Source organism: Taudactylus pleione, unplaced genomic scaffold, assembly GCF_031769625.1.
Source record: "Taudactylus pleione unplaced genomic scaffold, aTauple2 ptg000467l, whole genome shotgun sequence".
NCBI classification, from domain to species: domain Eukaryota; kingdom Metazoa; phylum Chordata; class Amphibia; order Anura; family Myobatrachidae; genus Taudactylus; species Taudactylus pleione.
Window position 1 is genome coordinate 1,798,495 of NW_028284869.1, and position 72,089 is coordinate 1,870,583.

The 72,089-nt window shown below is 48.3% G+C and overlaps 1 protein-coding gene across 1 annotated transcript; it reads right to left on the minus strand.

Moving 5' to 3' along the window:
* Nucleotides 1–28,399: 28,399 nt before the first annotated feature.
* Nucleotides 28,400–57,110, minus strand: LOC148504578 (DNA (cytosine-5)-methyltransferase 3A). The gene is made up of 9 exons (XM_088448836.1): nucleotides 56,930–57,110; nucleotides 56,726–56,810; nucleotides 56,338–56,483; nucleotides 54,964–55,054; nucleotides 53,963–54,111; nucleotides 52,912–52,997; nucleotides 39,052–39,121; nucleotides 31,996–32,114; nucleotides 28,400–29,841 (listed from the first exon to the last, which is right to left on the minus strand). Exons 1-9 carry the CDS (start codon nucleotides 57,026–57,028, stop codon nucleotides 29,700–29,702), a joined length of 987 nt encoding a protein of 328 aa, XP_088304962.1. The 5' UTR covers nucleotides 57,029–57,110; the 3' UTR covers nucleotides 28,400–29,699.
* Nucleotides 57,111–72,089: the final 14,979 nt, after the last annotated feature.

Consider the following 72,089-nt stretch of genomic DNA (forward strand, 5'->3'; position numbering starts at 1 on the left):
GGGCAGACATAACTTCACATTGAAAGAAAAACATACAAAAAAGTCCTAATATACCTATACTCTCTACAGTTAGCAACAGAGCAGTGTGAGGCTGAGAAGTAACATAGTAGTAACAATCCCGATCCCTTGTATGGGTGAAAAATTTAGACCATAATTCATCCTATGCTTAACGTAGGATCCGGATAAGACAGGGGATGTAGTTCTGAGACCGGCAGCCTCATGGCCGCTGGCTCAATCCCGACAAAGAAATCCCAGCAAGGGATTAAACATAGGCATTGAAATACCAACGCCTATGTTAATCCTGATGTCGGAACCCCGAGAGGGTGCCGGACCGATCATCCTCAGCCGGGGTAAATATACACTTAGCCGGGGATGGGGGGTTAGGTTAAGGGACCCCCCATGGGTCTTATGGTTAAGCATCAGGGAAGGTTAGGGTTAGGCTAGGGGAAGGGGGGTTAGGTTTAGGCTCTAAGGGGGAGGTTAGGGTTAGGCACCCCCCGGGAGAGTTAGGTTTAAGGTGCGGGGAGGGGGAGTTAGGTTTAGGCACTAATGAAGGGAGGTTAGGGTTAGGCACTAGGAGGGAGAGTTAGGGTTAGAGGGGTAGGGATAGTGGACTTATCTTCGCTGTCAGGATTTCAAACCATTGGGTTGTGGCAGTCGGGATTTGAACCACCAGGCTGGAGTCTGGCGGTAATTCATACTGATTCCTAAAACAGCCTAACATGACTGATAGGTGAGCCAGACAACAATAGTGGACCTCAGTGCCCATCTGACCTGTACCCATAATGCAATGGACATCCACTTATAATGGCAGCTTTTGTCAAAAGCACCCCAAGGTGTTGTCCATGTCTAATACTGCTTGCTTATAAGAGTCTGGTTGATGGTCTAAGGTCTCATAAATACATAATTATGGGCTTCACTGATCAATAGGGAAGGGGTTAGATGTATTATCTATAACAGCAAGTTTCCTTTGTGTAATAATTATTAGAGATGTGCGTGGACCTTGTTTTGGTAAAAAAAAACACAGTAAAAATCATGTAATTGGGACTGTTTTTGTTCCTACCTTATTTTTTTAACATCAATAACATTAATTTCCAGTCAGTTATGACCACCTCACAGCTCACAATATTGTTTTCACCCATATTGGCCAAAGGTTGCAGCGAGCTGGCTGGCTAAAGTAATTCAACACTGCCTGAGAAAGTAACCAGGAGCGGTGAAATGGGTTAAAAGATTGTGCGAAATTAATTTTCCTGATTTTTAACTTGTGATACTGAGATTTTAAAAATTATTTGTATTTTTAATTATTCATTTTACCATTGTTGTATAAAATAGTGAAAATTATTTTATTTTTACATTTTGTTTTATCCATGACAATAGTGAGTTGTCTTATGATGCCATTAATCTAACTAATAAACCATTTGATTATTGTTTATAAAAAATGTTGCTCCATCCCTTATTTGCCAATTGCAGCCCATATTTCATGTTTGGGTAAGAGGGTGTTTGACCACATATATCTAATGTACTGATACTACCTGTAAGAGTCCTATATTGCTCAGCTCCCATTTATGGAGAGTAAGAAACTAGTTTTACATAGCAGAAGTGTCACAATGAAGTTTTGATCTATAAAGAGCTCTTCTCAGTGCCGGAGATTCACTCCTGTTTTCAATGGCTAAAAAAAGAGTCAGAGCAGTGGCACAAGCACATGGCAGTTTAATAGAATATAGTGCATCCATGAAACATTCTGACACAGCCAGTGGCTGACAGTTTAATATAAACTATATGATGCTACAGAATTAATTCATTAATCAAAAACTGGATCAGAGGCCCAAAGCCAGCACAGGTAAATGGAGGTGACGTATTTAGTGGAAGCCAGGTAAAGCAATGATTGAGACATAGAAAACTATTAAAAACAAGCTTCTAAATCCCATGAGATTTTTAAAGTGGAAGCTGAATCCAAACAGCAAATCACAGGCCTCAGGACAATACAAGAGATTCAAGGTAGAGTAACAGCCTAGTTGAAGTCAATAGTTTTTAATTAAATAATTATGTGATTTATGATACTGTAGAGAAACTGCAGGAAACGGGGCCTATATGCCTGGATGGAAAGCTGGTGATGGATGGCATTGCAATACATCAACATACCAGTAAAGTACAGTAAAATACAGTACAGTGCCTGTGAAACATACACACAATCTTGCCAAATCCCATAATGAAAAGTGGTGCATGAAGTAATAATCCTTGGTCCTTCCCACCCATCCTCATGTTGTATATGAAAAAGGGCATGCACAGTTTAACAAACCAAGCACTTCAGCGACATGGACTACCACTTTTGTGGTTGAAGTGATTAGTTTGTTTGGCCCCCACAAAACAAGCTACTAATGGGCTTAAGGCAGTTAACAGTGTTGTTATTAATCATATCTACAGTTGTAAGATGTCATTACCATCCTCACCCTCATCAGTGTTATTATCATCATCACAAAATATTAGCTAATCCCCACTGGAATCTACGGTTACAGACATCTCTGTATTTTGCTGTAATTTGTGGCAACGATCTTTCTCATAGAATTTGTAGTTCATTTTTATGAACATATTTTTCAACATTTTTAAAAAGTAGCCTCATACACATTGCCTTTTTTTAGACCAGTATTCAAAGGGACTGTGTGACATGCAAATTTTGAACATTGTCATTAAAATAAACCTCCACCATACTACTGATGCTTATTCTATCAGATTAAGTCACAGTAAAGGTGTCAATAATTGTTGGAAATTCTTTTAAGCCTGACCAGATGTCATAATGTTTCACTCTGGTGTGCTGAGTTGACTTATCAGCATCACCAGTGGGTCTCTTGGTATATGTTTTTTTCTCTGGCAGCAGCATTTGCAGAAGAAACTGATGCAGGAGACATCGCCCTGTCATTTGGCACTTGAGCTAAGAACTTGTCAAAAAGGGGTTCTTTGCATCTATTAAGATCTGTGCAAGTTGAAAAGAAAGACATTACATACGACTTAAACATAGGATCATGCATGGTTGCCAAAATTTAGTGATCCAAATGCAATATGCTGCAAACCATTTGGTACTGATTAAGCAAATAAAAAACTTGATGTACAAGTCCAACATACTTAAAATAATTTTAATTTAAGATCCTCCTTCAGCTTCTCTAGCTGCTTCATCACGTTCAATATTATCCAGTATGTATGTAAGATATTGTTAAGGATGCATGATAACACGTATCATTAACAATGTCTTTCATCATCTGTATTTGCAGGGCAACCTTACGATATCAGGTTCTGCAAGTACAGGGAAGAGGGAGGGTGCCATCAATGAATGATGTCATTGTGTATGCTCAATGTCATTGTGAGGACATGGGGTTCTCTCAATCACCCAGACACCGAGCAGATAAAACCAAAGAGGTGGTTTATTTTTCATGGCACACAGAGATAGGTAATATGCAATGGCAAGGGGTAAATACAGCAAACAGGCAATATGCATGTAGCAGTCCAGATAGAGGCAGTCCCAGTAGAGTATAAAGTTCCAGGACAAGTCCACAAAATAGCTAACAACAGTTTCACACAGTCGAAACTACCACAGTTCACACAGCAGTGATAGCATATGTGTCCACCCAAGCATTTCCGGGATACCACACAGTCAAAACTACCACAGTTCACACTGGAGAATGAAGATCCACACACAGGCGTTTCCAAATGTACACGTTCACACACAACTGGCGATGCGTTCCAAGCACCTTGGCAGAAAGTCCCTTCTTAGGCAAGATCAATGACTAACATGAGGAGCTGCCTTCGGTGACCTCTTTTGAAACATTGCAATTTCCCATGGTCCTCGTGACCACCCAGGTGAGTTGCACCGTTTCCCGATTGGTGCGGGTTCCTTATCCTGTAACTTCCTCCTACCTCCCCCAGATATTACTTCCCTGATGAACACCTGCTGGGTTGGCTCCATGCAGTCTGCTAGACTCCAGTGAGGGACAAAAGCAGGCAAAGGGAAGGAGGAGTAAGTCCTGAGTGTCCCCTGCGGAGGTAGAAATTAACCCATGAGGTCTTTTGTTCTGTGAGGTGTTACATTGCTCTAGTGGTTATGAATAAGACAGGCATATGGACAAGGGCTAATCAAAGGCTAAAAAGTATTGAAAATTACATTTCCTCACATTATTACAGTCTATAATATACCTGCTAATGCAAATGTATAAGTCCTGTGAATGAACACACATACACTAGCAGACGGATATGGGAACAAAAGGGCTAAAAATTTAATTAATTGCTGCAGGGAATGAGATGCTGCAAATAAATTTTTAACTCACATCTCATTTCCTCACAGTCATTAATGACATTGAGCCCGGCAAGTGCAGGGGAAACACTTAATGATATTGCTCATGGAGCATATCTTTAAGTGTGTATGAGCCTTTAGCGGGGTAAGCCAAATTGCCATCAAATCCCTGAGTTTTTCCAACAGGTTGACACTCTTAGGGAAGCTGGTGATACAAAGAGTAGCTGGCCTGTGCATGAGCTGGTGTTGTGTTTTAAATATTGCTGCTACTGCTGAAGGTGTAACACCCACTCAACTATAGTTAAGTGGATGGTTGGTACAATGGCATTTTCTACACCAAGAATAGGGGGGGAGGTTGTTGGTTTTTTTTTTAACATCCTGGTACAGGCGAGGAATTGCTGTTCTGGTAAAATGGAATCAAGATGGAATTTGGTAGTGGGCACACATGACCTCAACTATTTGTCTTCCAGATGAATTCATGGTGGTTATTGGATGCAAATATATATATGGGTCATGGCTTCTGTAATCAGCTGTGTAACAGGATGGAGGCTGTCATACCTGGTTTCCTTTAAAAAATGTTGTTTCACAATCAATTGTTGTTATAAACTACTACTAGTCCTCTTGGTCTGTGATAAAGCTTCACCCCCAGCAGCATCAGCCCTAGCATGCAAGGATTCTTCTGGAGGACTACAGTACCTCTGATCATTGATGAGGAGACTGATGATGAAGGAGTTGGGTAGGTGGGGTGATTGCATGTGCTGGGATCTATCCATGCTGCTGGCAGCTGATGCCGGACTGCTTGTTATTATTTTACGGGATTTTTCAGACTTTGATAAATAATTTGTCATGTCCTGAGCCTTTCCCTGCCCCACGGGTGGTGTATGGCATGTTAGCAATTTTATATTTTCAGCAGTAAATTTTCTTTTCATAGCATACTAGCCTACTCTCCCAGAAAGTGCGGGAGACTCTTCAATTTTCGGATAGCCCCCACACTCGCAGAAGAATGGCTGGATCTCCCGCATACCATTCTCTTCTTAGTGAATAGGGTAGGATGGGCAGATAACCAGAGCACACAGTAACTGCCAGCGGGAAACACACTGAGCAAACTTTACATTCCTCTACAACACACTGGCACCAGGAACAGGACAGGTCTCCTTTGTAAGAATGGTTTTGGGGTGCAGAGGATGGGGGGACACCACCGAACACAGAACCATCATAAACGCTGTGTCGCAACACAAACAAAAAAAAAGAAACAAAAATGGAATCAGAAAAGACTGAAGGTTTCTTTATAGGCAACAGGAAAAAATATTTTTTTTTGCAATTTTTTTCATAACAGGAATAAAATGTTTTCTTGGGGTGCAGCTCGGACACAGCAGAGAATTTTTGGACAAATAATCATGAAATCAGCGCAATCTCTGCCCTCATACACAAGTGACGAGTAATATATAATATTGTATGAGGGCAGAGAGTGTTGAAAATAAAGTGCAAGTTCACTGTAACAATCCGGAGCCGATTTTATCTCCTGCAGCACCGCACACAGTGGCCGGTTTGTTTGCAGTAGTCTCCCGGAAGTTGCGGGAGGCTCCTGAGTTTTCGAGTAGCCTCCCACAACCCCAGGAGAGTAAGCAGATCTCCTGCATCCCGTCCAGCTCCTAGTGAAGGGGGCAGGATGGGGAGATTGTACGGGGAATATGTGGGTCTGTAGGGAGCGTCATTTAGTCCTGCCCCTTCCTCATGGACCTGCGAATCATGGGCTTTCCATGTAAAAGGGGCAGGGCCTAATGATTTATACAGTCTGGTTCCGCCCCCTGAAGCCGATAGCAGCATCTTCTCCCTGGGCTGCTCCCAGAGAGGATGTTTGGAAAGTCGGTAAGTATGGTGCAGTGACAATGATGCCGGCAGTCACCCATCCCACCCATTGCATCTCTCTCTGCCCCAATCCGCCATCCTGATCGCTTTCTAATGGCGTTTACATACACAGCCCAGACCCTCTCCCTCCGTTCTCCTGTGGGAAATGGCGCCTGATCACCAGGGAGGGATTCTTATATGCAACGCAAAATATGGGAGATCTGACTCTGGGAAAATGACGTTTTGCCTCGTTCTGGGATATGAGCTGGGACTCGGATACACTCTGATCCCCGCAGTTCAGGCGCGTTAGATTTTCACAAACCGCTCTTGAATAATCCTAATAATAACCTGTAAACCATACTTGCCTATCTTTGTGGTCTCTTCCCCGGGAGATGCCCGGAGAGGCAGGTGGGTTGTGATGGGGGCGGGCCTGACGGGTCTCGTCATTAAGCTCCACCCCTTCATGGTAAATTACCGTGATCAGCACTAATTTAAATAGGGGGCGTGGCTAAATGACCCAATTCAAGGAGAATTGAGTTATTAAGCCCCGCTCCCTACACTGGGACCCGCCATCGCCGCCGAAATTCTCCCCATTCTGACCACTTCACTAGGAAGTGGGCAGAATGCGGGAGAGATGCCTACCCTTCCGGGGGAGTTACCCAAAAAATCGGGAGCCTCCCACGAATTCCGGGAGGGTAGGCATGTATGCTGTAGGGTCACAACAGACGTGATAACGGACGCCTGCTCACAGGTCACTGGCTCTGGATTGACTGAGAAAAAAAAGTGCCTCTGCGCGTCACAAACGGGTATTGAATCAAAACCAGCACCAACATATTCCACACTTTACAATTAGGAACACAAAAGTGGTAGAACAGTAATAAGATGAGACAGTATTAAGGTGAGACTGGGTAATAACAGGCAGAGAAAGAGGTGAGATGTCCCTGCTCACAAGCTACAATACTTTTATGTGATTAATGTGACTGAATAAATGTTATTATTTGATTTGGTAAGAAGCCTCCCCTTGTTTCACAGCAAAAGGCAGATATTAATTATATAATTCCTGCATTTCCAGCAACAGTAATGTCCTTGAGTACAGATTGCGGTATCAGATTAAATGTATTGATTAAGGGAAAATATGTGGCACAGAGCTCAGCACCTTAAGGAGAAGCAGACAAGCATCGCCATCTAGTGGCTACACATCTGTACATCACCCTGCAGGACCAGATATTTATTGAATTTTGAAGTGGACATAAGGGGTGAACTAGATCAGCCTCTGAGAGGATCTGGGGTAATTCATCCCATGCTGAGCTGCTATGGGCAGTAGTTTTAAGTGGATCAAATCTGCTTCTATTATGACTATTATTGTACAAGGTTATTTTGCTAACTTTAAAAAGAAAAAACACACACACACTGTCTTTTATAGGATTGGACAAGCTTTAACATCCCAAGAGACAATACTGCCGGGGAGTGATGTTGCAATACCGGCCTGTCGCAGGGTAACTTACGTACATACACCTGCATGAGGTGTGGAACTGAAAGCACTGATCTGGACATTGGGGGGAAAAAAAGTAAAAATAGTATTAAAAAAAATACTTTACGCACAGAGAAAATGTTTTTTTTAAAAAAAAAAAAAGACAAAGTTAATAACGTGTTGTCATTCATTTTGCGGAGGTGCACCCAGAGATCCACTCTGTAGCGGAAGTTGCGGAGGTGTACCCAGAGATCCACTCTGTAGCGGAAGTTGCGGAGGTGCACCCAGAGATCCACTCTGTAGCGGAAGTTGCGGAGGTGCACCCAGAGATCCACTCTGTAGCGGAAGTTGCGGAGGGGCACCCAGAGATCCACTCTGTAGCGGAAGTTGCGGAGGTGCACCCAGAGATCCACTCTGTAGCGGAAGTTGCGGAGGTGCACCCAGAGATCCACTCTGTAGCGGAAGTTGCGGAGGTGCACCCAGAGATCCACTCTGTAGCGGATGTTGCGGAGGTGCACCCAGAGATCCACTCTGTAGCGGATGTTGCGGAGGTGCACCCAGAGATCCACTCTGTAGCGGAAGTTGCAGAGCATCACACACGCTGAGCTGAGGCATTGGGTGGAGTAAGAATGATCCTTGCATAGGGGCATATTCAATTACCCGCGGGACTTCCTCCGCGAGTAATTGAGGGGTGAAAGTCCCGCGGCACGGGGTTAAGCTATTCAATAGAATAGCTTTTTCCCCGTGTCAAAAAACAGGACTTCCACGCGAGAACACACTGATTCCGCGAGAACTGCGGAATCAGTGTTATTCATGCTTGCGCGAGGCCGAATAGGGCGGCCTCACGCTGATTTTACCTCGCACCTACATGAGGTGCGAGGTAAAATCAAACAGCAGGGGGACTCGCACATGGGGTCTCAGGGACACCCGCGCGTGGAATCCCCGCTAAATGAATCCCGTCCAGAGTGCCAATTAGCCGCGGGGTAAACCCTGCGGCTAATTGAATATGCCCCATAGAATGGAGTAAGTGCTGGGTTAGGTCTAGTAGGAGAAGCTTTACAGGACCTGTGATGTCACAACCACGTGACCTGCAACCAAAGGGGGAGGGGCAAGATTTAGAACGGGGGGCCAAAAGTGTCTGCTCGCCATGCTTCTGGCACGTTGACTCGCTTCGCTCGTCACAGGTTTAAATTCCCCCTCTATGCCCATGTGGATAGTAACACTGGTATCGGTCACGTGGTTGTGACATCAGAGGTCCATTCTTCAACTTGAATCTAGCAACAACCGTAAGTGCTGTGACAATCCTGCTTTCCGCCTGGGGACCACCGCGCATAGTCGCTGGGGCTATAACGAGTGTCCAGCACAAATATGCCATAATCCAGCAAATTTTGCAAACTTTGCTTCAGTTCATTAATGTTGCCCGTTGACTGGGAAACTGGTGCTACCCGTCACCCCATTTCTAGCCCCCACTGTTGGAAACAGCCAGTGGTGATGGTCTAGGACTCTTGGAATCCTACTAAGCTCCTCCTAGGCAGCGCTACTTTAAAGGCTGCCAGCAGCAATCTTCTCACCATGCAGAGTGCCCAGCAAAAGTCACATAGCCAAAGTGCACGTTCCATCAGGAGCCGCCTGTGGGCCTAGTGTACCCATGGACAGGGGCTGGCTAGTAGGCTGGACCCTACCACAAGAAGTGAGGAGTCGCTCAGCAAGAACTCTCTCACCGGTATCTTTTGCAGCGGTAACTATCCCATCGGCAACTCGCCTAGCAGGGTCTCACAGAAGTGAAGCGGTCTGGGCTCATGTTTCACAGTCACTGAGTTGATTAGAGATGAATGGTTCAGTTTTTGAGAAAACGGACAACAGCTGAACTTCTAAGGGTTCCGAGTTGAATCGAGTCCCAGTTCGGAATCACTTTGGGTTACAGAGTAGAATCGAGTCTTGACTCGGGTCTTCTCACAATTCAGAACTTGGATTTAAAAACCGGACCTTGTGTATTAAGTCTCTTCCTCATGATTTCAGGAGCTGTGAGGTGGTGAAAATTGACCTGAAATGGCTGGATGGTAATAATCCTGTAGGAACAAAAACAGGTCCAAGCTACATGAGTTTAGCTGCTTTTAGAAATTTTTAAAGAAAACCAAAACCAATCACTTGAAGGTGATTTTACCAAAATACGACGATGATTTAAACCCCAAACAAAAACACGGGGTCTGCGCACATCTCTACTGATTGACTGCCTGAAGGTGCCCCCACACTGTCAGATATTTTGTACGAGTTGCTGATTTTGACGCATCAAAACGATAAATCATGCGAATCATGAGTGTTCACTGATATCAATGCCAATGCGCGTACCCGAGGGTCGTACATCCCATATTCAGATCTTACCTACTGCAGGTAAGATCTGGCAATCTTGTTAACGATTTTGTGTTGATCGGCAGTGTTTTTGCACATGACCAATCGTCATTTGGGTGGCATTTCACCGTACACTCCCACCATCCATTTTGTGCAGCATCGTGAGGAGACCAGAGTGGCAGCACCCGCAGCAGAGTCACATTTCACCCCCGATTCTGCAGAGTTTCGGTATATGTGCCCCCAATGTGCATCCCACTGACCCCCAATGTGCATCCCACTGACCCCCAATGTATGTTTAGCATATGTAATAACGGTGCATTTTGTAAAAAAAAAATTACGCAGAGGCCTCCATGTCACAGCTATTACATGTATGTGGGATCATTTCAGAAGATACATTTGTTGGGACTTTCCTCACTTTACCTGCAGATTAATGTTTTCTTCAGCTCTCAGTCTATACTTTTAGCAGACACATTTGTGACAAGGAAGCACATTTCCAGGAACCTGGTCTCCCTTTACATGTAAGACAGACAGTCCCAGTGGCCCCTCACTCTCAGGACACATGTAATACAGACAGTCCCGGTGTCCCCTCACTCTCAGGACACATGTAATACAGACAGTCCCGGTGTCCCCTCACTTTCAGGACACATGTAATACAGACAGTCCCAGTGTCCCCTCACTCTCAGGACACATGTAATACAGACAGTCCCGGTGTCCCCTCACTCTCAGGACACATGTAATACAGACAGTCCCGGTGTCCCCTCACACTCAGGACACATGTAATACAGACAGTCCCGGTGTCGCCTCACTCTCAGAACACATGTAATACAAACAGTCCCGGTGTCCCCTCACTCTCAGGACACATGTAATACAGACAGTCCCGGTGTCCCCTCACTCTCAGGACACATGTAATACAGACAGTCCCGGTGTCCTCACACTCAGGACACATGTAATACAGACAGTCCCGGTGTCGCCTCACTCTCAGAACACATGTAATACAAACAGTCCCGGTGTCCCCTCACTCTCAGGACACATGTAATACAGACAGTCCCGGTGTCCCCTCACTGTCAGGACACATGTAATACAGACAGTCTCGGTGTCCCCTCATACTCAGAACACATGTAATACAGACTGTCCCGGTGTCCCCTCACTCTCAGGACACATGTAATACAGACAGTCTCGGTGTCCCCTCATACTCAGAACACATGTAATACAGACTGTCCCGGTGTCCCCTCACTCTCAGGACACATGTAATACAGACAGTCCCGGTGTCCCCTCACTCTCAGGACACATGTAATACAGACAGTCCCGGTGTCCCCTCATACTCAGGACACATGTAAGAAAGACAGTCCCAGTGTCCCCTCATACTCAGGACACATGTAACACAGAAAATCCCGATGTCTCCTCACACGCAGGACACATGTAACACAGACAGTCCCGATGTCCCCTCATACTCAGGACACATGTAACACAGACAGTCCCGATGTCCCCGCACACTCAGGACACATGTAACACAGACAGTCCTGATGTCCCCTCATACTCAGGACACATGTAACACAGACAGTCCCGGTGTCCCCGCACACTCAGGACACATGTAATACAGAAAATCCTGATGTCCCCTCACACTCAGGACACATGTAATACAGACAGTCCCAGTGTCCACTCACTCTCAGGACACATGTAATACAGACAGTCCCGGTGTCCCCTCACTCTCAGGATACATGTAATAGACAGTCCCGGTGTCCCCTCACTCTCAGGACATGTAATACAGACAGTCCCGGTGTCCTCTCACTCTCAGGACACATGTAATACAGACAGCCCCGGTGGCCCCTCAAACTCAGGACACATGTAATAGACAGTCCCAGTGTCCCCTCATACTCAGGACACATGTAAGAAAGACTGTCCCAGTGTCCCCTCATACTCAGGACACATGTAATACAGACAGTTCCGGTGTCCCCTCACACTCAGGACACATGTAACACAGAAAATCCCGATGTCCCCTCACACTCAGGACACATGTAACACAGACAGTCCCGATGTCCCCTCACACTCAGGACACATGTAACACAGACAGTCCCGGTGTCCCCGCACACTCAGGACATATGTAATACAAAAAATCCTGATGTCCCCTCACACTCAGGACACATGTAATACAGACAGTCCCAGTGTCCACTCACTCTCAGGACACATGTAATACAGACAGTCCCGGTGTCCCCTCACTCTCAGGACATGTAATACAGACAGTCCCGGTGTCCCCTCACTCTCTGGACACATGTAATACAGACAGTCCCGGTGTCCCCTCACTCTCAGGATACATGTAATAGACAGTCCCGGTGTCCCCTCACTCTCAGGATACATGTAATAGACAGTCCCGGTGTCCCCTCACTCTCAGGATACATGTAATAGACAGTCCCGGTGTCCCCTCACTCTCAGGACATGTAACACAGACAGTCCCGGTGTCCCCTCACTCTCAGGACACATGTAATACAAACACGTATTTGAGGTCATGGCTGCTGGAGCTCACAGTATCACCCCGGCACCAGCTTGGACAACCACAGTCACACTGACCAGGGGTCACTCACACTCAGTCACACTGACCAGGGGTCACTCACACTCAGTCACACTGACCAGGGGTCACTCACACACTCAGTCACACTGACCAGTGGCCACTGACACACTCAGTCACACTGACCAGGGGTCACTCACACTCAGTCACACTGACCAGGGGTCACTCACACTCAGTCACACTGACCAGTGGCCATTCGAATACTGTTACACTGACCGGGTCTAATCACACACCGTCTCCTACTCCAGGGGTCAATCACTGTCATACACAGACTCGGTAGAACTGCTACAAGAACCCGAGGGATATACTTTGTATCACTGTCTCCTCTCTGTATCCCTGGCCTCTCCTGACCAATCCCCATGCTCCAATATGCTCACACCTTCAGGATGCGGCAGCTTTCTCTTACATGTGGGGCCTGCTTTGTGTTGCCAAAGTGAAGAAAAGCAGCTAGAAGAGCGCAGGCAGAAGACATGGATGGTAAGTATTGCTTGCTGCTGGAGACACAGGGGAATGGGGCCGGATAGACACATATGGAGCTGGGGGAGAGGAGATGGATCTGGGACACCGGAGATGGGACCACCGAGAAGATGGTGCTTGGGTCACAGAGGAGGTGGTGCTGGGGAAAAAAGGAGATGGCACTGGAGAAACACAGTGGGATGTATTGGCGACCCAGGCAGATGGCATTGGAGATGGGGATGGTACTGGTGAGACACAGAAGTTGCCCATGGCAACCAATCAGCTTTGAGGTTTCATTTATAAAGCACATTCTACAAAATAATAGGTAGGATTCGATTGGTTGCCATGGGTAAGTTCTCCACTCTATTCACTGCTTCACACATTTACCCCTATGAGCCTTACAATTCGCTCCAGAGTGCTCGGAGTATAAAAGTAACAGCAATGCACATGCCTCCTCCAGAGTCCATCTAGTGAGTGGATTTCCATTTGCCTTTGTTACACATATTCATCCATTTTGTCGTTTGTATGAAATTCATGAAAAAGTTTATCTTTTGAAGCACAAAGTTATTAAGTCTGGATCTGTGTAGCCATAGCCCTCCAGGTGTGAGGACCAGGTGCCTCAGATACCCCTCCTTTTCCTATACACAAAGCCTCAAGTATCAAACAACTGGTGTTTTAAAGACCCCTTTAAATGTTTCTGGTTATGTGTCTGTCTCTGGTCTTTGAGTGAAGACGTTTCCATGACTGGTCCTTCATATTCCTTCCAAATGTCTGAAGAACCTCTATCTGCAGTATATGACGAGGAGTACAGAGAGAGGGGAGGGTGAGACACAGTGGGTAAAGGCTTATGGGGAGAGATAAGAGCGGTGATACTTCTGATGGGCTGCAGGTCGGCTGCTTACAGCAGGCCCAATATTGGGAAGCGGGGAAGAGGAAAGACTGCTTACATCAGACCCAGTAAAGGGAAGCGGGGAAGAGGAAAGGCTGCTTACGGCAGGCCCAGTAATGGGAAGCGGGTAAGAGGAAAGGCTGCTTATGGCAGGCCCAGTAATGGGAAGCGGGGAAGAGGAAAGGCTGCTTACAGCAGGCCCAGTAATGGGAAGCGGGTAAGAGGAAAGGCTGCTTATGGCAGGCCCAGTAATGGGAAGCGGGCAAGAGGAAAGGCTGCTTACGGCAGACCCAGTAATAGGAAGCAGGGAAGACTGCTTACGGCAGGCCCAGTAATGGGAAGGGGGGAAGAGGAAAGGCTGCTTACGGCAGGCACAGTAATGGGAAGGGGAGAAGAGAAAAGGCTGCTTACGGCAGGCCCAGTAATGGGAAGCGGAGAAGAAAGGCTGCTTACGGCAGGCCCAGTAATGGGAAGCGGGGAAGAGGAAAGGCTGCTTACGGCAGGCCCAGTAATGGGAAGCAGGGAAGAGGAAAGGCTGCTTACGGCAGGCCCAGTAATGGGAAGCGGGGAAGAGGAAAGGCTGCTTACGGCAGGCCCAGTAATGGGAAGAGGAAAGGCTGCTTACGGCAGGCCCAGTAATGGGAAGCGGGGAAGAGGAAAGGCTGCTTATGGCAGGCCCAGTAATGGGAAGCGGGGAAGAGGAAAGGCTGCTTATGGCAGGCCCAGTAATGGGAAGTGGGGAAGAGGAAAGACTGCTTACGGCAGGCCCAGTAATGGGAAGCGGGGAAGAAGAAAGGCTGCATACGGCAGGCCCAGTAATGGGAAGCGGGGAAGAGGAAAGACTGCTTACGGCAGGCCCAGTAATGGGAAGCGGGGAAGAGGAAAGACTGCTTACGGCAGGCCCAGTAATGGGAAGCGGGGAAGAGGAAAGGCTGCTTACGGCAGGCCCAGTAATGGGAAGCGGGGAAGAAAGGCTGCATACGGCAGGCCCAGTAATGGGAAGGGGGGGAAGAGGAAAGGCTGCTTACGGCAGGCCCAGTAATGGGAAGGGGGGGAAGAGGAAAGGCTGCTTACGGCAGGCCCAGTAATGGGAAGGGGGGAAGAGGAAAGGCTGCTTACATCAGGCCCAGTAATGGGAAGCGGGGAAGAGGAAAGACTGCTTACGGCAGGCCCAGTAATGGGAAGCGGGGAAGAGGAAAGGCTGCTTACGGCAGACCCAGTAATGGGAAGCGAGGAAGAGGAAAGGCTGCTTACAGCAGACCCAGTAATGGGAAGCGGGGAAGAGGAAAGGCTGCATACGGCAGGCCCAGTAATGGGAAGCGGGGAAGAGGAAAGGCTGCTTACGGCAGGCCCAGTAATGGGAAGCGGGGAAGAAAGGCTGCATACGGCAGGCCCAGTAATGGGAAGCGGGGAAGAGGAAAGGCTGCTTACGGCGGGCATAGTAATGGGAAGCGGGGAAGAGGAAAGGCTGCTTACATCAGGCCCAGTAATGGGAAGGGGGGGAGAGGAAAGGCTGCTTACGGCAGGCCCAGTAATGGGAAGCGGAGAAGAGGAAAGGCTGCTTACGGCAGGCCCAGTAATGGGAAGGGGGGAAGAGGAAAGGCTGCATACGGCAGGCCCAGTAATGGGAAGGGGGGAAGAGGAAAGGCTGCTTACATCAGGCCCAGTAATGGGAAGCGGGGAAGAGGAAAGACTGCTTACGGCAGGCCCAGTAATGGGAAGCGGGGAAGAGGAAAGGCTGCTTACGGCAGGCCTAGTAATGGGAAGCGAGGAAGAGGAAAGGCTGCTTACAGCAGACCCAGTAATGGGAAGCGGGGAAGAGGAAAGGCTGCTTACGGCAGGCCCAGTAATGGGAAGCGGGGAAGAGGAAAGGCTGCTTACGGCAGGCCCAGTAATGGGAAGCGGGGAAGAAAGGCTGCATACGGCAGGCCCAGTAATGGGAAGCGGGGAAGAGGAAAGGCTGCTTACGGCGGGCATAGTAATGGGAAGTGGGGAAGAGGAAAGGCTGCTTACATCAGGCCCAGTAATGGGAAGGGGGGTAGAGGAAAGGCTGCTTACGGCAGGCCCAGTAATGGGAAGCGGAGCAGAGGAAAGGCTGCTTACGGCAGGCCCAGTAATGGGAAGCGGGGAAGAGGAAAGGCTGCTTACGGCAGGCCCAGTAATGGGAAGCGGGGAAGAGGAAAGGCTGCTTACGGCAGGCCCAGTAATGGGAAGCGGGGAAGAGGAAAGGCTGCTTACGGCAGGCCCAGTAATGGGAAGCGGGGAAGAGGAAAGGCTGCTTACGGCAGGCCCAGTAATGGGAAGCGGGGAAGAGGAAAGGCTGCTTACGGCAGGCCCAGTAATGGGAAGCGGGGAAGAGGAAAGGCTGCTTACGGCAGGCCCAGTAATGGGAAGCGGGGAAGAGGAAAGGCTGCTTACGGCAGGCCCAGTAATGGGAAGCGGGGAAGAGGAAAGGCTGCTTACGGCAGGCCCAGTAATGGGAAGCGGGGAAGAGGAAAGGCTGCTTACGGCAGGCCCAGTAATGGGAAGCGGGGAAGAGGAAAGGCTGCTTATGGCAGGCCCAGTATTGGGAAGCGGGTAAGAAAGGCTGCATACGGCAGGCCCAGTAATGGGAAGCGGGGAAGAGGAAAGACTGCTTACGGCAGACCCAGTAATGGGAAGTGGGAAGAGGAAAGACTGCTTACGGCAGGCCCAGTAATGGGAAGCGGGGAAGAGGAAAGGCTGCTTACGGCAGGCCCAGTAATGGGAAGCGGGGAAGAAAGGCTGCATACGGCAGACCCAGTAATGGGAAGCGGAAAGACTGCTTACGGCAGGCCCAGTAATGGGAAGCGGGGAAGAGGAAAGACTGCTTACGGCAGGCCCAGTAATGGGAAGCGGGGAAGAGGAAAGGCTGCTTACGGCAGGCCCAGTAATGGGAAGCGGGGAAGAAAGGCTGCTTATGGCAGGCCCAGTAATGGGAAGCGGGTAAGAAGAAAGGCTGCATACGGCAGGCCCAGTAATGGGAAGCGGGGAAGAGGAAAGACTGCTTACGGCAGACCAAGTAATGGGAAGCGGGGAAGAGGAAAGACTGTTTACGGCAGGCCCAGTAATGGGAAGCGGGGAAGAGGAAAGGCTGCTTACGGCAGGCCCAGTAATGGGAAGCGGGGAAGAAGAAAGGCTGCATACGGCAGGCCCAGTAATGGGAAGCGGGGAAGAGGAAAGACTGCTTACGGCAGGCCCAGTAATGGGAAGCGGGGAAGAGGAAAGGCTGCTTACGGTAGGCCCAGTAATGGGAAGCGGGGAAGAAAGGCTGCATACGGCAGGCCCAGTAATGGGAAGCGGGGAAGAGGAAAGACTGCTTACGGCAGGCCCAGTAATGGGAAGCGGGGAAGAGGAAAGGCAGCTTACGGCCGGCCCAGTAATGGGAAGCGGAGAAGAGGAAAGGCTGCTTACGGCAGGCCCAGTAATGGGAAGGGGGGAAGAGGAAAGGCTGCTTACGGCAGGCCCAGTAATGGGAAGGGGGGAAGAGGAAAGGCTGCTTACATCAGGCCCAGTAATGGGAAGCGGGGAAGAGGAAAGACTGCTTACGGCAGGCCCAGTAATGGGAAGCGGGGAAGAGGAAAGGCTGCTTACGGCAGGCCTAGTAATGGGAAGCGAGGAAGAGGAAAGGCTGCTTACAGCAGACCCAGTAATGGGAAGCGGGGAAGAGAAAAGGCTGCATACGGCAGGCCCAGTAATGGGAAGCGGGGAAGAGGAAAGGCTGCTTACGGCAGGCCCAGTAATGGGAAGCGGGGAAGAAAGGCTGCATACGGCAGGCCCAGTAATGGGAAGCGGGGAAGAGGAAAGGCTGCTTACGGCGGGCATAGTAATGGGAAGCGGGTAAGAGGAAAGGCTGCTTACATCAGGCCCAGTAATGGGAAGGGGGGGAGAGGAAAGGCTGCTTACGGCAGGCCCAGTAATGGGAAGCGGAGAAGAGGAAAGGCTGCTTACGGCAGGCCCAGTAATGGGAAGCGGGGAAGAGGAAAGGCTGCTTACGGCAGACCCAGTAATGGGAAGCGGGGAAGAGGAAAGACTGCTTACAGCAGGCCCAGTAATAGGAAGCGGGGGAAAGCCTTTCTTCTCAAATGCCACTAGGGGCGACATTCAGAATATTCACATTTTTACTGCTGATTACATTATGTTGATAGGTACTGCATTTCAAGAGGGTACATGTCAACATATATCATATCAATTTGCGATATGTCAACTCTACATGCAAATTCCAAAGCCAGGCTTCCTTATAACTTCATGTGTAATGGGTGGCGGTAAGCGTTGCCTCTAAATTAACCAATGTCATAAGTTACACAGACATTACACAGATGTGTCCTTAAACAATGTGGCTACAGTTGCGCCAAACAGCCCCTCTGAGCACGCCAGGTCCTGGGCACCTTGGCCGCGCATCTTTCTCGTTCAAAATGCTCATCTTATTCACATTAATAAAACTGGAAGCGATGAAACGACTTTGCTATATTACACTGATCAATGTGACGTGCAACATTTGTACATCTGTGTGCGACTGAGTCTCAATCTAAATCAAAGTTTGTAAAAGAAAAAGACACCATATCGACGCTAGGCGTATGAGGACACATCTGTAAGAACGGATAGTCACATAGAAATAAATATTATATATATATATATATATACATATATATATATAATATTTATGACATTTTACTTTCAGATCCTCCCCAACACAAATAAAGGACGACATCAATTCAAATGTTTTGTTTCTCTTTATTTTTCTGGGCACAAAAATAATAATGGGGTGAAGTTACAGACGGGACCATCTGCTGCAGGCAGGGAGCCCTCGTAGTTCATATACAGCTATGCCACAAGCATCAATTACATAGAGATACAACAGAATGTCAACAGAAGAGATCTCGTTTCTCTAAAACATACCCCTAATAAAAACCCCAAACATCCCCCCACTAACTTCTCTCTCCACCTGCGCTTCTCCTTCCAGAAATCATTTGGTGAAATGTACATTATTACTGTCAATAAATAGCAGTTCTAGAACAAAACAAGGGCTAACACCATTCAATGACAGAGCGTCTCCTTATTAAAAGGAACATAAGCAGTTATCTGAGGGGTATGACACAGTTTCCATGCCACTGTCACTCCTATTGGGTCAATCTCTGAAGGACCCCAACCAAAGCTCCATGTGGTATGCAGCATCTGTGGTAGACTATCTGGAATAGCCAATGTGGCTTACGAGGCATGGACTGGAGCCAGGTGTGATCCATCGGCAAGTCTACCAGAGAAGGACAAATTCACGTAGAACTCAGGGCGCTTTCAAACCTTGGGAGTCTGAAATCGACAGAACCGCCAAAAGTTGGGCGCCAGCTGTGAATCTGTAGGATCTGCACATAGACATGTAGTTCGGTCATTAATAGATTGACGTCAATAAAGCCATCATTACAAAGCACCACTTCCAGAGACACATTAACCAAACTATCAGTGGACCTCCAGCTGCGTCACACCCAGGCTTACCTGGCAAATGCTTAAGCAAATGGCGCTGTAAACCAGTAGCTTTAGATTAATACTGGACCGGAGATAAGCCACTCTAAGTTCACGTGTGGAATATCCACCTGCCCAGTAACACGTGAGACCTCTTATCTCCAGCCAGACTACCACAGCTTGACTTTTTTTTTTTCTTCTTCTCTTTTTGGTGACCACTTGCCAAGTAAATGGCCGGGTAAGCGCAAAATCGCACATAGAACTCACAGTCGTAACATGAGGCAGAGAACAGGAGGTCACAGAGATGGATAGGACAACTTATGACAAAGGAAAGAAGACGTTGAGTACGCAAGCTAGCCGGGCATGGAATGTGGGGGCATAATCAACAGAAACCAACATGGGAAAAACATGATACAATTGTCATATGTAACAGTAAAAGTTATCAAATCTTCTACATAGTTTAATCTTCAATTCAGTATACATCATTGTCACAAAGAGTTAAAGCACCAACTATTCCAATGTCTAGGCTAAAACACATAAAATCTTCAGCTTGCGTTTTTTTTCTTTTTTTTCTTATGTATTTATTTCAAGTACAAAGTTAAAATGCCTTTTTAATGTTTTTTAATTTTTTTTTGTTTCCATAATAATAATATAGAAGAGTAAAATAACAGTGCTTTCTCGGAGCACTCCAAGTATCCCCCACCCCCCTCCCACCCCGTACATAGAACGAAAATAAAACCTAAAATAAGGTTCAAAAGGAAAAAAAACAAAAAACAGTCAGTCATCAACCAGATAGATTTAATTTAACAATATATATTTTTCATAAAATGTTTAGCACCTTTAACATCACCTTCCACCTTCTGCTTATTTTAAGGAATTCAGGCATTTATTTTTATAGATTTTTTTTTTCTATTTTTTTAGGCTTTCAATTTCTCTTAGGGCTGTGCCAAAAAAAAAATCAAATAAAAAAAAATATATAAGTGAAGTATGTGAAGTTCTATACAAAGAGAATTTTCCCAGCACCTTTAGAAACCACGTTTGCTGAACGTAAGCTCTTGGGTATAGAGGTCATTGGTTTTAAGGTTTGTTTTATCTTGCAGTGAATAAGGGGCAACTTTTTGGTCTGAGTTTCAATCTAGTGAAATTGGGAGCAATGATCTTATGAATCCAATCACAGCCAACCCGTCCAGACTGATCCATTCATAGCAGAAATAAAGAAATATTGCTTTATCTACATTAAAATAACTTTTTCTACTGTTTCTACAGTAGCAATAGAGGGAAATGCCGGAACCTTTAGTTGTAACTGCGTCACATTACGGGTCTGAGTCAGAGCTGGAATCTAACTCCTGGTAATGCCAAGTTGAGCGATTATTTGCTACTGGTCATGCGCAAAATATTTTGAAATCCACTAAGGCACATGCATTCCCGATTGTCCGCACAAACTCGCTGTTGCTTACGGGACCGTTGGTATCAGAACTGGCAAAGCAAAACCATGGGAGGTCTTGAGCAGTGGCCAGAAGTTAACGCAAAAAAAGACTGTCTTATGCGAGCATTCTCAAATGCAGAGCCAGACCCATAGAGGCCATGTTTCATCCTAATTCAGACAAGAGACACTACACTTGCCAAAGGATGGTGCACTTATTGATGGTGCACTAAAGGTGGATTTGTACAGAACCAGCAGCGGTGTTACATTGTGCACGGGCAGTGAAAGTGGGCGTTACAGGGCTTGCATATCCCAGTGCACACTAGTGCGCAAGGGGATGGGCGAAACTAGCATTTGCATATTATCGTCATCACCGCTCTGCAAACATGCGCAAAAGTGCTGCTACTGCGTGCACCTCTGAATCAGGCCCTATAACTGCACCAATCTTATGGACAACAAAGGCGTATTTACTAACTTTGTATTACGATAGTAAATTTTGCACTGAATCGCAACCAAATAGCTTTTCTGTCAACAAGTTGAGCTCACATGCACGATTTGCAATGGAAGAGTTAAGGTGCCTATCCAGCGTTCAGACCTTCAGGTCGCCGAGGGGTGGTGCCCGCACTGAACGTCATTCAGTGGAGCCCGACCTACTATCTCTGAACATGCCAAACCTGAAGAGCGTCGTCAGGTTGATGGGCTTGTTCAGTAGATAGTCAGTTTTGTTCGGATTGTTCACAAAGTTGGGTAATGGATAGGCGCCTTAAGCAGACATGCAGCTTGTTACAGCCAATGTTGCCAGCTCTGGCGCTGATAGAGTTGCAGGACTCCATCTTGTGGATGGATCTTGCGGTTCTTAGCGCTGTGCACATTTTGTGGCCAAGTGTGCGCAATTGAGTAACTACAGGACGGTTCAGTGTGGTACACAATTCAGTGTTACAGGGTGCCTGCACGTAGTGATCAGGGGACATATAGGTGGAACTTTGCAGAGATCGGTGATTTCAGATGGATCTTACGCCAGGTATACGGCTGGTGGAAGTTCGCACTGATAATGGATAGGGGCGATGCATCAGCAATGAATTGTATTACTTGTGTGTAACTCTTTATGTTACAAGATTGTCAGATCAAGTCTCCAAATCTTGGGAGTTACTCAAACTGCAGGCTGGCACTCACAGTGGAGCGGAGGCTTCAGGGAGCAGAGCGGGGCAGCATGGGAGGGCAGGCTGCATCGCCTCCCCCACCCCAAAAACCGCACTATGAGGTACGGCGATGGAATGTTCCTCCCCTGAAGCCCTCACCAGCTGCAATGGACCAGCACAGTGACGTATGACTCAGGTCTTGAGGTAGATGCCGCGAGGATGAGCAGGTAGTTGTACACACAGGGATAACCGAGCAGTGAGTCCGTAACGATTACTCTGCTTTGGTGCCGCATTTCTATATAGAGAATATCACAAAATGCTCTTTCGTTTGCAGCTTTGGACCAGGAAAGATTCTCCAATGTGGTAATTATAGCAATGTGGGACTGGAGCCGGAGTTTATACTTGTTTGTTCTCCCACGTCCGTAGTCTCAGTTTGTCTGTGTGTGGACAGGTCAGGGCATGCAGAAGTCATGGATACTGGAGCATTTCAGCGACCAGTAAATGCCCCCCGCCCCAGAATTCCTCTCCTTGGTCTATCGGAGCACTAGATAGCCGTGCCTGTGATAAGAATCTTAATATAACATCTCGGAGGGAGCGTGTGTACCGGCAGCCACTGACGGGTTTGGGCTCTAATGTCTGAACTCTACAGAACTTTGTTATGAAACGCCATAAATAATCTGATTTATATATATATATAGATTCCTTTCAGTTTGCAGTCTGTACTCGTCTCTACAGAGGGATGAAGAATAATCTTATAATACAGGGTTCTGCGTCATACTTGCCTACTTTTGAAAAAGCATTTCAGGGAGATTGCGATAGCAGCGCGTATGAGCGCGGCGGTAAAGCGGGCGTGTACTGCTACATCTGAGAGGTGGGTCATTTAATTGATAGTAAAAGGTGCCTACACACTAAGCGATATTTTACACGATTTGCCCGATTCCGACGCATCGTAACGACAAATCGAGTGAAATATGCCCAAATCGTGAGTATCCACTCACAATCACGATGCGCATCCCCGCCGGTCGTGCATCGCATCTTCATATCTGCCATGCTGTAGGGCAGATCTGACAATCTCAGTCACGATGCACTGGAATAGTTAGGAGGCACGATGCACTGGAATAGTTAGGAGGCACGATGCACTGGGATAGTTAGGAGGCACAATGCAGTGGAATAGTTAGGAGGCACGATGCACTGGGATAGTTAGGAGGCACGATGCACTGGGATTGTTAGGAGGCATGATGCACTGGGATAGTTAGGAGGCACAATGCAGTGGGATAGTTGGGAGGCATGATGCACTGGGATAGTTAGGAGGCAAGATGCACTGGGATTGTTAGGAGGCATGATGCACTGGGATAGTTAGGAGGCACAATGCAGTGGAATAGTTAGGAGGCATGATGCACTGGGATAGTTAGGAGGCATGATGCACTGGGATAGTTAGGAGGCACGATGCACTGGGATTGTTAGGAGGCATGATGCACTGGGATAGTTAGGAGGCACGATGCAGTGGGATAGTTGGGAGGCATGATGCACTGGAATAGTTAGGAGGCATGATGCACTGGGATAGTTAGGAGGCACGATAGATCATTTCTCACATTGGAGAGTTTTTAACACCAAATCGTGCCCAGGACTGCTGGGGAGAGTTCAAGGGGAAATAAAACACAATGTGGGATAGTGAGCACATCGCCAAGTGTGTAGGCACCTTAAGATCTATTTGTTGCTGAAAACACACTGATACTTTTCAGAAAATACATGAAGCCATAGGGATCATTGTGCCTTATACCCAATGCAGGGAAATATTAATGTTCCCACTTGAATGTATATATGTGTGTTTTATTAATAGAACAGCTACATAATGGGGGTAAGGTGCAATCAGGGAGATTATTAGACACTTCAGGGAGACGGGGAGATTGCTGCTATTTCAGGGAGTCTCCCCGACAATCAGGGAGAGTTGGGCAGTATGTTCTGTGCATGTAACAGCAGCCACAGAAATCTATTCCCTAAAGTAATGATGCATTCATTCTCCCTGCCATGGCCGTCTCTTCTACTGCAGTGACTGGAAAATAATTCAGGATACGGTCTTCAAAATCACTCGGGTGAAACCTCCAGATTGTCAGAAGATATGATAGAAATACATTTATTATACACTTCTGTTTCCCCCCCATAATTACAGATCATCTATGCGAATGGGAAGCATTAATAGAGGGTACTTGTATAGTGCAAGCAACTTATGCTTATCCAATATGGAAATACAGTTTTAATATTCTCAATTATTATTAGCATTTATTTATATGGCTCGAGCAGCGGGGAAACGCAGGCGGAACCTTGTGCTGTTATACTGCAGGCGGAACCTTGTGCTGTTATACTGCAGGCGGAACCTTGTGCTGTTATACTGCAGGCGGAACCTTGTGCTGTTATACTGCAGGTGGAACCTTGTGCTGTTATACGGTCTATAATTCAGCGACGTTACTTGGGATTTTTACTTCAATAACCTCCCCAAAAAAATGGAGTTTCACTTTGTATTAATGAAATCGGCTGGAGAGGGCTGGCTCCACAATCTCTGGTTCCACTATGAGAATATTAGACCGGTAATAGTGACGGCTGTCCAGGCCTTGGTCTTACAAGAGACACAAAGAAACGCCGTTATGTACGTCTCTCTGTATACTCCCAGTCACTTCTGCTAAACTGTGTACTCCATAATGACGTATTATGTGCAAAGCATGTAAAGAGCATTTTGCAATAAGCTCACACTGGCCTGAGCAGGTCAGACCAAGCCGAATATCTGAGATTGTATGATACAAACCAGAAGGTGGTTCCGTGGAAATTTCTAGGCGATTGGTGAAAGCTCGACCTCATTATAAGAGTCCCTAGGCAGAGCGTGGCCCATAGCTAGTCCATGCTCGGTGCAATGTAACTCCTACGCTGAATATCACCATCAGCTATGTCAGTATACAATGTCACCGACCTCATTATGTGCCGTCTCAGGACACCACAACAAGGAATGGGAGACCACAGAGGACCAGCATAAAGGTCCCTTAGTATGAGGTCATTTGTTTAACTCGAATTACCAATTTTTTTTTTGCATATGTGATTGAAGAGAGAAGATAAGGTATTGTATCACCAAGTGGTCCGGCATTCAGAAACCGTGCACCACGGACAATGAGACCTGGTCGAAAGGTGAGTTCAACGAGACCTGGCCGGACCACAATACGAGGTCCTACAAGATTTCCTCTTTGGGGCCAGTGTAAAAGGTTAAAGAATTCGATTTGAATATTTATATTCCAATTCATTGAGAACCTCACTACTTCTCTCATATACAGAATGGGACCCAACACCAGATACTGCACCTTATTCCACGCCAACTTATCTACTGAAGAGTAGAGGATTGGGGTGGCTGCATGGACGGCCATCCAATCATATACCAGCAGTGGCATCGCTCTCACTGGTATTGGCCAGTAGTTTCCTACTCACTCCCTGTTGACCAACTTAGGGATAGGTGAATCATTTCCACTTCCGGAGGTGGGTAAGTGGGCTTCTTTTTATATTTTATTTGCTATTCCAGGATGGCTCCCTAATCTTCCCCACACATCACTGACTGTCTGAGACAAAACAAAGGGTGAGATCCTTCCAAATACTCACCATTCGGATCATCCAGGGGTCCAATCTCCCGGCCACCAGTCTCGGTTACCCAACCGCCAAGCACTACAGGTGTCAACTTTGTAAAAACTGGTATTTATTTCAAGGAACAAAGGGACATTTGCGAAGGAGACTGCTTCAGTCTTTAGCTACAGATTGTAGGTCAACCTACCTGCCTATTGCTGCCCCAGCCAGGCAACGAGGAAACACCCCAGCTCCTGTACAGGACACAGTGCCCCGGCCTGCCCAAGCGGCACTGCCCGTGTGATGTATCAGGAGGGCAGACGTCTCTGCCTGGCTGAGACCGATGGGGGCAAATTCCAAAGACAGAGCCAGCCAAACCCGCCGCAGCAAGACACAAACAGGGGCATAAAGTCCTCTGCTCATGGTACAATTACCTAATCCGTTATTACAAGCTGGACATCTCCTTTAGGGAAGAAGATACCATGGAGATGGAGGAAGGCAGAAAGGAATTACTGTGATCGATGCGTCATTTTGTGGACATTTTTTTAATCAGGGACGAAAATGTAAATTTGTCAAAAGAATCAAATTTTCCCGCAGTATTAATCAAAGTAAAATCAAAATACTTTTTTTTTTTATCATGTGCATTATAATATATTCACTTTATTGGGAAAACCGTATTAGTTGCCCATTATTCAAAAGCTGCTCTGGTATAAAATGATACACCAAAATATTCTGGTATGACACCTTCGGGTCTGTGCCTGGCAATTCCGCCACAATGGTCCCGACCGGCAGAAGCGACCTGTACACTGGTCGGCCAGACTGGGCATGCTTGGGACATGATGGCAGCCAGGTGGTATACAGTATAACAACAAGGAGGATGGGCAGAGTTGTATATCGTTCGGTCTGAGTGATACAGCACAGCCCCGCCTTCATCAAGTACTTTGGACACAAAATAAAATAATAAAATGTTCACATATACAAAGGAGGAGAGAACAGAGGGGCGTCAGCCCCTGTACAACACAAAAACACTTGTGATTAATCAAGATTATTGTAAGCAAGGAGTCACAGGTTACATACTAGAAAATATCAGAGGCGGCTTTGAAGCCCCCTTATCTCTTACATGGGGGAGAGGGCAGCCAACCCCGCCTGTTCTCTAAAACTCAAGGTAACCCCAGTTGTACAGATTTCAAAACATTTGCGAAATAACAACAACAAACCCCTCTGATGTCAGGGGTGAGCGAGATCAGGTGTGTTTATAAATAGACATATAAAATGAATTTAGCATTGTTTGCTGTTGGGGATGAGTAAAAACATCGCCCTTCCTCCTACCGGAAAAGCACGAGGGGCCCGAGTTGCTCCGTTGGAAGCTCCAGTATGGTTTAGCACTCAGTGAGGCCTGTTTCCCCATTAATACAGTAATTGTAAATAGCTCTAGACAGCAAGCACCAGTGTTGGCCCTCGTGCGTGTAATCCTGGATACTGCACAGAAGAGTAGTAACGGGCCTGAGGAAGCGGCACGGCTGATGGAGAAGGAACTAACTTAGGCCCAGGTTGCACCACGGTGATATGGAACCTTTGACACAACGTCTGCTCCTATTGCATAGCTCTGTGAGACGGGGCCTGGGCTATTGGCATCGGTGTAGCCACTGCGCTGGCTTGGCAGCTGACCAGAGATGTCTGGAACCCCTTTGCTTCAGAAAGAACATTACCAGGACACTAGAGGGAGGAATGTTGGTGCCGGTTATACGTAAGCATGTTGGCAATAAGGCACCGTATAGAGAGCTGGATCACAACATGGAGCTGATCGGAGACGATGGCTATGGAGTAATTGTCACCTACACAAAGTGGAACCAATATTCAAAGCATCTCATTAGCTCACTAGGAAGCCCGAGACTGGTTCATGGCAGCCCCACTCGATGTAGGTGACTAGAATACCTTACTAGGGGATAGCACCAGTCCCTAACTAGGAGGACCTATTGAAGCCTGTTACATAGCAATGGCTGATGGAGGAGTAAAAGTTATGCACCCACCACTACCAAGAGTGGTTTCATCTGGCTGAAGTAGATGTCTAAGATAAGGCTCTCTTACGTCTCTGTCCCTCCCTGTGTCCTGTACTTACATTATATATGTTCGTCGTTGACTCTAAAGGGGAGATGGGGGTCACGAGGCCAGAAGAGAAGACATTTGCCCACACGGTGCAGTAAGGCACTCTTCAAGAGCATGGATGAGATCATGCGTCATGATGGGGGGGAAACGGTTCTCGCACTCCGCCCTGCAAATGACGGTACAACCGGTTGGTTTGGGGCAGATTTCCGTTCTGGTCTGGCACCTGGTGTTGTGACGTCCCCTCTGATATTTGTATGTTAGGCACATATCTAAGATAGAAGCACCGGACCACGTGGCGAGCACCATGATCGAACAAATGTTCAGGTAGCGCCAAATTTCACCCTTGGCTGGAGGGTGACAAGTTCCCCGCACAGCATCTCAGTAAGGCACCGTGGAAGCTGATGTTTTTAGTCATCCCCCTGCTGGAAAGCACCACGTGAGTACGTTGTACATTAGTAGTAAGTAGTACCATGAGTTGTATACATTACCTCTACAAGTGCGTGCACAGACTAAATGTCTACTTCCGAGGACACACTGAACGATGTCAGATAGTAACCGCAGATTTCCCAGTGACCCCCTGGCAAAGGGTGTGAGAAAATGGCTGAATTACAGTAATAATGGCAACGAGGTCCAATATGGACACTTAAAACTGTGCATGGACAAAACCACCATTATATAGGTGTGTGAGTGTATATATGTATGTATAAGCACATATACACAACACACACCCTCTTGTATAACACAGAGTTATTGAGCGCGGACGGCTTGCCCCCCCCACCCCTCCCCAGCTGTAATGCGGGACATTGGCTGTAGAGACGGCAGATTGAGGAAGATCACATGACCAGAAAGGATTAAGCACCATAATTAAGACCCCAAAGTCTACGCACGTCTCCAGGCAACCAGCGCCATCAGCTCGGGACAGGTGAGGACGCCATACCACGGGGGAACTGAGGCTGTGCACACACTTGTAGAGATATTACACATACAGTATATATCTGTAAACAGTGGTAGAGGTCAGAGCTGTTTGTCTGAGCTGCTATATCCCGGCCTCTTGCACGAGGCACCTGAAACACTGTAAAAAAAAAAAGAAAAACATTCATAGAAAAAGAAAATATCTAAAATTGGATGTTTTTGTTTTTCCACCTTTTTTTTTTTTCTTAACGTGTAACATTTATCCAGCTGCATGATAACACGGGAAATGCTGTTTTTCAAAGTAATTACCCATATTATATATATATTTTGTTAGTTTTGCTTGTTTTCCCCCGTCGTTGCTTCCCTTGGTGATCGAATCTGAACAAAGCAATAGAGATATGGACACCATAGAACGGTATATCCAACCGTCGTGTCTGCTAAGCAGCACTCTGGGCCAGCCACCCCTGCAGGTGTCTAACGGAATAGCACTGTTTAGCAGACATGGGCCTCGGTGTGCTATAAAAGGAGACTTACGGAACATGTGTGTAACCCACATATATCCCTCCTCCCTTGTGCTGCTACGTCCGCCTGTGGGCTTCCCGCACAGTCTCTTTGCATTACGTACACAATATTTGCTCCACCCAAAATTTAAAGCAGCTCCAAAAAGAGGAGCAGCTAAAGCACATTAAAAAAAAGACCCATAAAACTAACCAGAGACTAAACCTTCCAGCAACAGGGGAACGCCAGCTCTAAACTGGACTAAAAATTTAAAACCTGAAAGTACATCCTGAGAAGACAATTATCCGCCCCAGGATGAACCTCTTGAAAGACCCGTTGACTTATATGTTACTAAAACCCGGGCCAGGAGGGGCTAAGCGCTCCCACCTCCCTCTACAAAACATCAAGGTAAAAACTTTAAAATAATAAAATTAGACATGAAGACATATGCAAAAGAGAGAGTGTAACATGGAACAAGAATTACGTAGAAGTGTCTGCTCGGATCTCAGATGCCCCTGGCGCTCCTGGGCGCTGCTGGTTCATTTCCACCAGATTTTTTTTTTTTTTTTCCTACTGAATATTTTTCTACTTTCCTTCTTTCTGCGGTGGAACTGAGCGGTGCAGTGAGGCGCTGCAGGCTCTGGGAGCTGGAAGGTTGGGGATCGGCCTCAGGTCCCTTTTGCCTCATGAGTTAAACACAGGCAAAATATTCCTTTAGAGGGGCGAAGAGGTGACGGATGACCGGGACGCTCCAGGATCTGCCCAGAAGCCTTTGCCTGGCCAGGCGGCTCATGTTGGAGACGTCTGTATAGTGGACTGGGAACCCGAAGACCCTGTAGAGGAGACACATCCACAGCTCAGATTATACAATGCTTTACATGTGAGGGGCTCATTCTAACACTCTCTTCCTATCCCTTTAGCAGAAGGGCACCGTACATTGGGGCCTGATTCTGAGACGCGCACGGTGGGAAATCTATAGTCGCTTGCTGGTTACGTCAATGCCGCTACTATCTCCTTCCCTTGTGTACACCCATGCGGCAAGAACAGACACGCCCACTTTTAGCACCTGCCTATGTTGTAATACAGATTGGTGCGTTCTCATACGCCGCCATAGGTGGAAGCGTCAGCACTTGCATCAGCCCTACGGCAGGTGCAGTTTATCCGTCTGACCGTGGCGTTCTGTGCGTCTGGGAACGCAGCCGCTTGTATTGACACGCCCGCGACACTCCCATCACGCCCAATGAAAGGACCATTTTTGTGCGCACCACTACCCACCTCCCTGTCACCGCCCACTTATTTCCCACTACATTTCTCATCCCGTCTGGCACGAACGCAATAGCATCTTTATTCGGAGATTACGCGCCGTAGATTTCAGTATTTATTACCCATACGCTAATTACCTCCATTGTCTCGTGTCCTTCATATCTGACTGAACACATGGACATTCACTCATGTTCTAGTAGTAACATCAACTGAACCCCTCAAATACAGCGAACGTTACCCTTAATGCGCCTTCTCCGCCCCTTTATCGCACTTTAATCCTGTATCCTCTATTTGCAGATCTGTATAAACTGGTGCAATCTAATGGTGCGTACACACGTAGCGATTTAAATAAACGATTTGAAGGATATAGTTATCGTTCAAATCGCTCATTTAAATGGTCCCTACCAACTCACCATGACCAGCGATGCACGGCCACGTATGGACGATAGCGATATCGTGCATGCTGGTCAACTTGCACCATTACACCTGGTCTCCGTCCATATATATCTCAGCGTTTCCTTCACCGCTGCATCGGATCACCTGCCTTACCATCGGATCACCTGCCTTACCATCGGACAGTCGACTCAGGATGACCAGGGAATTCACGCTGCTGAAGTCAGATGAAGCTGCAGCAAGCCCAAAAAACAGGGTCGACACGGCTCCATTTTCAAGAACACTGCCCGACGCCGTACCCAAATGGCCGCAGCCTGTGAGCGATCTTGCACACCGAAATCTGCACATGCGCAGTGCGGCATCTGAGAATGCGCAGATCTCGCACCATCGGGTTTACGTAAAACTCTGAATTAGGCCCCAAGTTCAATAGTCTAACTGTATTTATTCAATTAAATGCCCTCTATTGTGAACCAAATAAAACAATGCGGTCACGCGGCCACTTTTCTGAAAGGCACCACTAAAATCAGGCGACTGTTTTAACGTTTGAGGCAAGCTAAGCTTTGTGGAGTAGCTAAACCAAATGCGTCTTTACACCAACATGTAAACCAGCTGTATCTAGACTTGCACATAACTTGGCCTGAAGAGGCAGAGCGAGGATGTACAAGCTTATGTTGGGTGCAGTTGGCACAAATGTAACACATTCTCTGGAGAAACTAGCTATTGAGACTTGGATACACTTCTTTTACGCGTTTCGGAGGCCTAGTGTAAAATGCGTGATGATAATGACAATCTCAGAATCACTGTCTGTTTTCATATTGATCCCATATATAGCACTGCAGCTATATTATGTCACATTACAGCTCTCTATTCGGGATTCTCATTCATTTGTTATCTGCATATGCGTGTTTGAATCTCATTACATTTAATAAGGGAAAGGCTACTAATATTTACTACTAACACTATTCTCTCTCGTGTACATGACACTTCATAACATTGTGTGTGTATGAACGGGGTGAGGCGGCATTTATTGCTACAACAATTAATGTGCGTCTCTACGGAATCGGTGGCGGTATAATAACACACACTTGTGAGGCGCGCATACATCTGACGTAGGAATATTGCGCTGTTCTGAATCGGATGTATATTCAGATACCTGAATCTCTAAATACACAAGGCCGCATTTTCTGCGACCGTATTATTATGCGCATAATTGTGATGTGAAATGCGTCAAACTGCAAACCTGACTAAGTATTTATCTCATGAATACAGCAGAGTACAGTCAAAGTCCTTAAATACACACAGTCCCACCTGGCCCCATGAAACGTACTCACCGTTCCATCTCCGTGCACCAGAGGATGTCCTCCTTCTCATTCATGAACACTGGGAAATGCTGGTCCTTGCCCTGTTTGATGGAGTTAGACCTAGTGGTGATGGTTCGGACTTTGCTAAACTGGAGAAGACAGTTTCATAACTGTGATGACAAATCAGGATCACAGAAGCTTCATGACAGACTGTCGCCTTGTCAGACACCACGCACATGTCCATGTCTCTAACGGATGCAATAGACCTGATAGTCCCCAATACAAGTCCCCCCTCACCAGCTGGCAGAGTGTAAGTGACAGCACAGGGCGGGTACATTCTGCCGTCCACAATGCCCGTCAGTGCCAAGGCTCCGATTTCAGGGGTGACCAGCTTTCGGCTAATGTTGGGCATATGATACGGAGGTGGTGACAGCATGTGATCAGGACAGCAGAATACCCTCGCCCCTGATGAGAGAACACATGTACTCAGGCGCTGTCAGATACACTCTGCTGAGGCTGTATCTACTCTATGAGGGAGATATCGGGATACTTTTATTTCTCTCCTTTCTTTTTCTAAGGGGATAATTACAGAGAGATCATTCATCCCAATGGAAGAAACAAAGCACCTGTGCAATGAGTGGATGTCATACCAGGGATGGGGCAGTGTGCATAGAGTCTCAGTGATCCCTATGGTGAGACGCAGCGACTGTGCAGTAACCGGAGGTCAGTGCAGGAACGGGGGAAGTGTGCACGGTCTCAGTGATCCCTATGGTGAGACGCAGCGACTGTGCAGTAACCGGAGGTCAGTGCAGGAACGGGGGAAGTGTGCACAGGCTCTCAGTGATCCCTATGGTGAGACGCAGCGACTGTGCAGTAACCGGAGGTCAGTGCAGGAACGGGGGAAGTGTGCACAGGCTCTCAGTGATCCCTATGGTGAGACGCAGCGACTGTGCAGTAACCGGAGGTCAGTGCAGGAATGGGGGAAGTGTGCACAGGCTCTCAGAGATCCCTATGGTGAGACGCAGCGACTGTGCAGTAACCGGAGGTCAGTGCAGGAACGGGGGAAGTGTGCACAGGCTCTCAGTGATCCCTATGGTGAGACGCAGCGACTGTGCAGTAACCGGAGGTCAGTGCAGGAACGGGGGAAGTGTGCACAGGGTCTCAGTGATCCCTATGGTGAGACGCAGTGACTGTGCAGTAACCGGAGGTCAGTGCAGGAACGGGGGAAGTGTGCACAGGGTCTCAGTGATCCCTATGGTGAGACGCAGCGACTGTGCAGTAACCGGAGGTCAGTGCAGGAACGGGGAAAGTGTGCACAGGCTCTCAGTGATCCCTATGGTGAGACGCAGCGACTGTGCAGTAACCGGAGGTCTGTGCAGGAACAGGGGAAGTGTGCACGGTCTCAATGATCCCTATGGTGAGACGCAGCGACTGTGCAGTAACCGGAGGTCAGTGCGGGAACAGGGGAAGTGTGCACAGGGTCTCAGTGATCCCTATGGTGAGACACAGCGACTGTGCAGTAACCGGAGGTCAGTGCAGGAACAGGGGAAGTGTGTACAGGCTCTCAGTGATCCCTATGGTGAGGCGCAGCGACTGTGCAGTAACCGGAGGTCAGTGCAGGAATGAGGGAAGTGTGCACAGGGTCTCAGTGATCCCTATGGTGAGGCGCAGCGACTGTGCAGTAACCGGAGGTCAGTGCAGGAACGAGGGAAGTGTGTACATGGTCTCAGTGATCCCTATGGTGAGACGCAGTGACTGTGCAGTAACCGGAGGTCTGTGCGGGAACAGGGGAAGTGTGCACGGTCTCAATGATCCCTATGGTGAGACGCAGCGACTGTGCAGTAACCGAAGGTCAGTGCAGGAACGGGGGAAGTGTGCACAGGGTCTCAGTGATCCCTATGGTGAGACGCAGCGACTGTGCAGTAACCGGAGGTCAGTGCAGGAACAGGTAAAGTGTGCACAGGGTCTCAGTGATCCCTATGGTGAGACGCAGTGACTGTGCAGTAACCGGAGGTCTGTGCAGGAACAGGGGAAGTGTGCACAGGGTCTCAGTGATCCCTATGGTGAGACGCAATGACTGTGCAGTAACCGGAGGTCAGTGCAGGAACGGGGGAAGTGTGCACGGTCTCAATGATCCCTATGGTGAGACGCAGCGACTGTGCAGTAACCGGAGGTCTGTGCAGGAACGGGGGAAGTGTGCACAGGGTCTCAGTGATCCCTATGGTGAGACGCAGCGACTGTGCAGTAACCGGAGGTCAGTGCAGGAACGGGGGAAGTGTGCACAGGGTCTCAGTGATCCCTATGGAGGAACACATCGCCTGTGCAGTGATCATACAGTGCCTTGTAAAAGTATTCACCCCCCTTTGGCCTTTTACCTTTTTTGTTTCTTTTTTTTTTTATCTGAATTTTATGTGATGGATCTGTACAAAATAGTCTAATTTGGTGAAGTGAAATGATAAATATATATAAAAAAGAATCTTTATAAATAAAATTCTGAAAATTGGCATGTGCATATGTAATCACCCCTTTGCTATGAAGCCCCTCAAAAGTTCTGGTGCAGCTAATTACCTTCAGAAGTCACATAATTAGTGAAATGAAGCCCCCCTGTGTGACATCTAAGTGTCACATGATCTGTCAGTATAAACTCACCTTTTCTGAGAGGCCCCAGAGGCTGCAACACCACTAAGCAAGAGGCATCACACCATGAGGACCAAGGAGCTCTCCAAACAGGTCAGGGACAAAGTTATTGAGAAGTACAATTCTGGGTTGGATTATAAAAAAAATATCCAAATATTTGATGATTCCCCGGAGCACCATCAAATCCATCATCATCAAATGGAAAGAACATGGTACCACAACAAACCTGCCAAGAAATGACCGCCCACCAAAACTCACAGACCGGGCAAGGAGGGCATTAATCAGAGAGGCAGCACAGAGACCAAAGGTAACCCTGAAGGAGCTGCAGAGTTCCACAGCAGAGACTGGTGTATCTGTGCCTGTGACCACAATAAGCCGTACACTCCATAGAGCTGGGCTTTATGGAAGAGTGGCCAGAAAAAAGCCATTACTTAGTGATAAAAATAAGAAGACACAATTTGATTTTACCAAAAGGCATGTGTGCGACTCCCCAAATGTATGGAGGAAGGTGCTCTGGTCAGATGAGACTAAAATTTAACTTTTCGGCCACCAAGGAAAACGCTACGTCTGGTGCAAACCCAACACATCCCATCACCCCAAGAACACCATCCCCACAGTGACACATGGTGGTGGCAGCATCATGCTGGGGGGATGTTTTTCAGCTGCAGGGACTGGGAAACTGATTTGAGTCGAGGGAAAGATGGATGGTGCTAAATACAGGGATATTCTTGAGCAAAACCTGTCAGTCTGTCTGTGATATGAGACTGGGACGGAGGTTCACCTTCCAGCAGGACAATGACCAGAAGCATACTGCTAATGCAACACTCCAGTGGTGTAAGGGGAAACATGTAACTGTGTTGGAATGGCCTAGTCACAGCCCAGATCTCAATCCAAGTGAGAATCTGTGGTCAGACTAGAAGATTACTGGTCACAAGCGGAAACCATCCAACATGAAGGAGCTGGAGCAGTTTTGCAAAAATCCCAGGGGCAAGATGTGGCAAGCTCAGAGCCTTATCCAAAGCGACTTGTAGCTGTAATTGCCGCAAAAGGTGGCTCGACAAAGTACTGACTTTAGGGGGGGTGAATAGTTATGCACGCTGAAGTTTTCTGTTATGTTGTCCTAAATGTTGTTTGATTCACAATATAACAAAACCACAACGTCACAGTTGTCGGCATGTTCTGTGACTGAAATGACGCACACCTTCACACAATCCATTGTAATTCCAGGTCGTGAGGCAACAAAACATGAATACTTTTGCGAGGCACTGTATGTCGGAGCAGGGACGGGTGCACAGGGTCTCAGTGATCCCTATGCGAATATCTGTATCACATGTAAAATGGCCACTTGTACATGTGTGTACATAGGGACTTGTAAGGAGGACATATAATATGTAGGTTTATCACATCCATTCAGAAGAAAAAAAACTTCACATAGTTAGACATGTCCTGTACAGTGCACCTGTCTCCACTCCTAGAGGCAGCCATGTTGTGGCTATACCAACACCGCAGCCTAGCCTCGTACCTCATGCCTCAGTGATGTCATTGGCTTGTTATTAGCAGCGCTGACCTTAGTCCTACTACACTGTAATGGGTAAACTTACTAGCAATCCAGTCTGATCGAGTTTTATTTATTTTTCAACTCTATTATCTATCCCGAAATTCGGGTGATTTGATGCTTCTGAATCTCACAAACTTACTAAGAAGTGAGTTTAGCGGAGAGTGAGATGGCCGATGGTGAAGCAGATCGAGATTTCTCCCCCCGAGTAACAAGTTTAGATAGAGATTACTCACCGGAGATTGCAGTGTCTTCTCTCTGCAAAACTTTCCCAAACAAGCAGCCTGCACATATCAGTGAGGTATATCAGTGAGGTATATCAGAGAGGTATATCAGTGAGATATGTGAAGGATGCTTGTGTGTTGTACCTGTTAAATGTATAAAAAAAAAAATATTACGTAGGGTACCCTTCTCCCAAAACAGCATAAATAGCCCTGGACTGCTCGGCCAGTCCTGGTTCCTAAAAATACGGGGGAAAAAACGAGTAGGGTTACCCCATATATTAGGAACCAGCACTGGGCTGCTGAGCCTGTCCTGGATTTAAAAATACAGGGGGAAAAATTGTGTAGGGGTCCTCCTATTTTTAAAACCAGCACCGAACTCAAATCCGACCGGGGTATAATGCCACAGTCAGGGGACCCTATCACCAGGTCACCCCAGCCAAAGTATTATCACCCCAAGTCGGTCAGCCCAAGCCTGGGATCTCAGGGGAGGTGGTCCCTCCACTCCCGAGCACCCCTATTCTGAAGCCCGGGGCTCTTCCACACACACTTGGAGCGTTGGGTACAGGGGTAATGGTAGTGAACTCTTTTTTTGTTTACAGTGGGAGTACGGGTGCCAGACGCCTGCTGGCACTTGTAGTTCCTAAACAGCAGCCACACTCCATTCCTTTGACTCCAAAAATTACTGATTCCTCACTCCTGATAATATTTTTCTTTTTAGCTTGATAAAATTAATTTTTATTGGGCAACATGACATCATTTACTCTAATGAATCAATGGCTATATATACTCTTTCATACAAAACCTAGATATACACAAAGAGATTGGCTATGTTTGATTTCTAGAATCCAATTTATCATGGGATATAATGAACTTTGAGGATGGTATTATACCTTTATAAGATGACTAGGGTCTGATTACAGGTATTTAATCTTTAATATGCAATAACTATGTAGGTATCACCTATGAATATTGAACTAATATCACATTGATAGGGATGGTATTTTCTTATTATATTTTTTACTTTTGGCTCATTGGAACAATTTGGATATCAATAAGCACATATTCACCATTTGACTTATACATTTTTGAGGTAATTCTATAATCGCAGAGTTATTAAGTTTATTTTATTTCACTATTTTTTAACACATATTCACTCTCCTATTTATTTGTTTTTGTCACAAGATTCAACTCAGACACTTTATATCTCTCCAATTTTGAACAATTTATAATCACTTTCCAAACACAATGATGAACAATTTATGTTCATCTTTAATAATTTGGCATCACATTGCATTAGAATTCTAATAAGCATTTTTTAATCTCATTTCACGTTCACGTGATGTTTGTTTTTCTTTCTCTTCCCTTTACTCTCTTTTTATATTTATATATTGTCTCCCTGTACAATATAGAAGGATTCTGTTAGACTAGTGGATCTAGATTTAAGCCTAAGACTAAGCCTGGGGTGCTCGGGAGAAGGGGGACCCCTTTATTGGTGGTCCCCATCTCCACTAAGATCCCTGGTTAGGGCTGAGAATGCTTTGGCTGGGGTGACCCAGTGATAGGGTCCCCTGACTGTGGCATTACACCCCTGCCAGATTTGAATCCGGTGCTGGTTTTAAAAATAGGGAAATCCCTACACAATTCCCCCCCTATTTTTGAAACCAGGACAGGCTCAGCAGCCCAGTGCTGGTTCCTAAAATACAGGGTAACCCTACTCGTTTTTTCCCTCGTATTTTTAGGAACCAGGACTGGCTCAGCAGCCCGGGGCTGGTTATGCTTTTGGGGGGTGACCCTACATAATTTTTTCTTATTTTTTTTAACATTTCACTCTTTTTTTTTTTTACTATATAAAGGCAGAAACATACATGGATCACACTGATCTGTGTATGTTTCTGCTGAACTCGCAGCTCACAGGCAGGTGAATTGAGTTCACGAATTTGGACAGGAGTTTTGTCCGTTCTGATGAGAGTTTTGGAACTCTCATCTTGGTAAATTCCTGAATCCTATCTTCACTAGTGAAAAGTTACTCAAGTTTGGCCGATAGTGAAGAGAGTTTGTTAACTCTCAAGTATTTTCCTGTAGCAAAGGAGATTTCTCTCCCGAGTTTGACATTAGTAAGTCTGCGAGTGGGAAAACTCTCCAGAGATTGCTAACTCCACCAAACTTGATTGTTAGTAAATTTACCCCCAAGTCTGCAATACTAGTGCTTCATCCCACAAAATGGCTGCCTCAACGTAAGCAGGTGATTGGTGCACTGTACAGGAGCTGCGAGACAGCATGGCAACAGCGACCAGGTCCTGACTGCACTGCATGCGGCACTTCCTAGTGCATGAGTGTTGGGACTACATACAAGGGCGTTAGACACAAGAAGCATCGTGCTAGTTGTTGCCAGGGTTACTGGAGCTTGACAACAGAGGGCGGAGCTTTGACAACAGAGGGTGGAGCATAACATCAGAGGATGGAGATTGAGAGGATAGAGCTTGAAAACAGACAACACCCTGAAGGCCGCATGGCTGGATCCACTGCTCTATCTACAGAAGAGTGCGACTATCACAATAACATTATATGAGAGTATTATTTATATAATGTGATACCCACTATAGGCATATTATACCATTAGAAGCCCCTTTGAAATAACCTAAGAACGCTAATCCCACAATTGCGTCTCACCTTTGCTATCCTGCCATGTTCCAGACAGTCTTGTAAATCCAGCCTATCGTTTACTGTAGACGCCAGAGGCCTAGAGGGATGCAGAAATGAGCAATGATAAATAGCGAGCAGGTATAGTCCGGCGGCCAGTGCCAACACAATCAGGTACTTGTCCCAGCACAGAATACACATTGGAAAATAAGAGATATGCTAAGAACTTACCTTTGTTATCTCTCTTTCTACGAAGTCCATAGGGTCCACAGGAAGACCTTGGGGTATAGGTGATGATGGGAGTCATCCGGGCACCATGCAGTTAACTTTTCTTCCCAGGATGCACTGGGTCCCTCTCCTATACCCCGCCCCCGGGCCAGAGGAACCTCAGTTTCGTAGCAAGCCAAAGGCCAGAGAAGGATAAAAGAGAGAGAAGGAAGTCTGGAACACACTAGAATCACATTCTCACACAGAAGGAGACGGAAAACCGGTGACCAGAGCAAAGCCCATCTGAAGCAAGGAGCAACAGGGTGGGTGCCCTATGGACCCTATGGACTTCGTAGAAAGAGAGATAACAAAGGTAAGTTCTTATCATATCTCTCATTTTCTACTTCAGGGTCCATAGGCTCCACAGGGAGACCTTGGGGATGTCCCAAAGCAGTTCCTTCAAGGGTGGAGACACTCCAGGGCAGAGAGTAGAATCCACTGCCCGAAGGATGCATCCGGAGAGGCAAAGGTATCAAATGCATAATACCTCAGAAAGGTCTGGACAGAAGACCACGTGGCCGTCTTACAAAGGTGAACAGCCGAGGCGCCACAGCGAACTGCCCACAAAAGGACCCACAGACCGAATAGAATGAGCAGTAACAGAGGGCGGCACTGGAATGCCCTCATGAGTGTAAGCCTCAGAGATTGTCGCACGAAGCCACCTAGCCAAAGTTTGCTTATTGGCAGGCCATACCTTCTTGTGAAATGCATACAGGACAAACAAGGAGTCTGACTTCCAAAGGAAACTGGTATGGTCCACATAAATCCTGAGGGCACACACAACATCCAATGAGGCCTCACCAGCTGAGAGGTCTGGGTAATTAAAGGCCGGCACAATAATTTCCTCATTAATGTGGAAACTAGAGGTCACCTTTGGAAGGAAACCAGGGCGAGTCCGAAGCACGGCCCTGTCCTGGTGAAAAAACAGAAATGGGGAACGACAAGAGAAAGCCCCCAAATCAGACACTTTTCTGGCAGTAGCAATAGCTAGAAGAAAAACTGTCTTAGCACTGAGCCAATTAAGATCCACTGAGTCCAGGGGTTCAAATGGAGGGCCCTAAGGACAACAGCCAAATCCCAAGGCGCCACAGGAGGGACAAAGAGAGGCTGTATGCGAAGGACCCCTGAAGGAAAGTGTGGATGTCCGAAATAGGAGCAATCCTACGCTGGAACCACACTGAAAGGGAAGAGACATGCACCTTCAGTGAAGAAAGGCGGAGACCAAGGTCCAAACCCAACTGCAGGAAAGCCAAAACTCTGGATACCCTAAACACTTGGGGGTCGTAACCTCTGGGACGACACCATTCAAAGTAGGTATGCCACACCCTGTGGTAAATCCTGGCAGAGGCAGGTTTCCGTGCTCTGAGCATGGTGTTAACCACCGAGCCGCTTAAACCCTTGGACCTTAGGAGGGATGTCTCAAGAGCCACACCATCAAAGACAGACGACCCAGGACCAGGTAAAGGCAAGGACCTTGAGACAACAGGTCCAGACATTGAGGCAACAGCAAGGGAGTGTCGATAGAGAGACGTCAGGGCCACGCTGGAGCCACCATCAGGCCAGTGCCTCCCTCTTGCTTGAACCTCCGAAGTACTCGAGAAAGAAGGGAGATTGGAGGAAACAGGTACGCAAACAAGAAGGTCCACTTGACTGACAGAGCGTCTACCAAGAGAGCCTTGGCGTCTCTTGTCCTGGACCCGTACACTGACAGTTTGTGATTGTGTCGGGAGGCCATGAGGTCCACTTCCCGTAGGCCCCACCTGTCCACTAGGTGCTGAAACACATCTTGGTGAAGAGACCATTCCCCGGTATGCACGTCGTGACGGCTGAGGAAGTACGCTTCCCAATTGAGAACTCCTGGATGAACATTGCCAATATGGCTTGTAGAAGGCTTTCGCCCATGTCAGGCTAAGTGACACCTCTGACATTGACGCCTGACTTCGAGTCCCTCCTTGATGGTTTATGTAAGCCACGGTCGTGGCGTTTCTGAATGAACTCGCACAGGTTTTCCGTGAAGAATGAGTCTAGCTTGTTGTAGGGCCCTGAAGACTGCCGGAAGTTCCAATATGTTGATTGGTAGAGCAGACTCTTCTGCTGTCCACCGTCCTTGAAAAGAGCGTGAACCCGTCACTGCACCCCAACCCCGGAGGCTGGCAGAAGGACCCAGTACGGAATCCAAAAGGGGCGCCCCTTGGTGAGGCGGGCCGACTGCAGCCACCAAGTCAGAGCTAGACGCACCTCTGGAGAGAGTACAATAGTTTGTGTCCTTATCCGATGGGGTAATCCGTCCCATCTGGAGAGGATCAATTTCCGCAGAGGCCGGGAATTAAACTGGGCATATTCCACCATGTCGATCGGCGACACCATGGATCCCAGTAACTGCATGGCTGAGTGTGTGGACACTCGGCGACTGTGGAGGCATCTGCGTACTCGCATCTGCAAAGTAGAGATTTTATCTGTGGTCAGAAAAATCTTCTGCTGTTGGGAATCCAACAGAGATCCCAGATGGATCATCCTTTGGGATGGGATCAGGGAGGACTTTTTCCAATTGATCAACCACCTGTACATCTGTACTACTGATATTGTCAGATGTAGGTGGTGGTGAAGTACCTCTGGAGACCTTGCCAACAGCAAGAGGTCGTCCAGGTATGGTAACAGGCGGACCCCCTGAAGCCGCAGATGGGCTGCCATTACCGCCATAATTCTTGTAAACACCCGAGGTGCAGTACAGAGGAAAAATGGCAGGACCTGAGACTGGAAATGCTGTTGTGACACAGCAAACCTGAGAAAACGCTGGTGAGCCGACGCAAACGGAATATGTAGGTATGTGGGGAGGAGCCGGCTGGTAGACAGGGAAGGCTGCCTCCCCTGGCCACTGTTTAACCCCTGTGACGCTGGTGCATTCCGCAGAACTCCAGCCCAATGTCCCTGGTGGCCTAGTGGGAGCACAGGGATCCTCCGGGGTCCCTGCTAGCCAAGACCCCAGAGGCCCGCCGAGATCCCCGCATCAGTACTGGCGACTCGGCGCCGGCGGGGTGACAGAGCGGTAGTGATGACGTCCCCTGGACTGTCCGCGCTGCCGCTATTCTGAAGAAATCTTTTGAAAATAAAAAAATCTTCAAGGGGTTGTGTTTACAGCCCCTCTACGCATCAGTGACCCGACTCCGGCCGGGCACACAACGAAACTGAGGTGCCTCTGGCCCAGGGGTGGGGTATATGAGAGGGACCCAGTGCATCCTGGGAAGAAAAATTAACTGTGTGGTGCCCAGATGACTGCCATCATCACCTATACCACAAGGTCTCTCTGTGGAGCCTTTGGACCCTGAAGAAGAAAGATTCATTAGGTCCCACCAAACAGAAACGGCTTTCCTAAAATGCTGATAATTCAATCATTTATAGTATATTCTCATGATAGCCTCTCTCAGCACGGGTCACAATCAACCATGAACAAAAAACTAAAAGAGCACTTCTCATTTTGCACTAGTGCACCTTAAACTTCCTACACTAGTGCGCAGACGGAGCCATACATTTTATTTATGATAAAGGGGGAGATTTATCAAACCTTGGAGAGAGAGATATATAAAGTACCAACTAATCAGCTTCGGTCATGGTTCAGGCAATAAATTGTAAAAACAAGAGATATGGTAAGAACTTACCTTTGTTATCTCTGTTTCTACGAAGTCCATAGGTTCCACAGGGTTGACCTTGGGGTATAGCTGGATCTGGAACCACAGGCACCACGCAGTTAAAGCTTTAGCTCCCAGGATGCACTGGGTCCATCCTCCTCTATACCCCGCCCCCGAGCCACAGGCACCTCAGTTGGTAAGTAGCCAAGGCCGGAGGCGGAAAAACAGAGAGAAGGAAGACTGGAACACACGAGAGCCATACTCACAGAAAAGGAGACTGAAAACCGGTGACCAGCAAATACAGCCCATATGAAACCAGGTGACTCAGGGTGGGCGCCCTGTGGATCCTATGGACTTCGTAGAAACAGAGATAACAAAGGTTAAGTTCTTACCATATCTCTTGTTTTCTACTTCAGGGACCACAGGGTTGACCTTGGGGATGTCCCAAAGCAGTCCAACTAAGGGCGGGGACGCTCCTGTGCTGAAAGGAGAATCTGGCGCCCAAAGGAAGCATCCTGAGAGGCGAAGGTGTCAAATGCATAGAACCTTAGAAAGGTCTGGATGGAAGACCACGTGGCCGCTTTACACAGCTGAACAGCCGAGGCGTCACGGCTAGCAGCCCACGAGCGACCCACAGACCAAGTAGAATGAGCCTTAACAGAGGCTGGAACCGGTACATGCTCCAGTGTATAAGCCTCAGAAATAGCCAAACGAAGCCATTTAGCCAAAGTTTGTTTGTTGGCAGGCCAACGCCTCCTGTGACAACCAAAGAGGACAAACAAGGAATCCGACTTCCTAATGGAACTAGTCCGGTCCACATAAACTTGAAGAGCCTGGACCACATCCAAGGAGGCCTCACCAGCCAAAATGTCAGGTGACTGAAAAGCCGGCACAACAATTTCCTGATTAATGTGGAAATTAGAAACCACCTTACGAAGAAAACCCGGACGAGTGCGAAGCACTGCCCTGTCCTGGTGAAAGATCAGAAAAGGAGGACAAACAGGAAAGTGGCCCCAATTCCGACACCCTCCTAGCTGTTTTTCTCTTGGCAATTGCTTCAGTCATAAGAGACAACCGCTTGAGTTCCCCCGACTCTAGTGGTTCTAATGGAGGACCCTGAAGGGCCCAAAGCACCACAGCCAAATCCCACGGAGCCACCGGGGAAACAAAGGGAGGCTGAATCCTGAGAACACCCTGGAAAAAGGTGTGAATATCAGGTAGTGGAGCAATCCTGCGCTGGAACCACACAGACAGTGCAGACACATGGACTTTCAAAGAAGCTAGGCATAAGCCGAGGTCCAAACCAGACTGAAGGAATGCCAAAATCCTAGAAACATGAAACACTCGAGGATCGTAATTTCTCGTCTCACACAATTGAAAATAGGTATGCCACACTCTGTGGTAAATCCTGGCGGAGGCAGGCTTGTGCGCCTGCAGCATCATGCCGATGACCAAGCTTAAGATGGACGTCTCAAGAGCCACGCCATCAGAGACAGACAACCCAGATCCAGGTGAAGGCAAGGACCCTGAGTCCGGACCGGACGGTGAGGCAGAAGGAACGGAGCCTCGATTGAGAGACTCCGCAGATCTGAGTAGAAAAGGACGTCTGGGCCAAGCTGGAGCCATCAGCAGAAGCGTGCCACCGCCCTGTTTGAATTTCCAAAGGACCCGAGGTAGTATGGATATCGGAGGGAACAGATACGCCAACTGGAAGGTCCATTGCACAGACAGCACATCCACCAGGTTTGCGTTGGCATCTCTTGTCCTGGACCCGTACACGGGCAACTTGTGATTGTGACGGGAGGCCATGAGCTCCACCTCCGGCAGTCTCCACTTGTCCACGAGTAGTTGAAACACCTCTGGGTGAAGCGACCATTCCCCGGGCTGCACGTCGTGATGGCTGAGGAAGTCTGCCTCACCATTGAGGACTCCTGGAATGAAGACTGCCGAGATGGCTGGAAGATAACATTCCGCCCAAGACAGAATGCGTGACACCTCCGTCATTGCTGCTCGACGGTGAGTGCCCCATTGATGGCTGATGTACCGTGGTGGCGTTGTCGGACTGAACCTGCACGGCTTTTCTTTGAAGAGCGTGACCTGATAACTGGAAGGACCTGAACACATCCCGAAGTTCCAGAATGTTGATCGGGAGAATTGCTTCTTCCGCTGTCCAACGGCCCTGAAGTGAAAGTGGACCTGTCACTGCACCCCAACCCCGGAGACTGGCATCTGTTGTGAGAAGAACCCAGTCTGGGATCCAAAAGGGGCAACCTCCGGTGAGATGAGATGTCTGAAGCCACCAAGACAGAGACAGACGCACCTCTGGAGATAATACCAGCATCTAAGTCCTGTTCCGGTGTGGTAACCCGTTCCATTTGGATAGAATCAGCCCCTGCAGGGGCCTGGAATGGAATTGGGCAAACTCCACCATGTCGAATGTCGAGACCATGGACCCTAGAACCCTCATTGCCGAGTGAACAGACACCCGCAGTTGTAAGGAGGAAATCTTTTATGCAGAAGAACTGTTGGGGAGGTCTGTGACGAAAATAGAGGGCGTACCCCCAGAGGGAGACCCGCCTCATCAGGCAGAAGGTTTATCCTCCGGCTTGGAAGTAAGGCGTCTAGCACTCCACGCTTGCTTCTTATGTTTAGGGGTGGCCTTGGATGCCAACTGCCTCGGGAAGGACTGCCCCTTGGACTTTCCCTGAGAACAAAAGGACCGAAATGCAGAGGTCCTAGCCTTAGAAGGTGCAGCTGCCGAAGGTAGAAAAGCTGACAATAACTCCCCATTAAAGGGTAAGGCCTCCAGGCCCTTCTTGGAGTCCGTATCCACCCTCCAAGAACGCAAGCAAAAAGAACAGTGAGCAGACACGGCTGCGGCTGAGACTCTGGAAGTCAGAAGACTGGCATCCAAAGCCACCTCTCCAATATATGAAGCTGCATCTCTCATCTGTCCCACTAAAGCTCTCTGAACTTCAGGAGCCTCCTCAGGAAAGGTATCTTCTAGTACATTGGCCAAGCTTTCAATGGCTTTAGCTACCCAGGAGATGGCCATGGACGGACATGCCACAGCCCCTGAAAGAGAATAGATTGACTTCAAGCAAGTCTCCACTTTTCTGTCCGTGGGATCCTTTAAGGATGAAATAGAGGGCATAGGCAAGGTAGCACTCTTGATTAAGCGAGTAACATGGGAATCCACCGCAGGTGGAGTTTCCCACTTTTTACTGCAATGACCAGCAGGAAACTGATAATTAGACGCTAAATGTTTCTGCGGCTGGAACCTCTTACTAGGCAACTGCCAGGCTTCCACCATGTGGTCAGTCAGCTAGTCAGATAGAGGAAAAACTGCCGAAGTCACTTTTGCCTGTTTGAAATTTGGGTATTTGTATTTTTTTTCAGCCGGAGCATCATCATCAATATCAAGAATGGATCGAACCACCCTAACCAAAGCTGGCACATTAATAGAAGATTTAGTCTCTACTTCCCGGACAGGGGAATCCGAGTCAAGAGTCCTCCGGTAATTCTCCATCATCCGAGGACGCATCAGAGTCTGACATCTGTACAGACTGGGATGACATAACCGGGCATTTAGACGCCTTCTGAGGCTTGTCATTTCTGAGCATAGGTTGAAAAGCTGAAGAAGAAGCCGCCAAACTCTGGACTGAACTAGAGAACACACCCACCCAAGGTGGTTGACCCGCCTGGGGGAGTCTCTGAAAGGGAATGACAGACTGCTGAGTCACTGGAGGAGACTGTATATATACACTGGTAACCCCGTATAGGGACTGTTAGTCCACGAGTAGTTGAAACACCTCTGGGTGAAGCGAGCATTCCCCGGGATGCACGTCGTGACGGCTGAGGAAGTCTGCCTCACCATTGAGGACTCCTGGAATGAAGACTGCCCAGATGGCTGGAAGATAGCACTCCGCCCAAGACAGAATGCGTGACACCTCCGTCATTGCTGCTCGACTGCGAGTGCCCCATTGATGGCTGATGAGGCCCAGGTGGAGAATGCAACAAATGCGGCATACCCTGGGAGGGGAGGATGGCTGGTTGGGATAACCCCCATATGGGGGAGAGTAGCTGGGACCGCGAGGCGATCCGCGATGGAGGCCAGCACCTGAGAAAACACCGCCCAAGGAGGGTCCTGTCCCGTAGTTGGGCGGTTAGAGTTACCAGGTAACTGATGGCACCTCATACACAGCCCATCCTGTGATAAATCCTCCTTATTTACCCTGTGAAGCACCGTCTGCAGGAGAACAGAGTGGGAGCCGCGGAGCGCTCAACTTCCTTGTCAGACATGATAATATATATATATATATATATATAACAAGAGATATGGTAAGAACTTACCTTTGTTATCTCTGTTTCTACGAAGTCCATAGGGTCCACAGGGTTGACCTTGGGGTATAGCTGGAACAGGATCCATGGGCACCACACAGTTAAGCTTTTAGCTCCCAGGATGCACTTGGGTCCTCCTCTATACCCCGCCCCCGAGCCACAGGCACCTCAGTTGGTAAGCAGCCTAGGCCGGAGGAGAATATGGAACAGAGAGAAGGAAGACTGGAACACACAAGAAACCATATTCACAGCAATAGGAGACGGAAAACCGGTGACCAGCCACACAGCCCATTTGAAGCCAGGTGCGTCAGGGCGGGCGCCCTGTGGACCCTATGGACTTCGTAGAAACAGAGATAACAAAGGTAAGTTCTTACCATATCTCTTGTTTTCTACTTCAGGGTCCATAGGGGGTCCACAGGGTTGACCTTGGGGATGTCCCAAAGCAGTTCAACTAAGGGCGGGACGCTCCTGTGCTGAAAGGAGCACCCGGCGCCCAAAGGAAGCATCCTGAGAGGCGAAGGTGTCAAACGCATAGAACCTCAAAAAACGTTTGAATAGAAGACCAAGTGGCCGCCTTACACAGCTGAACAGCAGAAGCGCCACGTCTAGCAGCCAAGAGGGACCCACAGAACGAGTGGAATGAGCCTTAACAGAGGCTGGCACAGGTAAACCCTCTTGTGCATAAGCCTCACAAATAACGGAACGAAGCCAACGGGCTAACGTTTGTTTGTTGGCAGGCCAACCCCTCTTGTGAAAACCAAAGAGGATAAACAAGGAATCAGACTTTCTAACCGAAGCCGTCCGGTCTACATAAATTCTAAGCGCCCGGACCACATCTAAGGAAATCTCACCAGCTGAAAGATCAGGGGACTGAAAAGCTGGCACAACAAGTTCCTGATTAATGTGGAACTTCGAGACCACTTTGGGCAAAAACTCAGGACGAGTGCGGAGCACCGCTCTGTCCTGGTGAAAAATCAGGAAAGGAGGGCGACAGGAAAGCGCCCCCAATTCAGACACCCTCCTGGCCGAAGCAATTGCCAGGAGAAAAACAGTCTTAAATGTCAGCCACTTGAGCTCCACCGCCTCAAACGGAGGACCCTGCAGGACCCGTAGCACCACCGCCAAGTCCCAAGGAGCCACAGGAGGCACAAAGGGAGGCTGGATCCTGAGAACACCCTGGAAAAAGGTGTGAACGTCTGGTAGTATTGCAATCCGCCGTTGAAACCACACGGACAAGGCGGACACATGAACCTTCAGAGATGCAAGGCGTAAGCCGAGATCCAATCCTGACTGAAGAAATTCCAAGATCCTAGAAACTCGGAACACCTGAGGATCATAATGTCTGGACTCACACCACTGAAAGTAAGTGTGCCACACTCTGTGATAAATCCGTGCTGAAGCAGGCTTGCGTGCCCTGAGCATGGTACCAATAACCGAACTGGAGAAGCCCCGAGACCTCAAGACGGCTGTCTCAAGAGCCACGCCGTCAAAGACAGCCGACCCAGATCCGGGTAAAGGCAGGGCCCCTGAGACAACAGGTCCCGACGCTGAGGAAGAAGGTACGGAGCGTCGATGGAGAGGCTCCTGAGATCGGAGTACCAAGGACGTCTGGGCCACGCCGGAGCTACCAGCACGAGCATGCCACCGTCCTGCTTGAATTTCCGCAGAACCCGAGGAAGCAGGGATAGCGGAGGAAACAGATACGCCAGGTGAAACGTCCATTTCACCGACAGCGCGTCCACCAGACTTGCGCCTGCGTCTCTTGTCCTTGACCCGTAAACGGGCAACTTGTGATTGTGACGGGAGGCCATCAAGTCCAGCTCCGGCAGTCCCCACCTGTCCACGAGTAGCTGAAACACCTCTGGGTGAAGCGACCATTCCCCGGGATGCACGTCGTGACGGCTGAGGAAGTCCGCCTCCCAATTGAGGACTCCGGGGATGAAGACCGCCGAGATCGCCGGAATGTGACCCTCCGCCCAAGTCAGGATACGAGCCACCTCCGACATCGCTGCCTGATTGCGAGTTCCGCCTTGGTGGTTGATATACGCCACCGTGGTGGCGTTGTCGGACTGCACCTGTACCGCCCTTCCGTGAAGAGCAGGGCCGGACGACTGCAGGGCCCTGTATACTGCCCGCAGTTCCAGGATGTTGATGGGGAGAAGTGCTTCTTCCGCTGACCAACGACCCTGAAGCGACAAAGAGCCGGTCACTGCCCCCCAACCCCGGAGACTGGCATCCGTCGTGAGCAGGACCCAGTCCGGGATCCAAAATGGGCGCCCCTCGACCAGATGAGCTGTCTGAAGCCACCAAGCCAAAGATTGCCGAACGTCCGGAGACAACACCAGCACCTGATAGCGGATCCGGTGAGGTAACCCGTTCCATTCTGATAGAATCAGCCCCTGCAGGGGCCGGGAATGGAACTGGGCAAATTCCACCATGTCGAATGTCGACACCATGGATCCCAGAACTCTCATAGCCGAATGGACCGACAGGCGGCAACGGCTCAGGCAACTGTGTATCCGCAGCTGTAGGGAGGCGACCTTCTCCGGAGTCAGGAAGATCCTTTGCTGACGCGAATCCAGCAGGGCTCCCAAATGAACCATCCGCTGTGATGGAATCAGGGAGGACTTTTTCCAATTTATCAACCACCCGTGTGCTTGCAGGCAAGCGATCGTCAGGAGGAGATGTTGAAGCAGTACCTCCGGGGAGCTCGCCAGCAACAGGAGGTCGTCCAGATACGGCAGCAGCCGTACATTCTGGTTCCGAAGATGTGCGGCCATGACCGCCATAATCTTCGTGAACACCCTCGGTGCCGTGGAGAGACCAAAGGGTAGCGCCCGGAACTGATAGTGGTGTTGAAGGATAGCGAACCTCAGATACCGCTGGTGTGAAGATGCTATCGGAACATGGAGGTAGGCGTCCTGGATGTCCAGGGACACCATGTAATCCCCCGGTTCCATCGCCAGAATGATGGAACGTAACGTTTCCATCCTGAACTTGGGAACTCTGAGGAATTTGTTCAGAGACTTCAAGTTGAGGATAGGGCGATGAGAACCATTGGGTTTCTGCACCAGAAACAGAGACGAATAATACCCCGTCCCTCGTTGTGATAGAGGAACGGGAACAATGACCCCTGCTTTCAGCAAGGACTCTATAACCTCCTGAACCTGTAACGCCTTGGTCTTGTCCTGAGAAGGACTTGTGCAGAAAAACTGGTGGGGTGGTCTGTGCCGAAAAGACAGGGCGTACCCCTGGGAGACCACTTCTCGCACCCAGGCATCCGTGGTGGTATTGTGCCAGCACTGGGCAAATAGAAGAAGTCGGCCTCCCACTCTGAGGTCCCCCAGAGGGAGGCCCGTCCCATCAGGCCGCAGGTTTATCTTCCTGCTTGGAAGAAGGGCGCCGAGCACTCCAGGCTTGCTTCTTGGGTTTAGAGGCAGTCTTACTCGCAGACTGTCTCGGGAAGGACTGACCTTTCGCCTTACCCTGAACCCGAAAGGAACGAAAAGCCGAACTCCGAACCTTAGCAGGCAGTGCCGCCGAAGGGAGGAAGGCCGACTTGGATTTAGCCAGGGTGTCCACTATTTTGTCCAAGTCCGGACCAAATAGTAATTCCCCATTGAAAGGTAAGGCCTCCAGACCCTTCTTTGAATCAGAGTCCGCTCTCCAGGACCGCAACCACAAGGATCGGCGGCCAGACACCGCTGCAGCCGATACCCGCGAGGTCAGCAGACTAGCATCTAAAGAAGCTTCACCAATGTAAGAAGCAGCGTCCCTCATTTGTCCCAACAATGCCCGCTGGACATCCGGAGCGTCGTCTGGGAAGGTATCTTCCAATGCATTGGCCCACCCCTCAATGGCCTTGGCCACCCAGGAGATGGCCATGGACGGTCGGGCCACTGCCCCGGAGAGGGAGTAAATAGACTTTAAGCAAGTCTCAACTTTCCTGTCCGTGGGATCCTTCAGCGAGGATATCGACGGTAATGGTAAGGTGGCGCCCCGAGTTAAACGGGTGACATGGGAATCCACCGCCGGTGGAGTTTCCCATTTTTTAAAATGTGCCTCAGGGAAGGGGTAATTAGAAGCCAACCACTTCTGAGGAAGGAATCTCTTACTGGGCGCCTGCCAAGCTACCGCCATATGATCCGTCAACTGATCCGACAGGGGAAACACCGCAGAAGCCACCTTAGTTTTTTTGAAACTAGGAAACTTCGACTTAGGAACCGGTGCCTCATCCTCTATAAGAAGAATAGCTCATTTAAAACTCATAAAATAAAATACGTTTAGGGGCTGCTAGTCAGCCCCCCTGAGCGAACGGTGACCTGACTCCGGCCGGGCACCAACTAAAACTGAGGTGCCTATGGCTCGGGGGCAGGGTATAGAGGAGGATGGACCCAGTGCATCCTGGGAGCTACAGCTTTAACTGCATGGTGCCCGTGGATCCCGATCCAGCTATACCCCAAGGTCAACCCTGTGGACCCCCTATGGACCCTGAAGTAGAAATGACAGCTATAAGCTGATTGGCTGTTACTTTATCTCTCCTGAAGTCTTAGTACAGACATCTTCATCTCTCTCCACTTCATGATTGATAAATCTCCCCCAAAAACTGAAACATTCTCCAGTTCACACTATGCCACACGGAAACCCCAGTTCACGCTATGCCACACGGAATCTCCAGTTCACACTATGCCACACAGAATCTCCAGTTCACATTATGCCACACAGAATCTCCAGTTCACATTATGCCACACGGAAACCCCAGTTCACATTATAGTTCACATTGTACCACACGGAAACCCCAGTTCACATTATAGTTCACATTGTACCACACGGAAACCCCAGTACATATTATGCCACACAGAAACCCCAGTGCATATTATGCCACACGGAAACCCCAGTGCACATTATGCCACACAGAGACCCCAGTTCACACTATAACACAAGGAAACCCCAGTACACATTATGCCACACAGAAACCCCAGTACACATTATGCCACACAGAAACCCCAGTTCACACTATGCCACACAGAAACCCCAGTTCTCACTATGCCACACAGAAATTACAATTCACACTATGCCACATGGAAACCCCAATTCACACTATGCCACATGGAATACCCAGTTCACATTATGCCACAGAGCCCCCAGTTCACACTATGCCACAGGGAAACTCCAGTAGACATGATGCCTCACAGAAACCCCAGTTCATATTATTCCACACGGAAACCCCAGTGTATATTATGCCACACAGAAACCCCAGTGTATATTATGCCACACAGAAACCATAGTGGCCCCCAAGCCTGTGATATTCCTATGTATGGAAGCACTTGCAAGACCGCCCTGTTAGTAATCCAGCACTGCTTACCCTAGTGAGATAAGCCTTGTACATATATGTCTAGTACTTTATTGCAATGTAACCCCATCAGTACCTCTATTGGCCTGGGAGTCCGTCTCAGAAACGTTTACAAATTTCTCAATGTATAGTTTATTTTTAGGCTTAGTGTCTATCAATGTGAATAAAGCCGTATTCAGAGTAAATAATAAGTTTCACGTAATCTACAGCGAATGACATGACGGCACAGTCCTCTCATGTATAAGTGACATTATACGTCTGCAAGACTCTAACGCCAGTCCTCCTCACCATGCTCTCACCAACCTGTTCATACCGGGAAGGTTACCCCAGAAGTAGCGGGCTCTATGTGCTGCCGACACTTCCCTGGCATCGATCATCACCGGGTTTGACTGGAAAACAAAAGATTTAAAGAGACACTGATCCCTCTGTAGCGGGTTAGGAAGCGATGTCGCACACCCAGCAGAGTATGGCCGGAATGAGATTATACAAAATATACTCCAAGGGGCCTATTTATCAATCTTTTCACCCCGTTTATCATGTCGAAACAACCGTCCCGCCTGATTTAGACAACATACCGCCGCCACCATACACTGTGTGGAGACGTTGCAATTGATCGAGTTTGCTTGCCCCCAACAGCTATCGCCATCTTGAGATGGCGCCACCTCGCTCTTTCCAATGAAATGAGCTATTGGAGCGCCAAGAGGCGTCTCTTCAGATTCCTCCGGCAGTGTAAACTTCCGCCACTGCAGTCACCAGCGAAAGTACAGGGCTTTGTACTCCCCAGGAAAGCTGCTGATCGGAAAACAGCTGTCTCAGCAAGACTACATTGATAAATAGTCCCTGGACCCCCGCCCCAAAAAAACAAACATAAAAACACACTCATAATCAATTAATATACAGCACAAAGGAATGTTACATTTTAGGTACCATTGCCACCAATGATAAGTAGGCCCCAAGTATAAAATAGAACTACAGTACATACCAGAGGTTCCCAAATGCGGTCCTCAAAGCTCCATAACAGTTCAGGTGTTGGAGATATCCATGAATGAGCACAGTTGACTTAATTAGTACCTCAGTCAATTTGATTTAACTCCCTGTGCTCATCCATGGATAGCTGTAAAACCTGAACTGTTGGGGAGCCTTGAGGACCACGTTTGGGAACCTCTGGTCTACATTAACAGCTTTTCATCTGAACATATTCATGTTTATTTTTCTTTCCTTTGCCTTGATATAAACCATATACTTTTGGCTAAAATCTTCCAAGAGTCTCTTGGTTTGGCCTTTAGACTCCAAGGTTTGCAATTTAATATATGCACTCAAAACCTAAATCACTCATCTCTGATCATTTCCTTACCTCTAGGAAACGGGATATGTCCCTTTTATCACTAACGCCCATGGCCACCACATTCTCAAACAGCCAGAAGAACGGCCGGTCATCCCCATTCTTTGGTCGAGCTTCATGGAGCAGACGGTAGAACTCGAAAAAGAGCCGGCCCGTGCCCTCTATAGGAAAAAGCATACAGAGGTCCATCAGGGGGTAGCCCTCTAAATAAGGAGAGGTCTATCATAAGGTAGCCCTCTAAACATAAAGAGGTCCACCACAAGGTAGCCTTCTAAATAAGGAGAGACTTCTATCATGAGGTAGCCCTCTACACATGGAAATTGCCATCATGAGGTAGCCCTCTAAACATGGAAATTGCCATCACAAGGTAGCCCTCTAAATAAGGAGAGGTCTATTCATGAGGTAGCCCTCTATATATGTCAGTCTTCAACAAACCATGTCCCTTGGTTATACTCAGGCTTTTCTTCACTTAAGTTCCTCGATGGCCCAATCACCCAGGAGAAAGCATGTAATCTTAAACTTGAAATTAGGGAGCCATTGTGTTCTCTCCAAGTGCGGCTTTCTCCATAATTCACAGGTTTCCGGATGTTAGGTAAGTAGGAAGTCAGACCAGGAGAGAGCATAGCGCATAGATATTCTAACGGAGGACTGCTGGCTAGGTATTTGCCTTCTATGTTACAGCTGGTTGTCTACCAAGTGTCATCTAAACGACAATGTCTGAAGGAAAAAAAAAACAATTCTAATTTTCTCAATTCCTGCCTAAGCGAGGTGCAGCCAGTGCACTTGGAAGGCACAATATGGATTAGGAACCTGCTGTATACACCGTGTGCTGGCAAGTAAAGTACTGTAGGTCACCTAAGTTCTCAACAATCTTATCTGGGAATTTTTAAAGCAAAAGTGAAAATAAACGATTCCTATTATCAGCCTTTGGAAGGTCTGTAGTTGAATAAACTTTCCACAGCAGTAAGTGAGATCTTTGTGACTGTGTGAGGGGTGACTACAGAAGCACGTACCGAAGAGACCTTTCCGAGCTGGGTTCACGATGGAAAGATCATTGCACGGACTTCCCCCAATCACTAGGTCAAAGGGGCCCCACTCATGAATCTGTGGGAAGATTGAAGAGGGAGAACATTAATATTATGACAAGTAGTACAACACACGCACACACTTTCCCTTGTGCCAGCTTGCCCTAGGAGCCATTTTTGGCAACCGAGCCATCCTGGGACTTGTAGTTCACCACAAAGTGCTCTAAAACTATCACCCCCAGACTCACTGGGCATCAGATATGTTCATGTTAGGAAAGGCGGGGAAGGTGGGGGGGTTCACACCCATTTTTGCAGACTCAACCCCCTGGGGAGACTAGCCCTAGTGACAACTGGTCTGGAGCTGGACGGATACATGATAGGGGGACCTCCACATTGCGGGTGGCCTCTCCAAGGTTCCAAAAGCCCAGACTGGCAAGACCCAGTGCTGGTTACTCTGAAATCATGGAGGACCCAATGTTAGTTTCTCCTGGATTGTGCAGTCAGCACTAGGCTGAAAGTGCAAAATCCATGAGGCCCTCACATAACACTGGAAAGAGCAGGTTCTCCAGCGCTGGCAAGGGCAATAATTAAATACTCCTGAGGAAGTGGCCGGGTGCGGTGAAACGCGTCGCAGCTTAGGGTTACATCTTTTATTTTAAGTTTATGCTTTATTTTTGCACTTTTAATTTAATATAATTCTGATTTTATGCCTATAAGCTAATTACTGATGCAATTATCTGTCTGTAACAGCAATGACATTTTTATGTACATTTTGAATTTGTTTATCCATTACAGTCATTGTAGGTTATCTTAATGCCATTTATTAATGAAATAAAATATTTATTTCTTGGGTTATTTCTTATATTGAACCCAAAAACATTGAGTTTAAGGTGCTTAATTTCAACAAAATGTGACAAATTATTGGAATATAGCAAAACTTTTATTAGCTCTCCCGATATGTAGGAGTAAGGGTCAGTCACAGTATCCATGACATAGACGTAGTTGGAATTTTTTACCCCTAATTTTTACCCTTACCAGCGCCAGAGGAGGAGTCAATTGTCCTCAACTCTTTGGTGTCCATCTCCTGCTATGATGGACGGAACCTCATGTAGCCTCTGCCCATCACAACACGAGAACATTTTATTCTGCATCATCATTGTGGCTTTCAACCAGGCAAATACTGTGATCTCTACCACGTTCTCTCATATGAAACAAGCCAATATTCTTCTAACAGTATGAACTGACAGGAAACGTAAAAAGAGATCGGCGACTAGGAGTTCCGCCATATGACCGTCTGCACCACTGTAACCCACTATCTGGGGCCACAGCAGTAAGCGACAGCTAGACACCGCTACTACTCACATGCTTGCGGGTGATGTTACGCACATCTCCGACATACATAATCTTGCCCTGGTGTCGCACCATTCCCACAGTGATGGAGTCTTCACACACCTCGGAGGCAATGTACCGGTCTACCTGGATCCCGAGATCCTTTAGCACCAATAGACCTGGATGGAGAAGACACCGACTCCTTACAGAGAGCACCCAGACAGGGGTAAATTCACTAAGATGGGAGTTCTATTTAAGAAGTGATATTGACCATAGCAACCGATCAGATTCTACTTCTCATTTATCTAGCACCTTCTAGAAGATAATACCTGGAATCTGATTGGTTGGGCAACATAATTTTCTTAATAGAACTCCCCTGAGAGTGAGATCCCGGATATGACAAGATGCAGGGTCAGCTCACCTGTGGCAATGCCGTCAAACAGAGACAGTACTCGGATAGGCTTCCGCTTCTCAGCTATAATAGGCGGATAAAACTTTGGTGGGTCCTTTGAAAACAAAACAAAGAATAAAAAGTCTAAAACTAGACTATTCCCCAGAACACACGATGCACTGTAATAACCGATCAGACTACGCCGCAATGCGACATTACATGAAGGATACTCACAAATTCTTGGTCGTGGTTATTGGCGAAGAAGAGCTGCAGGCGGGAGGGCCAGTCATCTCGCCTTCGTAGCAACCCGTAGATGCCCTTGTGCCCACACATGTAGCAATTCCAAGGGTCTTCCTTTATAGCTGCCTGCGCCGCACCTGGTCCCACCAACAAGTCCACACATTCTACACAGAAACACCTGGCAGAAAGCCGAAGACGGGTATGAATGCTATGGATGGTGAGGCATCACTCCCCACCATGACGGTTACAAGGATTAGATCCCCCCCCCCCCTTCCCCACCAGAAAGAGCAAGCAGGCCCTGTCTGGTCAGCTACATCCAGATGTGACAAGCAGTATGTTACTACAAGGAGAGGATATTTCCAACACAACTGGAACCAAGTATGGAATGACCCCAGCAATGTTATTACCAGGATAAGACACAGGACTTTATATATTCTGCACTCTAGACCAGCGTTTTTCAACCACTGTGCCGTGGCACACTACTGTGCTGCAAGCGGTTTTCTAGAGTGCCATGAGGACAGCGCAGTCAGAGCTTACTTTACTTGTACTGCTGGCCCGGGCAGTGCTGGGCTTTTCTGGGAGGCTCAGGCGCACCCGGGCGGTGACCTCTAGGGATACGGTAGCGTGATATAGGTCACACGCGCTGCGTTGCATGCCCACCTTTCAAATTGCTCTCAGCTCTGCACTGTGTGCTCAGTCACTGAGTGTTACTGAGCGACCCCAACCAATGAGGGACAGGACAGGGACGACGCTGAGCCTTCTAAGCTGCTTATTTTGTTTTCTTTCTGTGGGGGCCAATGCTATTTTTTTTTTCCTGTGGGGAGCGATGTGATTGTTTGTCTGTTTTTCTGTGGGGGCCAATGTGTGTGTTTTTGTTCTGTGGGGGGGCATTGTGTGTGTTTACTTTTCTGTGGGGGGGGGCAACTCGTGAGTGCTCTTTTCCCGTGGGGGCCCATGTGGGGGAATGATGGTGTTCGGTGTGCCGCTAGATGGAAAAGGTTCAAAATGACTGCCCTAGACGCATCACAGAACGCAAAGTTAAAAGCAAAAAACACTCAGAACAAACCAAAACTAAACCAAATCAGGACGTAGAGGCGCGGCGGGAGAGGCCCCTACGCACTTAATGAGGTGATCTTCCCTGATTTCAGCACCACACACAGTATTAGATTAGTCCTGGTAATGTTCTAAGGGGGGAAATCCCCTGTGGTCTGTCCCAGTGGTAATGTTTGCTATCAGACACACTGTAATTGGGCTTGTGGGATGTATGTGCACCAGGGCGTTTGGCGTGCGGGTGTCAAGGCATTTGAGTTGTATGTGTATCAAGGAGTCTGATCATAAAGGAACTTTAAGAAATGTGACAACAGATACTGTATGGTTTTGTCACACAGTGCGATCACATCACACACACACTTTACTGATCCCCCATCCCATCACACACACTTTACTGATCCCCCATCCCATCACACACACTTTACTGATCCCCCATCCCATCACACACACTTTACTGATCCCCCATCACATCACACACACACTTTACTGATCCCCCATCCCATCACACACACTTTACTGATCCCCCATCCCATCACACACACACTTTGCTGATCCCCCATCCCATTACACACACACTTTGCTGATCCCCCATCCCATCACACACATTGCTGATCCCCCATACCATTACACACATTGCTGATCCCCCATCCCATCACACACATTGCTGATCCCGCATACCATTACACACATTGCTGATCCCCCATCCCATCACACACACTTTACTGATCCCCCATCCCATCACACACACACATTGCTGATCCCCCATCCCATCACACACTTTACTGATCCCCCATCCCATCACACACACTTTACTGATCCCCCATCCCATCACACACATTGCTGATCCCCCATCCCATCACACTTTACTGATCCCCCATCCCATCACACACACTTTACGGTTCCCCCATCCCATTACACACACTTTACTGATCCCCATCCCATCACACACACACTTTACTGATCCCCCATCCCATCACACACACACTTTACTGATCCCCCATCACACACACACTTTACTGATCCCCCATCACACACACACTTTACTGATCCCCCATCACACACACACTTTACTGATCCCCCATCACACACACACTTTACTGGTCCCCCATCCCATCACACACACTTTACTGATCCCGCATCCCATCACACACACACATTGCTGATCCCCCATCCCATCACACACACACTTTACTGATCCCCCATCACACACACACTTTACTGATCCCCCATCACACACACACTTTACTGGTCCCCCATCCCATCACACACACTTTACTGATCCCCCATCCCATCACACACACACTTTACTGATCCCCCATCCCATCACACACACACTTTACTGATCCCCCATCCCATCACACACACTTTACTGATCCCCCATCACATCACACACACACTTTACTGATCCCCCATCACACACACACTTTACTGGTCCCCCATCCCATCACACACACTTTACTGATCCCCCATCACATCACACACACACTTTACTGATCCCCCATCCCATCACACACACTTTACTGATCCCCCATCACATCACACACACACTTTACTGATCCCCCATCCCATCACACACACTTTACTGATCCCCCATCCCATCACACACACACTTTGCTGATCCCCCATCCCATCACACACATTGCTGATCCCCCATACCATTACACACATTGCTGATCCCCCATCCCATCACACACACTTTACTGATCCCCCATCCCATCACACACACACATTGCTGATCCCCCATCCCATCACACACTTTACTGATCCCCCATCCCATCACACACACTTTACTGATCCCCCATCCCATCACACACATTGCTGATCCCCCATCCCATCACACACACTTTACTGATCCCCCATCCCATCACACACACTTTACTGTTCCCCCATCCCATCACACACACTTTACTGATCCCCATCCCATCACACACACACTTTACTGATCCCCCATCCCATCACACACACACTTTACTGATCCCCCATCACACACACACTTTACTGATCCCCCATCACACACACACTTTACTGATCCCCCATCACACACACACTTTACTGATCCCCCATCACACACACACTTTACTGGTCCCCCATCCCATCACACACACTTTACTGATCCCGCATCCCATCACACACACACATTGCTGATCCCCCATCCCATCACACACACACTTTACTGATCCCCCATCACACACACACTTTACTGATCCCCCATCACACACACACTTTACTGGTCCCCCATCCCATCACACACACTTTACTGATCCCCCATCCCATCACACACACACTTTACTGATCCCCCATCCCATCACACACACACTTTACTGATCCCCCATCCCATCACACACACTTTACTGATCCCCCATCACATCACACACACACTTTACTGATCCCCCATCACACACACACTTTACTGGTCCCCCATCCCATCACACACACTTTACTGATCCCCCATCACATCACACACACACTTTACTGATCCCCCATCCCATCACACACACTTTACTGATCCCCCATCACATCACACACACACTTTACTGATCCCCCATCACACACACACTTTACTGATCCCCCATCCCATCACACACACTTTACTGATCCCCCATCCCATCACACACACACTTTGCTGATCCCCCATCCCATTACACACACACTTTGCTGATCCCCCATCCCATCACACACATTGCTGATCCCCCATACCATTACACACATTGCTGATCCCCCATCCCATCACACACACTTTACTGATCCCCCATCCCATCACACACATTGCTGATCCCCCATACCATTACACACATTGCTGATCCCCCATCCCATCACACACACTTTACTGATCCCCCATCCCATCACACACACACATTGCTGATCCCCCATCCCATCACACACTTTACTGATCCCCCATCCCATCACACACTTTACTGATCCCCCATCCCATCACACACATTGCTGATCCCCCATCCCATCACACACACTTTACTGATCCCCCATCCCATCACACACACTTTACTGTTCCCCCATCCCATCACACACACTTTACTGATCCCCATCCCATCACACACACACTTTACTGATCCCCCATCCCATCACACACACACTTTACTGATCCCCCATCACACACACACTTTACTGATCCCCCATCACACACACACTTTACTGATCCCCCATCACACACACACTTTACTGATCCCCCATCACACACACACTTTACTGATCCCCCATCACACACACACTTTACTGGTCCCCCATCCCATCACACACACTTTACTGATCCCGCATCCCATCACACACACACATTGCTGATCCCCCATCCCATCACACACACACTTTACTGATCCCCCATCACACACACACTTTACTGATCCCCCATCACACACACACTTTACTGGTCCCCCATCCCATCACACACACTTTACTGATCCCCCATCCCATCACACACACACTTTACTGATCCCCCATCCCATCACACACACACTTTACTGATCCCCCATCCCATCACACACACTTTACTGATCCCCCATCACATCACACACACACTTTACTGATCCCCCATCACACACACACTTTACTGGTCCCCCATCCCATCACACACACTTTACTGATCCCCCATCACATCACACACACACTTTACTGATCCCCCATCCCATCACACACACTTTACTGATCCCCCATCACATCACACACACACTTTACTGATCCCCCATCACACACACACTTTACTGATCCCCCATCACACACACACTTTACTGATCACCCATCACACACACACTTTACTGGTCCCCCATCCCATCACACACACTTTACTGATCCCCCATCCCATCACACACACACTTTACTGATCCCCCATCCCATCACACACACACTTTACTGATCCCCCATCACACACACACTTTACTGATCCCCCATCACACACACACTTTACTGATCCCCCATCCCATCACACACACTTTACTGATCCCCCATCACATCACACACACACTTTACTGATCCCCCATCCCATCCCACACACTTTACTGATCCCCCATCCCATCACACACACACTTTGCTGATCCCCCATCCCATTACACACACACTTTGCTGATCCCCCATCCCATCACACACATTGCTGATCCCCCATACCATTACACACATTGCTGATCCCCCATCCCATCACACACACTTTACTGATCCCCCATCCCATCACACACATTGCTGATCCCCCATACCATTACACACATTGCTGATCCCCCATCCCATCACACACACTTTACTGATCCCCCATCCCATCACACACACACATTGCTGATCCCCCATCCCATCACACACTTTACTGATCCCCCATCCCATCACACACACTTTACTGATCCCCCATCCCATCACACACATTGCTGATCCCCCATCCCATCACACACACTTTACTGATCCCCCATCCCATCACACACACTTTACTGTTCCCCCATCCCATCACATTAACTTTACTGATCCCCATCCCATCACACACACACTTTACTGATCCCCCATCCCATCACACACACACTTTACTGATCCCCCATCACACACACACTTTACTGATCCCCCATCACACACACACTTTACTGATCCCCCATCACACACACACTTTACTGGTCCCCCATCCCATCACACACACTTTACTGATCCCGCATCCCATCACACACACACATTGCTGATCCCCCATCCCATCACACACACACTTTACTGATCCCCCATCACACACACACTTTACTGATCCCCCATCACACACACACTTTACTGGTCCCCCATCCCATCACACACACTTTACTGATCCCCCATCCCATCAAACACACACTTTACTGATCCCCCATCCCATCACACACACACTTTACTGATCCCCCATCCCATCACACACACTTTACTGATCCCCCATCACATCACACACACACTTTACTGATCCCCCATCACACACACACTTTACTGGTCCCCCATCCCATCACACACACTTTACTGATCCCCCATCACATCACACACACACTTTACTGATCCCCCATCCCATCACACACACTTTACTGATCCCCCATCACACACACACTTTACTGATCCCCCATCACACACACACTTTACTGATCCCCCATCACACACACACTTTACTGATCCCCCATCACACACACACTTTACTGGTCCCCCATCCCATCACACACACTTTACTGATCCCCCATCCCATCACACACACACTTTACTGATCCCCCATCCCATCACACACACACTTTACTGATCCCCCATCACACACACACTTTACTGATCCCCCATCACACACACACTTTACTGATCCCCCATCACATCACACACACACTTTACTGATCCCCCATCACACACACACTTTACTGATCCCCCATCACACACACACTTTACTGATCCCCCATCACACACACACTTTACTGGTCCCCCATCCCATCACACACACTTTACTGATCCCCCATCCCATCACACACACACTTTACTGATCCCCCATCCCATCACACACATACTTTACTGATCCCCCATCACACACACACTTTACTGATCCCCCATCCCATCACACACACTTTACTGATCCCCCATCACATCACACACACACTTTACTGATCCCCCAGCACACACACACTTTACTGGTCCCCTATCCCATCACACACACTTTACTGATCCCCCATCACATCACACACACACTTTACTGATCCCCCATCCCATCACACACACTTTACTGATCCCCCATCACATCACACACACACTTTACTGATCCCCCATCACACACACACTTTACTGATCCCCCATCACACACACACTTTACTGGTCCCCCATCCCATCACACACACTTTACTGATCCCCCATCCCATCACACACACACTTTACTGATCCCCCATCCCATCACACACACACTTTACTGATCCCCCATCACACACACACTTTACTGATCCCCCATCACACACACACTTTACTGGTCCCCCATCCCATCACACACACTTTACTGATCCCCCATCCCATCACACACACACTTTACTGATCCCCCATCCCATCACACACACACTTTACTGATCCCCCATCACACACACACTTTACTGATCCCCCATCAAACACACACTTTACTGGTCCCCCATCCCATCACACACACTTTACTGATCCCCCATCCCATCACACACACACTTTACTGATCCCCCATCCCATCACACACACACTTTACTGATCCCCCATCCCATCACACACACTTTACTGATCCCCCATCACATCACACACACACACTTTACTGATCCCCCATCACACACACACTTTACTGGTCCCCCATCCCATCACACACACTTTACTGATCCCCCATCACATCACACACACACTTTACTGATCCCCCATCCCATCACACACACACTTTACTGATCCCCCATCACACACACACTTTACTGATCCCCCATCACACACACACTTTACTGGTCCCCCATCCCATCACACACACTTTACTGATCCCCCATCCCATCACACACACACTTTACTGATCCCCCATCCCATCACACACACACTTTACTGATCCCCCATCCCATCACACACACTTTACTGATCCCCCATCACATCACACACACACTTTACTGATCCCCCATCACACACACACTTTACTGGTCCCCCATCCCATCACACACACTTTACTGATCCCCCATCACATCACACACACACTTTACTGATCCCCCATCCCATCACACACACTTTACTGATCCCCCATCACATCACACACACACTTTACTGATCCCCCATCCCATCACACACACTTTACTGATCCCCCATCCCATCACACACACACTTTGCTGATCCCCCATCCCATCACACACATTGCTGATCCCCCATACCATTACACACATTGCTGATCCCCCATCCCATCACACACACTTTACTGATCCCCCATCCCATCACACACACACATTGCTGATCCCCCATCCCATCACACACTTTACTGATCCCCCATCCCATCACACACACTTTACTGATCCCCCATCCCATCACACACATTGCTGATCCCCCATCCCATCACACACACTTTACTGATCCCCCATCCCATCACACACACTTTACTGTTCCCCCATCCCATCACACACACTTTACTGATCCCCATCCCATCACACACACACTTTACTGATCCCCCATCCCATCACACACACACTTTACTGATCCCCCATCACACACACACTTTACTGATCCCCCATCACACACACACTTTACTGATCCCCCATCACACACACACTTTACTGATCCCCCATCACACACACACTTTACTGGTCCCCCATCCCATCACACACACTTTACTGATCCCGCATCCCATCACACACACACATTGCTGATCCCCCATCCCATCACACACACACTTTACTGATCCCCCATCACACACACACTTTACTGATCCCCCATCACACACACACTTTACTGGTCCCCCATCCCATCACACACACTTTACTGATCCCCCATCCCATCACACACACACTTTACTGATCCCCCATCCCATCACACACACACTTTACTGATCCCCCATCCCATCACACACACTTTACTGATCCCCCATCACATCACACACACACTTTACTGATCCCCCATCACACACACACTTTACTGGTCCCCCATCCCATCACACACACTTTACTGATCCCCCATCACATCACACACACACTTTACTGATCCCCCATCCCATCACACACACTTTACTGATCCCCCATCACATCACACACACTTTACTGATCCCCCATCACACACACACTTTACTGATCCCCCATCCCATCACACACACTTTACTGATCCCCCATCCCATCACACACACACTTTGCTGATCCCCCATCCCATTACACACACACTTTGCTGATCCCCCATCCCATCACACACATTGCTGATCCCCCATACCATTACACACATTGCTGATCCCCCATCCCATCACACACACTTTACTGATCCCCCATCCCATCACACACATTGCTGATCCCCCATACCATTACACACATTGCTGATCCCCCATCCCATCACACACACTTTACTGATCCCCCATCCCATCACACACACACATTGCTGATCCCCCATCCCATCACACACTTTACTGATCCCCCATCCCATCACACACTTTACTGATCCCCCATCCCATCACACACATTGCTGATCCCCCATCCCATCACACACACTTTACTGATCCCCCATCCCATCACACACACTTTACTGTTCCCCCATCCCATCACACACACTTTACTGATCCCCATCCCATCACACACACACTTTACTGATCCCCCATCCCATCACACACACACTTTACTGATCCCCCATCACACACACACTTTACTGATCCCCCATCACACACACACTTTACTGATCCCCCATCACACACACACTTTACTGATCCCCCATCACACACACACTTTACTGATCCCCCATCACACACACACTTTACTGGTCCCCCATCCCATCACACACACTTTACTGATCCCGCATCCCATCACACACACACATTGCTGATCCCCCATCCCATCACACACACACTTTACTGATCCCCCATCACACACACACTTTACTGATCCCCCATCACACACACACTTTACTGGTCCCCCATCCCATCACACACACTTTACTGATCCCCCATCCCATCACACACACACTTTACTGATCCCCCATCCCATCACACACACACTTTACTGATCCCCCATCCCATCACACACACTTTACTGATCCCCCATCACATCACACACACACTTTACTGATCCCCCATCACACACACACTTTACTGGTCCCCCATCCCATCACACACACTTTACTGATCCCCCATCACATCACACACACACTTTACTGATCCCCCATCCCATCACACACACTTTACTGATCCCCCATCACATCACACACACACTTTACTGATCCCCCATCACACACACACTTTACTGATCCCCCATCACACACACACTTTACTGATCACCCATCACACACACACTTTACTGGTCCCCCATCCCATCACACACACTTTACTGATCCCCCATCCCATCACACACACACTTTACTGATCCCCCATCCCATCACACACACACTTTACTGATCCCCCATCACACACACACTTTACTGATCCCCCATCACACACACACTTTACTGATCCCCCATCCCATCACACACACTTTACTGATCCCCCATCACATCACACACACACTTTACTGATCCCCCATCCCATCCCACACACTTTACTGATCCCCCATCCCATCACACACACACTTTGCTGATCCCCCATCCCATTACACACACACTTTGCTGATCCCCCATCCCATCACACACATTGCTGATCCCCCATACCATTACACACATTGCTGATCCCCCATCCCATCACACACACTTTACTGATCCCCCATCCCATCACACACATTGCTGATCCCCCATACCATTACACACATTGCTGATCCCCCATCCCATCACACACACTTTACTGATCCCCCATCCCATCACACACACACATTGCTGATCCCCCATCCCATCACACACTTTACTGATCCCCCATCCCATCACACACACTTTACTGATCCCCCATCCCATCACACACATTGCTGATCCCCCATCCCATCACACACACTTTACTGATCCCCCATCCCATCACACACACTTTACTGTTCCCCCATCCCATCACATTAACTTTACTGATCCCCATCCCATCACACACACACTTTACTGATCCCCCATCCCATCACACACACACTTTACTGATCCCCCATCACACACACACTTTACTGATCCCCCATCACACACACACTTTACTGATCCCCCATCACACACACACTTTACTGGTCCCCCATCCCATCACACACACTTTACTGATCCCGCATCCCATCACACACACACATTGCTGATCCCCCATCCCATCACACACACACTTTACTGATCCCCCATCACACACACACTTTACTGATCCCCCATCACACACACACTTTACTGGTCCCCCATCCCATCACACACACTTTACTGATCCCCCATCCCATCAAACACACACTTTACTGATCCCCCATCCCATCACACACACACTTTACTGATCCCCCATCCCATCACACACACTTTACTGATCCCCCATCACATCACACACACACTTTACTGATCCCCCATCACACACACACTTTACTGGTCCCCCATCCCATCACACACACTTTACTGATCCCCCATCACATCACACACACACTTTACTGATCCCCCATCCCATCACACACACTTTACTGATCCCCCATCACACACACACTTTACTGATCCCCCATCACACACACACTTTACTGATCCCCCATCACACACACACTTTACTGATCCCCCATCACACACACACTTTACTGGTCCCCCATCCCATCACACACACTTTACTGATCCCCCATCCCATCACACACACACTTTACTGATCCCCCATCCCATCACACACACACTTTACTGATCCCCCATCACACACACACTTTACTGATCCCCCATCACACACACACTTTACTGATCCCCCATCACATCACACACACACTTTACTGATCCCCCATCACACACACACTTTACTGATCCCCCATCACACACACACTTTACTGATCCCCCATCACACACACACTTTACTGGTCCCCCATCCCATCACACACACTTTACTGATCCCCCATCCCATCACACACACACTTTACTGATCCCCCATCCCATCACACACATACTTTACTGATCCCCCATCACACACACACTTTACTGATCCCCCATCCCATCACACACACTTTACTGATCCCCCATCACATCACACACACACTTTACTGATCCCCCAGCACACACACACTTTACTGGTCCCCTATCCCATCACACACACTTTACTGATCCCCCATCACATCACACACACACTTTACTGATCCCCCATCCCATCACACACACTTTACTGATCCCCCATCACATCACACACACACTTTACTGATCCCCCATCACACACACACTTTACTGATCCCCCATCACACACACACTTTACTGGTCCCCCATCCCATCACACACACTTTACTGATCCCCCATCCCATCACACACACACTTTACTGATCCCCCATCCCATCACACACACACTTTACTGATCCCCCATCACACACACACTTTACTGATCCCCCATCACACACACACTTTACTGGTCCCCCATCCCATCACACACACTTTACTGATCCCCCATCCCATCACACACACACTTTACTGATCCCCCTTCCCATCACACACACACTTTACTGATCCCCCATCACACACACACTTTACTGATCCCCCATCACACACACACTTTACTGGTCCCCCATCCCATCACACACACTTTACTGATCCCCCATCCCATCACACACACACTTTACTGATCCCCCATCCCATCACACACACACTTTACTGATCCCCCATCCCATCACACACACTTTACTGATCCCCCATCACATCACACACACACACTTTACTGATCCCCCATCACACACACACTTTACTGGTCCCCCATCCCATCACACACACTTTACTGATCCCCCATCACATCACACACACACTTTACTGATCCCCCATCCCATCACACACACTTTACTGATCCCCCATCACATCACACACACACTTTACTGATCCCCCATCACACACACACTTTACTGGTCCCCCATCCCATCACACACACTTTACTGATCCCCCATCACATCACACACACACTTTACTGATCCCCCATCCCATCACACACACTTTACTGATCCCCCATCACATCACACACACACTTTACTGATCCCCCATCACACACACACTTTACTGATCCCCCATCACACACACACTTTACTGATCCCCCATCACACACACACTTTACTGGTCCCCCATCCCATCACACACACTTTACTGATCCCCCATCCCATCACACACACACTTTACTGATCCCCCATCCCATCACACACACACTTTACTGATCCCCCATCACACACACACTTTACTGATCCCCCATCACACACACACTTTACTGGTCCCCCATCCCATCACACACACTTTACTGATCCCCCATCCCATCACACACACACTTTACTGATCCCCCATCCCATCACACACACTTTACTGATCCCCCATCACATCACACTTTACTGATCCCCCATCCCATCACACACACACTTTACTGATCCCCCATCACACACACACTTTACTGATCCCCCATCACACACACACTTTACTGGTCCCCCATCCCATCACACACACTTTACTGATCCCCCATCCCATCACACACACACTTTACTGATCCCCCATCCCATCACACACACACTTTACTGATCCCCCATCCCATCACACACACTTTACTGATCCCCCATCACATCACACACACACTTTACTGATCCCCCATCACACACACACTTTACTGGTCCCCCATCCCATCACACACACTTTACTGATCCCCCATCACATCACACACACACTTTACTGATCCCCCATCCCATCACACACACTTTACTGATCCCCCATCACATCACACACACACTTTACTGATCCCCCATCACACACACACTTTACTGATCCCCCATCACACACACACTTTACTGGTCCCCCATCCCATCACACACACTTTACTGATCCCCCATCCCATCACACACACACTTTACTGATCCCCCATCCCATCACACACACACTTTACTGATCCCCCATCACACACACACTTTACTGATCCCCCATCACACACACACTTTACTGGTCCCCCATCCCATCACACACACTTTACTGATCCCCCATCCCATCACACACACACTTTACTGATCCCCCATCCCATCACACACACACTTTACTGATCCCCCATCCCATCACACACACTTTACTGATCCCCCATCACATCACACACACACTTTACTGATCCCCCATCACACACACACTTTACTGGTCCCCCATCCCATCACACACACTTTACTGATCCCCCATCACACACACACTTTACTGATCCCCCATCACACACACACTTTACTGATCCCCCATCACACACACACTTTACTGATCCCCCATCACACACACACTTTACTGGTCCCCCATCCCATCACACACACTTTACTGATCCCCCATCACATCACACACACACTTTACTGATCCCCCATCCCATCACACACACTTTACTGATCCCCCATCCCATCACACACACTTTACTGATCCCCCATCACATCACACACACACTTTACTGATCCCCCATCACATCACACACACACTTTACTGATCCCCCATCACACACACACTTTACTGGTCCCCCATCCCATCACACACACTTTACTGATCCCCCATCACATCACACACACACTTTACTGATCCCCCATCACATCACACACACTTTACTGATCCCCCATCCCATCACACACACTTTACTGATCCCCCATCACACACACACTTTACTGATCCCCCATCACACACACACTTTACTGGTCCCCCATCCCATCACACACACTTTACTGATCCCCCATCCCATCACACACACACTTTACTGATCCCCCATCCCATCACACACACACTTTACTGATCCCCCATCACACACACACTTTACTGATCCCCCATCACACACACACTTTACTGGTCCCCCATCCCATCACACACACTTTACTGATCCCCCATCCCATCACACACACACTTTACTGATCCCCCATCCCATCACACACACACTTTACTGATCCCCCATCCCATCACACACACTTTACTGATCCCCCATCACATCACACACACACTTTACTGATCCCCCATCACACACACACTTTACTGGTCCCCCATCCCATCACACACACTTTACTGATCCCCCATCACATCACACACACACTTTACTGATCCCCCATCCATCACACACACTTTACTGATCCCCCATCACATCACACACACACTTTACTGATCCCCCATCACACACACACTTTACTGATCCCCCATCACACACACACTTTACTGGTCCCCCATCCCATCACACACACTTTACTGATCCCCCATCCCATCACACACACACTTTACTGATCCCCCATCCCATCACACACACACTTTACTGATCCCCCATCACACACACACTTTACTGATCCCCCATCACACACACACTTTACTGGTCCCCCATCCCATCACACACACTTTACTGATCCCCCATCCCATCACACACACACTTTACTGATCCCCCATCCCATCACACACACACTTTACTGATCCCCCATCC

Bases quoted from the DNA above. Each gene is read 5' to 3' on its own strand.
- LOC148504578 (XM_088448836.1), bottom strand. From the start codon at position 57,028: ATGTGTGGGCACAAGGGCATCTACGGGTTGCTACGAAGGCGAGATGAC. The intron at 56,484-56,725 runs GTGAGCTGACCC...TTCTCCATCCAG, and splicing joins GTTTGACGGCATTGCCACAG to GTCTATTGGTGCTAAAGGAT. The intron at 39,122-52,911 runs GTTGGTGAGAGC...GCATCCCTCTAG, and splicing joins AACCTTCCCGGTATGAACAG to GCCTCTGGCGTCTACAGTAA.